Source organism: Salarias fasciatus, chromosome 14, assembly GCF_902148845.1.
Source record: "Salarias fasciatus chromosome 14, fSalaFa1.1, whole genome shotgun sequence".
In the NCBI taxonomy this organism is placed as follows: domain Eukaryota; kingdom Metazoa; phylum Chordata; class Actinopteri; order Blenniiformes; family Blenniidae; genus Salarias; species Salarias fasciatus.
This window is the reverse complement of record NC_043758.1, coordinates 27,518,975-27,591,063: the sequence shown is the minus strand read 5'-3', so window position 1 is coordinate 27,591,063 and position 72,089 is coordinate 27,518,975. Positions and strand designations below refer to the sequence as shown.

General features: G+C 42.0%; 1 protein-coding gene across 1 annotated transcript; it reads left to right on the top strand.

Annotated features, from left to right (window-relative positions):
• The first annotated feature begins 23,191 nt into the window (after positions 1-23,191).
• On the top strand, positions 23,192-47,833 carry chrd (chordin). The gene is made up of 21 exons (XM_030108565.1): positions 23,192-23,541; positions 29,248-29,351; positions 29,427-29,553; positions 32,699-32,845; positions 34,680-34,782; positions 35,026-35,113; positions 35,938-36,079; positions 36,311-36,442; positions 36,997-37,079; positions 39,764-39,911; positions 41,088-41,194; positions 42,000-42,279; positions 42,350-42,591; positions 42,678-42,791; positions 44,082-44,273; positions 44,430-44,523; positions 44,653-44,709; positions 44,873-44,976; positions 45,166-45,429; positions 46,247-46,340; positions 47,170-47,833. The coding sequence occupies exons 1-21, from the start codon at positions 23,403-23,405 to the stop codon at positions 47,232-47,234; spliced, it is 2,826 nt and encodes a 941-aa protein (XP_029964425.1). The 5' UTR covers positions 23,192-23,402; the 3' UTR covers positions 47,235-47,833.
• The last annotated feature ends 24,256 nt before the right edge of the window (positions 47,834-72,089 follow it).

Sequence of the window (72,089 nt, the reverse complement as noted above, 5' to 3'; positions counted from 1 at the left end):
GTACAGCAACACCCGCAGTGTTGACACAGAGCAGCGTGGACAGGTGGTAGCATGAGTTTATCCCACGGCCTGCTTTCGATAGGACAGTAAGAGCTGCCCTTTTCTGACCCCTTTGGACACCACAGGACTCCAAAGGACTTCAAAAGGGGCGGCAGGGAGTGGGAGAACTGAGAGGGAGAAAGAGAAAACAGCATGCATGAATTAAAGACAGCAGGTGACGAATTGGGGAGAAAAGGAATGAGCTGGCACAGGGATTTCCAACAGCTTTCATGGCAAGGCGCTCGAATGGATCATCTGGCTCCAGCTACACCATCTGAAGATTGTTTGAAAGTAGCATCTTCCACACATGAGCACAATAGTGAGCCTTGGACCTTTTTTGTGTGTGGTGAACCATGCATGTTGTGATACCCGAATAAATAACTGAACGTGAGCTTTCACTTTTTTTTTTACTTAAGCCCAGAAAGGTCACTGTTTCCCATATTTAACAAGTAAATCAAACTTTGTACTGTGTTTCATCCACTGATATCTTGATGAAGCTACTTGAATATTTCCATGCACATCACATATTAACTTCTCGATTACATTGGACCATCTCCCTTCAGTGGAAGAACTTCAAAAGCACACATGAAGTTTAATGAGTCTCAAAGCAATGCAACTTTATTCATAAAGCACTTCAAAAACAACCACAGCTGAACCAACGACTGGACAGAAGGGGCAGAATATTAGACAGTTTTAGTGGTCACAAAGAATTTAATTCATTCATTCTTATCACACTAATATACACTTTAATTTGAAGCTAATTAGTTTTTGAATGTAAGGTGTTCTTAACTTCACCTCAACAATCTGGAATTCATGATTCTGTAACCTACAATACAGGTAACCATAATGGAATTCTTCGCTTTTTTCTTTTTGTTTTTTCTTCATTGTGTCTTACAAAAGTGATTGCTGGCAGTGGGTGGTTGTTGGCAATATTACACAATAATGTTAGACAGATTAGTGCAGCTTGGCTTTTGTGAACACAAACTTTCCAACCAAAAATGTTCTTAGTTAAGAGTTTATTTTGAGGTAATGAAACAAAGAAACACATTAGACAAAGAGGTGAGCCGTTCAATTTTAAATTGAGTAAGCATTTTCAATTCAACTGTAAATAATATTGTGCATGGCATTTCTTTTTTCATAAGGCCCTTTTTTCTGCAGTAATACAAGATTCAATGGGAAAATCAGACTGGATTTTTGTAGAGTGAGTCAGTCCAGTGTTAACATTCAGGACGCCTACAAAAACAAGCCTGCAAAATCAACTACGTATTGTCCTTTAAAATGTTGGACTTCAGCGTTAATAGGTCCTAAAATGTGTTCTGACCATGTTGTAATTGGCACTTCATAAATAAAGCTGAATTGACTTCCACTAAAGTAGCACACATGGCTGAAGACAATTGTTTTGATCTAGTTCGACAGACAATTCAAAAGTTTCACAGTGTGGACAGAACTGTTTTGCTATTTAGCCAATGAATGCAAGCTGTTATGAAATGTTATCATATCAAATGATAAAAGCAACTTTACAAGATGCGTTTAGTGGCGTGTCTCATGATGTATTGCAAATATGGTAAGAGATTAAAGAGCAAAGAGTCAACTCACACTAAATCTCTTCAGTTTAAGCAGATCTAATACTGCGGTTAATTGCAGACAAGTTGTCTCTTAAAGTATAAAAGTAGGCATGTCAGACATTTCACCCCAGACCAAAGGAGATTAGATCTTCAATACTTACTGTACTTGCCAGACACATTTCAATTCTGATGATGCACGGGATAGTAGTTGCTGCTTTGGTTGAAGTTATGCTCATACTGTGATTTTTTTCCTTCTTTTTAAAGGAAATTACAAAATATGATTCAAATTATTCTTTTAATTAGAATAGTGTTGTTGAATATCAATAAATTTCAAAAAAGAATTGGGGTTTTTGAGGGCCGACCACATGTCGAGCCCCCCCCCCCCCCCCCCCCCCCCCCAGTCTCTTCTACTCCCACCTGTAATAACACAGAAACATTAGCAGTCTCGGTCAATTCAATGATGAAAGTAACACTTTTCCTGCCATGTGTGTGTCATTTTATTGGTGAGAGGCTACATAAAAGTTGTGTTTTATTGCCTCTGGTTACTCAGCTTTCTGCCATGCCTCTTCCTCGCTGGCTTTTCACTAAACAGACTCCTGGATTTGCATGTTGGACACAGATTCGTTTTGTGTGATTCTGGCAAAGGAACTAATGAAAGTCTAAACTTTTCCTCATTTTCTCCTTGATCCTTGGTGCTCTAAGACCCTATTCGAAGAACCGCTGGTGCCGGGGACTATTTATGCTTGGCAGGCCTGACAATTCCCCTTCATCCTGCCTGCAACCGCGTGATTTATGATTTAGTACTGTAGATCCAATTGAACAGCCCCGCCTTTCCCCACATCCACACTCCTGACCCATCCTCTCCTTTGCTGTTTTTTAGTGACCTCGTTTGCCTGTTTGGAAAATATTTAGTCAGACCACCCAGAGTGTGACTCTTGTTGTAGAAAGAAGAAGAACAAGTCAAAGAAAAGTACTTTGAATTAATTACAGCAAGCGTCAATCAGAGGGAGCCAGCTTAGGGTACTTTTCTGAGGATGAGTCGGGGCCAATTTTCCATTGTGTTGTTCACTTTGTGCATGCATGAAATCAGTGCAGCAGCAGCTCAGACTTGGTAATAACCGATGAGTCAAAGAGAAGCTGGTTAGACTGTCGCCTGTGAGACCACTCGTCACGATGACTGTGTGTTGATGTTTAACGGGGGAGGTATTTACCGCGCGAATAAAAAATGCGCGTGCCGTGACCGCTTCTGGCTGGAACCCCTATTTTTCCCCCTTCTCTCTCTCTCTCTCTCTCTCTCTCTCTCTCTCTCTCTCTCTCTCTCTCTCTCTCTCTCTCTCTCTCTCTCTCTCTCTCTCTCTCTGCAGATCTATCTGTTTTCACAACATAAAGTGTGTGGAAGCAATTTGACTCTTGTAAACAGAAATGGGAGTGGGCCGATGCGGATTTCAAAGGGTTGACAGGAGGAGGGGGTACCGGGGGGGGAGGGGGGGAGGCGTGGGCGAGTCTGCCAGGAAGGATGGTGAACCCGTCCTGCCATGTGTGCACTTCTGGCAGCTTGTGCCCTCTGCTGTGGTTCCTCCTCTTGGACCAGGAAGGACAGACTGGACCATCGCTGAGTGCATTCACACTCCAAGTCCGAGTGTTGGACTGAAGGAGCTTCAAGTTATATAGAATAATTTTAGTGAGAATGAAATGTAAATCATTTATCGAAGTATCAGCTTCAGAAAATTCATAATTTCTCCATCCATCCATCAGTCCATCCATCCATCCATCCATCTATCCATTCATCCTTTACCCATCAATCATCAATTCATCTACCCATCTATCCATCCATCCATCCATCCATTATCTATTCATCATTCATCCATCATCCATTCATCCATTCATTCATCATTTATCAATTAATCAATCATCCATTCATCCATCCATTGGTCTACCTACCCATCCAGCATTTATCAACCAATAAATTATCCATTCAATAATCCATCCATCATTTATTGATCATTGAATCCTCCATCCATCCATCCATCCATCCATCCATAAATACATGTATCATTGATCAATCAATAATCCATTCATCCATCCTTTACCCATCAATCATCAATTCATCTATCCATCTATCCATCTATCCATCATCCATCCATCCATCCATCATTTATTCATCATTCATTAATCATCCATCCATCCTTCCATCCATCCATTCATCTTTTTTCAATTAATCAGTCATCCATTCATCTATCCATTGATCTATCGATCCGTCCATCATTTATCAACCAATCAATTATCCATCCATCCATCCATCATCCATCCATCATTTATTGATCAATGAATCATCCATCCATCATCCATCCATCATTTATTGATCAATGAGTCATCCATCCATCCATCCATAATTTATTCATCATCCATTGATCCTTCCATCCATCATTTATCAACCAATCAATTATCCATCCATCCATCATCCATCCATCATTTATTGATCAATGAATCATCCATCCATCATCCATCCATCACTTATTGATCAATCAATCATCCATCCATCATCCATTCATCATCATCCATCTGTCATCTATCCATCATTTATTGATCAATCAATCAATCATCCATTCATCATCATCCATCCATCATTTATAGTTCAATCAATCATCCATCCATCAATCATGTATCCATCATTTATTGATTGATCATCCATTCATCCATCCATCCATCCTTTATCTATCAGTAATCCATTCATCCTTTCATCCATCCCATCCATCAATCCATCCATGCATTCGTCATTTATCTATTAATCATCCATCCAGTGGTGAGGGTGATCCTGCACTGTGTTTTCTCAGGAAAGTGATAAAACTACAGTACTTCACTGCTTCGCTAACAGAACATAAGATAAATGTCTAAAATCTGAAGCAGAGCTCGTATTTGTTGCACATTAAGACTATTTTTAAGGCTTTCTTAGTTTTCAGTTTCAGCTCCAAAATGATATTCCCTGATGCTCTCATAAACCGTGAAATGTCTGCTTCCGCTGTCTGTCTGTCTTGTGGGTGGATTTTAGTATTTCACAATTATTCGGCTGGTGGTAGATTTGTGCTCAAGGTCTTCCCCTTTAATTTGACATGTAGCAGCACTAAAATTTACTGCATTGCTTTGTGAGGGGATGATGTGCTTTGTGGGAATTTCATCTGCATCCCAAATGGAGACCGTTGTGTTTAAAATAAATGAATCAATGAATCAATGAATCAATGAATCAATGAACAGTTTATTTCTAGTCATAGTTCAACGTATAGAAAATAAATACACCAACAAATACTGATTACTTTAACTAATCAAGGAAATGAATCAACTGAAGCCAGAGGCGAAATTATGCCTCTCCAATATATTCTATGAATAACTTCATTAAGATACAAACCCAAAACAATGAAACCAAGTAAAATCTAAAGAACATAACTCATAACAATAACATTAAAAAGATACTGCTTTTCTCTCACCATCAGTGTGGACTGTAATCCCTAATTAGTCTGTAATTACAGAATATTTTTAGTAATTTAATAATTCAAATAAGTTTTGCATTTTCACTTGAAACCCGTTCCTTGTAAACAAGCTCTTCAAGTTGGAGAATTTCAACACAAGAGTGTTTTACAGTAAGACAATATTTTTTGGGGGTTTTTTTTCTTCAGATTTGTGACCGTTAGGTGTCAGTCTGAATGTGTGTGTATGTGAGTGATAAAGGTCTGTTGTAAAAACTTGAAAACTTATTGAAATATCATTAGATTTCACAATTTACTGTAAAAAAAAATATCAGATTTAATTTGATCCCTCCTCAGAAAGCTTCAATGTCATTTAGTGGTAATTAAGTGTTAATAGATAGTAAAGGAAGCTGGAAGTAGCCACCCCATTAAAGGGGCAATTAATAGAAAATCACTCTGGGTTGAAGATGAAGATGCTGCCTTTCATAAATCTATGCTTGAGCAAAATCAGCCTGGGAAATAATGAACATTTTTCCAAACTTCTTCTAAATAAATAGTCAATTTTTCAATATCAAATATAATATTACAAATATATTAAAGCTTAGCACAAGTTCCTGATTTAGTGTCATTTTCTTTCTCGACGACAACAGTTTTTCTGACGAAACCATTTTGCACTGTTGATTTGTGTATTACCAAACATCTTGAACAGTGCATGTGGAAGTGTGGTGCTCATTAGAGCTTTCTATTTACTCCACAGACAGAGAACGGGTCGCTGTGCAGATTAGCATTTTAGAACACATGATAATTAATGTCATAAATGACATTGGGCGTCCTGGGCAGAGACATGGAAGTGGCCGCTGCGTCCCGCTGAGGACCACACACCCTCACTGACACACTCACAAAACAATCATAAATAATGCAGATGTGGCTTTCGGTCGGTCGTTTCGCTCCCTCTTTGTGGTCGCTTGAAGTTTGGCCATTTTGGGTCTCTTTGCATTTGGGAAACATTGCATTTCCTCGCAATTGTGCTCTCTTTTGTTGTCATTTTGTATCACTTTCAGATTATTTTGGTCTGTTTTTATGAGTGTAGAGCTGTTTTTGAAATATTATGGCTTTTATGCCTTTGTTTTAGGGCTGCTGTGCTTCCAATTAAAATTGTTTTAATGACTAGACTGGGCTGATGGTACATTTTGCTTGTGAAACCTCTTTTTGGGACCTTTTCATGTCACTTTTACTTCTAAAATTGAAACATTTGTTTGTCCCAGTTGGTGGTTTGGGGCTTCGGTCTTTGCTACTTTTTGATCATTTTCTCACAGTTGAATGAACATAATTCATACTTTTTCCCACTTTAAACATCTTTAGAGATCATTTTGTGGATTTTACCCCTTGATTTTGTCATTTCATGTGTATTTGTGGCATTTAAATTTTTTTTTTCTTATTTCATCATGTGATGAAGTTAGAAGATCAGTTCGAGCTATTTCCATTCCACAACACATTTATCTGACATCATTTGGAGGTAACATTTTTTTTTGTTGTTGTAATTTTGCATTTTTGTTACTTTCTAGCCATTGTCATCTCTTTGCATCTCTTTACAGTAATTTTGAGGTCAAAAACTTGTTGATTTTGTCCAGGTAAGTCATTTTATGCCTCTTTCTGAGAGACTGAGTGGGTGCAAGCGGTTTGCTTAACCCCAGACTCCTACCATGTGTAAGCGGCTCCCAGTTCTTCTTCATTGCTCTTGTTTGTTTAATGTAAAATTTCACAACGATGTTATTTCTCTTGTATTCTATGTACTCTCTGTGTATACATGAAATGCATGTCGATACAAGAAATAAAAAATGTACCTGTCTGCCCTGTCTCCTTCTCTTTCTGTCCCCTCACCCCAACTGGAATAGCAAAAAGGGTTCCCTGTTAAAAGGGAGTTTTTCCTTTCTACAGTCGCTTATATGCTTACTCATGTGGATCTGTTGGATTTTCTCTGCAAAAGTGTCTAGAAATGACTACATTGTATTTGGCACTTTATAAATAAAGCTCAATGGAATTGAATTGAATTGAATTGAATTGAATTAAAAGTCATGCTTCAGCCTATTTTTTCGCGTCGTGGCCGTACAGGAGTTACGTTACGGCCAGCGCCCGCATACTGCGGAACGGCTCCACTGCGCTGCGCCACGCAGAGCAGCGCAGTTCGCAGCACTCACGCAGCAGTTACGCACCCGTTGAAGTCAATGAAGTTGCTGGCAGAGCGCGCCCACTGCCTGCATGAGTGCAGCGTCGGGCGTACGCCCGCCGTCGTACTGCGGAGAGCTCTCCGCACAACTTCGGTTGAGGTCTATTTTTGCCGGAGGCGCAGCGGAGCAGGAGTCAATTTCCCATAATGTCAAAACACCAACAGGAAACCAAAAGAGTGCAACATCCGTTTTATCAAAACAAATTACGACAAAAGTTGGCTTTTTATTTTTTATTCCTAGGCATATTATTTATATAACTAGAATTTGGCACTCAAACCCCTTTCACACTGGCCAAAAAACCCGTTTAAATCCACTAATTAATCAGCTCCTCATGGCAGTGTGAAAGGGTTTACTCTGCATTAGACCCGAGTTTTTCAACCCTGCAATCAACGCGGGTTTTTAGCGGGTCGCTACTGTCGGCTTGTTAGTGGGAGGGGCGAAAGGGAGTGTGAAAGGTAGACACAAGTCGACGCGGTAACTTACGTGATGACGTCGACGCAGCGTGGCTAGGTTAGCGCGCTAGTTGTTGTTTCTGGACACAGGCTGAGATTTCCTTCGTCAAGATGACCCAGTATTGGCAAGGTAGCGAGACCAGAGAGCTCCTATGGATTCGTCTACAGGTAACGGGGACTGAGCTCTAGTCCGTTTACTTTCGCTTTGCTCCATCGCGCTGATGATGTCATCAACGTGGGACACTATCGGCGCAGGAAAACGCAGCGACACGGCTCGCCAGCAGGCGGGTCTGCAGGCAGTGTGAAAGGACTTAAAAGGCGATTATTAGCAGGTCGAGAACACGGGTGACGGGTCGACCCGCTAGTTGCAGTGTGAAAGGGGTATCAGAGAGCGCAGACCTCCGCCACAGGTCAAATCAGTCACCAAGCCGCGCCGCACACCGCACGCCCCCTGTTGGCGGGCCTGCCCAACTATGTGAAAGACTGCCCTATCTGTCAATGATAAGTAATCCTTTAAAAAATTCCTGGATCCATACAGTGATCCGAATCACCACCAAAATCTAATGGATTCTAAGTTAGCCCAAGACCCACCTTTCCACAAAGTTTCATTGCAATCCATAACTTTTTCCGTAATGTTGCTAACAGACAAACCAACAAACCAACAAACCGACGTGATTACATGACCTCCTGGCGGGGGTAAATATCTATAGCCTATAGATTACTATTGAAACTGCCACACACATTTTTACATGTAAATAAAAGTGTAAATATACGCTTTTATGGATGAGTGTTTTATTTTGAAACCTGAACACGCTCTGGCATCGCAAAACAAAGGAGTAGTGGAAGTTTTTAAACTCGAGAGCAAGCATGGTTGACGAAGAGAAACTGATCCTGGAGGTATGAGAGCACAAAATACTCTCTGACACCAGTCATCCTTTTCATAAAGACCCCAGCAGGAAGGAGAACACTTGGGCAACAACAGCTGAAGTTATTGGCGTGAGTGGTGAGTAAATTGTAACGATATAAAGTGCCTGTTCAAACATGTTTTCATGGAGATCGTCATGGAAACATAATCCCCCGCATGCACTGAGCTCATGTCAGGTCAAAAGGCGGAGTGCTGTGGTGCAGCCGTACCGCATCAGGTGGGCGCACGAGCACAACTGCGGAACGTCTGCGACCTGCGCAGCGCAGCGCAGCGCAGCAGAGCCGTTTCGCAGTATGTGGGCGCTGGACGTTATGGTTGTTCATGTTCCATTTTGTCATTCCTATTTGTGCAGTTGTTATAAGTTAGGAAAACAAGTTTGTCACCAGGATTCCTCTGGTCTAAACATCACTGCTGTGGGTCCTTGAGTAAAGGTTTTAAGGAAAAGAGTATGAGTTGTGTCAACTTGTGCCAAATCAAACATGCCGATCACATGATCTGCTGTGGTGACCCCCAACAGAATCCTCTCTCTCTCTCTCTCTCTCTCTCTCTCTCTCTCTCTCTCTCTCTCTCTCTCTCTCTCTCTCTCTCTCTCTCTCTCTCACAAACAGACACAGTCTGAGGTAGATTAGATTTGAGAGTTTGTGTGTGTGATCATTCCTTTTGGAAGGTTCATGCCTCTGTGTGATCATTCATAGATACTGTTAGGGGTCGTCATTTGTCTGAGTCAATGAAAACTCAACATTTTGAAAGCAAGGCTCCCAAAGTAGAACCTTTTGAAAGGGATACGACTCCATCTCTGTGGAAACATGGGGAACCGCAGCTTTTCTGAAACGCTGCTACTGCGTATTTCTAGTAAACTTTACTAAACGAAAACCAAAAACAAGGTGGTTTCTGCGTTTAATCAAGTGACTGGTATGCACCACAAGTCTGGAATATCCTTCGCACATCTTTTTCAATGTAACGCTAACTTAATTCACACTGATTTAAGCTACTGTATACTTAAATTGTTTTCTCATTACACACTGCCACTTTTACTGCTCTCTGATTTACTCCTGCTCACCTCCATTCTCCTCCTTTCCAATGCAAACTTCCATTTGTCCCAATTCTCGTCACCTGCTCCCCAGCACATCACTGTATCATCTCCAACCACTGCAGTTGAAGACTTCTGTATCGGGAGTTCATCTGTTAGCCTGTCTGTCACACTTCAAATGAGATGAGGCTCAGAGCGAATCTTCAGTCTACTCCCACCTCCACTTTGAGCTCCAGCTTACATGAGAACAGTCAACTGAAAACTTTATTGTTCCCCATTTCGCTTGTACATGCAGTAACAGTCTGACATGCTTTTTTTTGGTTTCCAGTTAGTTCACAGTGTGTGTCTCATTTGTTTCGTTTCTGTCTCACGTGGCTTGTTTATTGAGTCTCTCTCTCTCTAGACTGGCTGTTATTCGTGTTATCTCGATATTAATGCATTTCCCTCCAACTGTTCTGTGTCTCTTTGTGGTCCTTTTGGTAGATTTGGTATTGTTCGGGTCATTTTGCATCACCTTGTAGGCATTTTGTGTTTCTCATCGTTTGCTTGCATCTGCTTTGAGTTACCTTTGGGACAATCCGTGCCTCTTCCTTCTCACTCTGGTCTTTAAGCATGACAGAGGCTTTTATGTCACCTCCTTTTCTTGCAACAGAAGTGAAAGAGGGAGTATTCCCTGTTGACAAGTGAATCTGCTCACGTTATGCCTCCAAAACGTCATTTTCTTCCGTTTTGATTTGGTGATTTTGAGACTTATTTTAGTCATTTCACACATATTTCGCTTTCAATGTTCCATGCTTCTGGGTCATTTCATCATCCTTCTGTTTATCATTAGTTTTTCCATTTGGTTAGGTTATTTCGTTGCTCTAGCTAAGAGAGCCAAGTTGCATGTTTTTGGGACTGTGGGAGGAAATTGAAGCACATGGAGAAAAACCACCCAAACATGAGGAGAACATGCAAACTCCATACAGAAATGTCCATTTTCCTTGTTTGGGACATTTTGTTTATTTGCTTTTCCATTCACTCTCTTTTGCTTCTTGATCATTTCACACCTTTTTTCTCAGTTTGAATATTTCCTCCTGATTTATTTAGTTATTTTTTTCCCCAGCAGGTTTGGTTGTTGTGTTGGTGCCTGCTTGTTTCATTTAGTGCTCACACTTTGTTTTCTGGCTCACATGGCTCGTATTTATCTTGGGTGTAATAATTAAACATCTTCGCTGACTTCTTGCATCTCTTTGTGGTCCTTTTGTGAGGTTGGAGTCTCGTCATTATGCATCCCCTTGCAGCCTTTTTGTGTCTTTGATGGTGTATTGTGTTTTAACTTTGGTACAGCTTGTCTATTTTATGTCTCATTTTGGTCGCTTACTGTGACAGAACATATTAGTGATCACGAATTGTCACATTTTCATTCCACACAAATGAGAGAAGTTGATGATGTGATGGACATCTTTTGTGGCCCTTGTGTAGTTTCCTGGCTTTTTATATACATACATGTATATATATATATATATATATATATATATATATATATATATATATATATATATATATATATATATATATATATACACATATATATTTTGCCCCAAATTCATTTGATTATCTATTTAGCATCTTCTTTCATTGCTTTTTACAGGATTGGTTGATTTGTAGGTCTCTGCTTGTTTCATTTAGTTCTCACTGTTAATATGTTTGTTTTACAGCTAACATAGATCCTTTTTCTCTTTGTTTTTTTTGTTTTTTTTACTATTCTTTGTCCCATTTTGATCATTGTGCATCTTCCTGTTCACATTTTGCTTATCTTTGTGGTTGTTTTGGTAGATTGTCATTATGCATTGCATTGTAGCCATTTTGTGTCTTTCACGCTCTGTTGTGTGTTAACTTCGGTACACTTTGTGTCTTTTTGCTTCTCATTTTGGTCGCACTGTGACGGAATGTGTTTGCAGTCCTGTTTTGTTTCCACACTAATAAGGGGTTGGGGGGGGATTTATTGGTGTTGGATGAAAGTTGAGGGCTTTTCACTGTAACTCCACAGGTTTTCTTTCTGTGGTGTCAAAATAAACAAATCCCATGTTGGCGCAACATGTGGACATAGCTTCTGCTCGCTAATTGCCGACGGTGGTTAATTTCACACATCCCTGCAAGTTTCCTGCCTCAGGTTCCCACGTGTCGATCAGTTATTCACTTTGGATTGTTAAAGTAAACCCTCCTCATTTACATGTGGCTGTTGAACGACAGTAACCGAATCATTCATTGCTCTAATTATTGCTTTAACGAGGAGCGGCGGCGCCACATCTTTAGAATGACAGCTGCAGCTGCAGTTTTGGAACGGCCGTCTTGATCTGACTGTGAGTTCCCTTCTCGAGATGTCTGCCCATGATAGAACAAACCCCCCCACTTCTCCTCCCACATGCTCATGATGCAGGAATCCAACGGGAAACCCACAGTTAGTCTAACAGTTTGTTTATGTAAACATGCGTCACAAATAATTGGGTCTTTAAGGTGCATTTCCAGCAAATGAATACAGGAAGGGAAGCTCGCATACCGTAAAATTCAAAGTGAATTTGTCCTGTGAGCTTTATTGGAGCCTGTTAACCGCTTTTCTATTCACTCTGAGAAAGTCGGATCCTGTACTGTCCCAACAGGTTGGAATCCAAATGTCTAGTTTTGTTTTCAATTAGTTCTTTTTTTGCTTTAATTTGTTCTTTTTAATGTATTTTCACATTCTCACAAATCTGAGATGTATTGTATTCCCAGGCAACAGAACAACAGCACACAAGAACAAAGTCTACCTGAATTTTGATCACATTTTTAAGCCGAACTGGTAAAGATGACGTTAAATAAGCAACAACTGTCCCTGGATTGGGACAGATGTGGCCCAGAGGTTAAAGAAGCTGCCTTGTCTTTAGAAGTTTGCAGGACTGAATCCCACTGTGGCTCACTTACAATGCTCAACTGTACAGTGGCCTCCCTCTGCTCCTTATGGATCGGTTAAAACGCTGTGCACTCATTCATTGTCTGAGTTGTCAGTGCTTGAACATAGTTATTTAACTTACCTTTACAACACTGACAAATGATGAATTTCTGTTTTTCTGCGGAACAGACAATAAAGAAATCTATGTACTGAAACAAATAAAGCCTCTTCTTCCCATCAGCAGTCCAGACAAGCTCAATACCTCCGTCGGTGACACAGTTCAGAGGAATTTTGGCTCATGCTCCTGTTGGGGAGGGAAATTGGCATATTCATGAAATGTGTCAGTGGACTAAGTACCAGTTTACATGACAACCTTTCAAAGTGAAAATTGAAAACTTTCCTCGTGTTTTGGCTGTTTTTTAACACCACAGCGAAGTTCCGATTCTCTATAAATGGAATTTCTTGAGAACAGCTTCCAGAATGCAAGACGTTGAGCTCTCCGTCTCCATGGAAACAGAAATAACACAACTTTCCTGGAGTAACCATGAATCCATCACCTCATAATCTTAAATGGGACCAATGTAGAACATAAAACAATGAGGGAATTATTTTTCTTTTTTCCACTTAGTGAAATATCAGACAAGAAATAACGACTTTTCTTTCATCGTATTCTCACTTTGAAATGCAACAAATACTTTGCAATGTTATCCTGGAACAGATCACCACACTCACAAGTCATCGGCAAAGTATCAGTGGGCTTTAATAAGAGAGAGAGAGAGAGAGAGAGAGAGAGAGAGAGAGAGAGAGAGAGAGAGAGAGAGAGAGACAGGGAGAGGGAGAAGATCAGTATTAACTGAAAACCTGATTTGTGAAAAAAAAAACTTTTAAATTTGTAGTGCATCGTGAAATTATGGCTTTTATTTGAGAAAGTCTTAATGATGCTTGCCATCTGCTACTTTTAAAGTGCTTGTTTCCAAAAGCTGCTCTGTCTGAATCTGTTTGCAGTGGTGTTGCGGCTCCTCATCCAGTTTTAAGCTATTAGCATGCTAAAAATAAGTGCAGCAGTAAAACAGTATTTAAGACCTTGGTTCAAATGTTTCCACGCCGCAGTATGAACAGCAGTCAAATCACACCACTAATTATCCTACAATTCAATTAAAAGAGAGGGTCTTGGCTTTCTCTTAATGCCCAGGTGAAAAGATATTAAAATCTGTTCCGCTCCATGCTTCTGCTCCCTCAGAGCAAGCTGAACCGTAAATTCAGGATAAAATGGAAACTAGCTACTGGAACATTTATCTACCAACACAGAAAAAGATCTCAATTCAGTGAGAAAGGTAATCTGACTGTTAGCATATGATGAATATCTTAGGTTTGTTAAAAACTGTCTTTTTCCAGTTGGGTTCATTTGCTACCTCCAGACAAACACTTTGATTAACCATTTAGCATTTCTGAGGTGGCTGTGGCTCAGCTGCTTGAGTGGATTGTTTCTCAGTCTGAAGGTTTCAGGTTTAATCCCCCAACTGTGCATGTTGAAGGGTCATTGAGCAAGACACTGAGCATCTAACCCCTTCCAGTGGATGGACTGGACACTATGTGTGGATGAGTGTGATCAATATTGCAAAATCAATGAAACTATGTGAAAAGTACCATACAGTGAAGTCAGTTTGCCATCTCACAATGATGCTAAAAACTACTGGATCTCATCAAACTCTCATGAGTTTGTTTATTAATCTGTGTTTATTAATTCAACACACTGCTATGTGTTATATTCCAAATTATCAATATGAAAATATGAATTGAAAACTAGTTTCTTCCTTGTTTCTTGTAACAATTTGTGAACAAAATTACAGTAGTTCATTTGGGGAGAGGTGATGGTTCTCAACAATTTTAAATGGGATGGGATCCAGTTTTCAGGTTTGATTACGGTCTGTGTGCCTTTGGGTGCTTGCATTTGTGTATTCTGTGTGCTCTGGTACTTATTCACTTCTTACTATGCCCCCGAATACATGACAACATTTCAAGTGAAAACGCATTGTTTGTCATGTCGAAAAAACTTTGTGTTTCCAAAGAAACAACAGTAGACACAAGTGTGGAGACATTCGTATGGACAGACAACCAAGTTGGATTGCTGTTCTGCGTGACTCAACTATAAAACTACCAAGTCGTGGATGAAAGTCATGCCACTCTGGAGGCCGCCATTGTTGTTATTGTCCATCTGCTCATGTATTTGTAATAGTTGTGTTTTCCTCTCATTTGTAATTTACCACTACTGTGCTGTTTCCCCCCATTTCAATGGAAGTTAGGTCGGAGCGTTTTCAAAAATGCTCCAAGTACTGCTATCATATAAACCAACATCCAAAACACCACACATGGTTCTCATTTTCACTTGTCAATAGAGCCTAATTCACATTATGGAAATTGTATGACAAGAGTCTGTTTGATGTCTGAACTCTTATGATTACTTGGAAGAACCAATATTAGGAGATAAATATTGGACCCCAAAGTTTTACCTTCATTTAAAGGTTAAAATGTGATGAAATGTGATGGCAGGGCTTGGATTTTGATTTATTTGGGGGATTTTTAATTCTTTATTAATCCATCCATTCATCCATCCACTGTTTAATCTTGTTTCGGATGGATGGAGCCAATGCCAGCTTATTGTATCTGTATTGAAGCCATCCAATTTGTTGTTAACTTCCATTATGTGTACCAGATCTTACAGGAGAGCAGTAACCTGCTCTAGACTCATAGAGCACTTTTCCACAGGTTCAACAGGCCCCAAAGCGGTTTACAGCATTAATCACATTCACACACACACCGATGATGACAGCTGCCATGCAAAGTGCTCAGCCCATCTATCGGGAGCATTTCAGGGTTCACTGTTTTTCTCTTAAGGCTTGACATGTGGACGGGGAGAGATAGTGGATGAAATCTGCAACCTTGTGATTAAATATGACACCACTCAACTGATTCCAAAACACAAGGTTGCTTCTCTGGCCTCTAGGCCACCATGGCAAGTTGGTTAAAGTTCATAAAATAAGGGCCCCGTGATACTCCCACCTTCAGGGGTCACCTGCACAAATGTAATCAGATTATCCACATCCCCAGTCATCACCGATTCAAAGTGATGATATGAATCTTTAACTTTTCTTTTTTTAACTACAAAAAGAATGCTATATGCTACTCGGTGTGGCAGTTGACCATAAGTTAATTTCTCCTGGTTTTTACCAGTGAAGCTGATTTGGATTATTTTGGGTCTTTCAGTAACTGAAGAGAAGAACCAGATGTTTCAGAGAACAATGTAACCAAGGGGACATGTTGAAACTAATGTTAATATGTTGACAGTGCAAAATGAAAAAGTCATATTACAGACCCTCTTTATAAAGAGAAACAATTGGCTTTATTGTTAAAGAGAGATGTAAATTCCTGCCCTGGCAGATACACCGATATCAATACCAGTATCAGATGTGAGAGTGATGTCTGTGGTTTGCAGATTCTTTAATATTAATGAGAATTATGTAAGGCAGACTGTAAATTATGTTCTGCCAAAATATCAAGAGGATACAAAAGCTCTTTCCTACAACTTAATCACCAGAGCCATTGGGTCCAGGATGTCTGAACCTTTTAGTTGATTTCAGATTATTAAAGGGGCCAAGGAGCCCCTTGGAATTTATTTTTATTTTGTTTTCCTGGGGCCCCACCACACCCTGAAATCACCACTGCATTTAAAGTATTTGTACATTTTGCCAATAGGGACTCTTTATGCTTTTCAAACTGCGCGAACATCTGCAAGCAGCAGCAGCAGCAGCAGCAGTTCACTGGCAGAATATTCACACCTCCGCGTCCGCGCAGCAGCAAACAGGATGCGGTCCTCAGACACGGAGAATGATGATGAGGAGGAGGAGGAGGAGGAGGTGAGAGAGAGTGATACAGTTATACAACACACATTTATGGCCCTCCAGCAGGGGCGTCTGACAGTAAAGGCAGAGAGCAAACAGACGCAGCGGGGCGCTGATGGAGATTCAACCATCCCAGTTTGTATCCATCCGGCTGCGCCCCGGTGACATTACGCATGATTTACAGCTGATATCGGAACGCACGGACTCCTCCTTTTGGATAACGTGCTTTTACAGTCACGTTTCGGCCTTGCAACTAACAAATCCATGAATGTCTGTCCTCCTCCTCCTCCTCATGACAGCTGAGTTTCAGATCAGCTCCCCACGGAGAGACTCCTGGACTGTTGCGCAGGGTAAGAAAGAAGAGAGAGAGAGAAAGAAGAACAAGCTTGCAGGGGGGGATGTTTGGTCTGCTTTTAATTAAATTCTAATCTAAATCGGTATATTCACGCAGCTGCCAGCATCCACATCCACAACTAATCGATTTTTATCGAGCTTCTCGTGTGTGGTGGCGCACTGGAGATGGGACTCCGCGTCACTCACAGACACCAGGAGACGCGCGTCGATTCCAAATTTTAATGAAGACTCTCATCTGCAATCAATACGCGATCATTATCACGACTCACCCCCACAAAAAAATACAAAAAAACCTCACTGCAGTTGAGCCAAGTGCAAATATGTCGAGCCAAGATACACTCAAAAGTAATAAAAATAGAGATTTATCCCCAGTTAAAGTCGTTCCAGATGATCTCAGCATTGTCATAAATATATCAGCTGTGTGAGTGTTTGTTTTCCTAAACGAGCCTCCTGATAAATCGCTCATTATTAGCCTGTCTGAGTTCCAGATAATTCCCTCTTTTTTTTCAGCTAAAATAAACGAGCTCTGTTTGGAAATGCGGTGATTGATTGCATTAAACTGAAAGAGACGCCTAATTAAAACGCTTCGCTTCAGTCTGGGTTTGCCCTCCTGGCTTTTATTTTAAAATTCAATGAATGATTGAATGTTGATTCTTTGCAAATTGAGTGTATTCAATGCAGCGCGTTTCATCGTGTCTAGATAATAGTCGACAATCACACCAGAAACTCGCCTTTTACGCACAGGATTCCCAGCAATACACATGAATCTGCCGATGGAGCTTGTAAGTTGCGTATTCCAATAAACAAATCAGTATCCGGCCTGCGCTTTTATCATCCCTTCAAGAGCAGCCATCAGCAGTCCATCATCGACGGCTATTGTTGGAGTGACTCCCCCATTACGCCCACCTCTGTGAATCCTCGCACCCGAATGGAAGCGCATCCAACTCATGCATTGAAGAAAATACAAGAACACACCTCACACTCTCACCTGTGATTGTAATTCAGACACGAAACCCATCACATGCTGACACCTCTTTACGCGACACTTCAGCGGCTGTGGAGATGGATGCAATCAAACACACTCCAGACAGCCGCGTAACATTTGTGTATTGAGGAACACTTGGTGTGCTTTGGGTCTTTTCTCTGTGGATATCCAATGAAATTTTCACTTGTTGGACACCAGATGTGGTCAAATGAAGAAAAAAAAGAGAGAGAACTTCTTGACTTTTCAATTACTTTATTTAAAATGGAAAAAAAAAAACTGTCATTTTAAACATGACAAAAAAAGACAATTTACAGCTCAGCTGGGTCTTAGTGTTGTGGTGTGTCCATTTCTTAATTGTCTAAATGTTTCCAATTTGCTCTGTGGCTTGGCAGGATTGGAACCTCTTGAGTTGAGGACCCCATGGGCTTTGTGTTTGACACCCTTGGTCTAAATTCACATTTTTCTTCAGGTGCTTTTGTGAATGTCAATGAAAAAGTGGCAGTAATCTCAATATAAAATTCAAATCTCAATCTTTTGGATTAGTTTCTTAGTACAAGTAACTTCTGATAATAAGTTGGGTAACCTTTTGAGTCGCTGGAGGTTTTTGTGTTATTCTGTTAAGAGTTCCTATAATTTCATTGATTTTGCACAGTATTGCTTTTCAATAAAGTTCCACATCTGTAAATCTACTTAAAGGTGCTGTAGGCAGGATTTTGCTAGTCAGTGCTAATTTTTCTATGTTTTCTTTGGATTAAATGTTAGAGTATCCATTGGTAATCCTTTAGGAGTGTAGCATAATTGCACTACCGCGAGGGCGCAGCGTTTCCATCTGTCTCTGTTCTGAGCTGAAAAGGAATCTCTACAGCTCCAGGTATCTTTGACCAATCAGAAGAGCCCCTGAGGCTCTAACCGTGATTGGTCGAGGGGCGTTCGTCACACGTTCTTGTGGGAGGGGCTTAACTTGCGTAAGGGCATGATGTCAGAGAAAACAGGACAGGATTGGCTGTGCTGGGTTTCAAATCGCCATCTTAGATGGGCCAAATCGCCATCTTGCTTCGGTAAACCTAAGCAAGATGGCGGAGATGCGGAATCCTGCCTACAGCACCTTTAATTTGCTGCATTTCGGTGTAGATGTCCACCATAAAGTCAGTATGGTTTCATACTAACAAGTCAAATAACTGGACTGATGGAGGCCAGATTGATCGCATATCAGCAGTGTGTGAAACTGATTTAAGACTTGCTGTAAACACATTTATAGTGTTAAACTTTATAGTGTTTTATTGCTGGAGGCGGTGGTCGTAAATCCCAATTTTTAGAGGCATGAGTTTAGAATTACAGCGTTTTGCACCGCTTTAATATCCCTGGATTTAATGCACAGCTCATCCCATTCGTGCAGTTTTAAGGGTCCAGTAATGTCATAAATCTGCTAAAAAGTGGCCGATCAAAATGAGTGAACTGGGACACATTATTATTTTAAAGCCCAACACTTAAGTATTCTGCATGCTAAGGTTTAAACACAATGCACCTTGAAAATAAGTGCAGTCAGTGAGCAAATTTGAGGTGGAGGAGTGGACTGTTTGTGATATCAACCTCCACCTGCTGCAGCTTCTCAGCGTTCCCCAATATTTCAAGACGTCTCTAGAAATTGATCACCAGGGATCCGGGAGGAGAGATTGATTCAGCGACCTGTACGGTCTGTGACCTGAGCGAAGCCGCTCACACAAGAGAAACATACAGTTTCCACACAGAAAGGTCGGGCCAGGACTTGAACCCATAAACAGGACCCAAAACCTTTGAAGCTCTCCGCACTCTGTACGTCCTCATATTGAACACAAAGGTCTTCAGTGTTGTTTGATCTTTTGAAGTGGAGTACGGACGGTTTGATCTTTGTCATGTTAATGTCCTCGTTATTGTCACAACTAAATCTTGTCAATCTTCGTTGTGGTTTGATGGAAGTCCTGTCATGGTGGAAACGCCGTCCTGTCTATCAACAAGTTAAAACATGTTTCGACAAATGTAGTACATATTTGTTAATTCTTCTTTTTTTAAATACAGTAGGCAAGTGCAATGAGTTCAGATGAGAAGCCATCGCGTCTCTTCTCAGCTGTTACATTATTGACAATAAGCCGGTGGAAGCCAACAGAAATACTCATCAGCTGCAATCCAGTGGTCAGAAGAGAAGGATCATTTCAATGACTTTCTCAGAAAGAACTCAAAGAACACTGACTTGGTAACACTTTTCCGCTGTCTCCAGAAGAACAGGTGTGTTTAAAGAGAACGCTTGGATAGCATGACGGGGCATCTCGCCTCTAATGTGTGCACCACTGAGGTTTTCTGGTGTCTGTCATTCCAAGATACTGATTCACATGTGAGGGCTTGAACTTCACATGTGGAGATTGTTGTGGAATTGTTGTGTTTTCGTTTGAAAAAGTGGCTTAAAATGATGCATTTGGCACGCGAGAAATAAAGCTGAATTGAATCAAGAGTAAAAGTTGAACAGAGTTTGGTCTAGATTCACACTGATGACTCACATAAGAGCTCATTGTCCAGATTAGAATGAAATCCCAATGTCAGAGGGGTGTCTGGACAATTCTTCCACTGGAACAATGGACAATAGAACTGACAAATTAATAGTCGACTCCACCACCAAAGAAGAGGCTTTTCATAAATATTTTTCTGTTTATTGTCCCTTCCTATATCAACATGGAAATGTTACTGAGACATTAGTCAATGCAGTGGAATCCGGTTTTAGTGAACTCCAAATTTGGTGTAGCTATCGTCAGTTCAGTGTGTGTAACAAAAATCAGTGAACTTTGAGAAGAAGATAGACTTGTGCTATCATTACTGCCTTTCTTCAACTAAATACTGTATGTGAAAATAAAATGGAAAACCAAGAATTAAAGCTTTGAAAAATGTTGTCAACAGGTGTGGACGACAAGTAAAATACAGCCACCATGAATTAAAGGAGCTTCAGATTTGGGTTGCAAAGAACACAGGACAATTTCCCACTACATTTGGGTCTAGATCTTTATTACAATGCTTTCCAGAATCCAAATCCTTCACATTAGTTCATTTTGAAGGATCTTCTTTGAGTATTTGTGTGAGAGTTGGTGTGTTTACCTGTATTTGGCCTCACCATAAACATGAAAGGGTTCCACAGCCTGTACTGGTCCTCATCCTGGGGGGTTCTCGTCAACGAAGGTTGGGAACCCGGAGATCGTCTCTACAGGAAGTGAGCAGCAACACTGGCAACCTTGCAGCAGACTAATCATCCCAGCTTATTATTCTGAAGAATCCCCAATCAATCACTCTCATACTCCAAACATGTCAGGCAAATAACAAGTTTGACCTCCCCTGAACCCTCTGATATAAATCACCTCCGAGCCACGCTGGAGTAATGTAAACTTGAACCAGAGAGCGGTTTGTTGTGGCTCCCCCATGGGACCACTGTGAGGAACTGGAGTCCTGCTCAGGCGCTCACTCTCTGTGTCTGATGGGAACGTTTCCCAGATCTAAATACGTCCTAATAAATTTCACTTTTTGTTGATTTTGTGAAGCTCGGCATTGATTTTTCAAGGATTTGGAAGTTAAATAGCTTCTGGCACGCACGAGCGTCGTGGGACCAGGGGCCTCCAAATTGAACAAAGTCATAACAAATGGGATATTAAGTGGACTCGTCCAGGTAGGCTCTGAAATCAGCCAAGGGAAACAGTCCGAGGCCTTGAAACAAAAGACAGAGGACAGAGGTCTGCGGCACTAATTTGCCTTGAGGTATTCCAGCTATTTTCATTTGTTTCTGTTAAGTCACTTAGGTCAGAGCTCCAAACGCAGTTCCACGCCGGCAGACACACACATTCCTCACTGTACACACGATGTGAAGATTCACACTTTCTCCTCAGCCCCACATTTTCCATCAGACGAGTTCAATTCTTTAGGATTCTGTGGCTGCATCAATCAGTATTTGAGCAGAAAGCTTGTGAATTTATATGGAAGCAGTACAAACAAGTCATTCACTATTAAACAGAAACATAATGACACCAAACGGGGTAAATCATAACATTTTAATTGTATTAGAGCTACTGAGTCAACTCAGCTTTCTGTGCTAAATCTCCCAGTATCAGCATGGCAGTTAAAAAATCCAACTCTATTTATTTAAATAAACTTGAAAATAGCATAGTTTATTTAACTCCAAAATTATAAGCACTAATAGGAAGTCCTTCAAAATATTTCACTCAGAGAAAGTTTGTTTCAGTAAAACAACTGAAAACAGCAAAACTTCAGACTTCTGAACACATTAGAAATGTCAGCGTTGTTTGGAATTGTTCTTTTGAGTGCTGTTCTCTCCATAACAGTTCATTAATCTTACTCCAGTTGACTGAACTTAAAAAAAGTGAAATGTTGTGAAAAGTCAAGATATTTAAGGAGGCAGTTATATGCTTCATAGCATTTAAAGCATTTCTATAGTTGTGATGACATGAACACAATCTAGATATTTGATCAACGTAAATGAATCAAATTAAACAATTAAACACTCTACAGCTGTCATCACAAGAAAGTAAGCAAACATCTGAAAGATTTCAGTCACATTTTCAGATTGTTCTTCTAAAAAAAAGTTTAAAATGTGTTGATTTGGATCAAAATGGAAGGGAAAGCCCTAAACAAGTTTAATCAATTTGCATATTCATAACTGACCACAATAGAAGCAATAACCAATCACCTTTATTCATTAAAAAAAGAAGAATTAGCAATAATAAAAAGAAGGCTAAAACAGAGGATTTTATTGAACCGATTTTCATTTAGCACATTTGGGTTTACCGCACCGCAAACCACACCGTGAAAACTAAGTACAAATCTCATAAAGCTTCTTTATGGCCAGACTTTCATAAGTTTCATGGTAAATACAAAATACAGATGATAAAAGGGGAAAAACTGAGTGTGAGCCGTCAGTTTGAAAAATACCATGTACAGAGCGAGACCTAATTAGGAGTCGTTCAGTGTTTTTAACCGAAATATTAATGGATTGGCTTCATGGAAAAAGTTTTTTTTTCTTTCTTTTTTTTTTTTTAATGGCTGTGTAATGAAAGTTTGGGTCCAGCGCGAAGCTGAGGCAGCCTCGTTTCCATATCTGACGGGCTGGCGAAGAGATAGGGGCGTTGATTTTGCCTTTCCATCACCCACCTCTCTCTCTCTCTCTCTCTCTCTCTCTCTCTCTCTCTCTCTCTCTCTCTCTCTCTCTCTCTCTCTCTCTCTCTCTCTCGCGCTGTCAGGGAAGCAGACTATAAAACGGAGGGACGGGGCTGTGGATGAGGAGGCTGCTGCTGCTGCAGAGGAGGAGGCTCTCGGACACAACTGTGTCTCGACTTCAACAAACTTCCAACTTGGGTCATTTTCTTCGCAGATTTCGTCAAAAGGACAGGAGGGGCGGGAAAACGGAGGCGTTTTTCTCTTTTTCTTTTGCTTTGTGCGACTAAAAATCACAACCGAGTTGAGTGACGACTCTCCACCGGAGCTCCGTCGCGAGGGGAACTGTACTCGCGGTGAAAGTTTGGAGGGATGCTGGGACCGCGCGCGCTGCTGCGCACCGTGCTGTGCGCGCTGAGCTGCGCGTCGTGGCTGCTGGCGCAGCGCCTCAAGAGCCCCGCTCTGCCCATCCAGTCCGAGAGGGAGCCGCTGCCCTCCAAGGGGCTCTCAGGTAACCCCGGCCTCACCTCTCTCCGGCCGCGCTCACCACGCGCAGGCCGAACACTCAGAATATGAGGAAGCTTGGAAATTTAGAGCTTTACAGGCGCTGAGGCAGTCAATCACGCAACTGGAACAATTAAATGTTTTACCATTAACAGTTTAAAAGAGATGCTCTAAATTGACTTTATAGATTGAATTTGCATTATTTGGAACTACTGTCTTAATGCACACTTAACATCACTGTTAAGTTTATGTCAGAAGTAAATACTGTTATCTTTTCTGGATGCAGGTCATATTATCATTAATATTTTCAAGATGAATGCAATAAATCATCAGTAATACAAGCAAACAAGACACAAGGATGTCTTCTTCAATGTTTTTTTTTCCACTACTACAAAACAAACAGAGGCAGAAGTTATTAAAAATGGTCTAATAAAGGTTGAAAAAAAACCCCCAGCAGCTACTGTTTAGATCATCACTCCCACGAAATGGTTTCAGAATTACATACAGTTGTTAATGGCATCTAATCCCAAGAAGTTTGGAATAAGTTTTGGTTTTGTTTTACATTACAAGCAGCCGAATAGAGAACACATTATTTTTGGAACTTTGGGAATTGTGGGTACTTGTGTGGTTAAAATAGAAAGAAAACTTACTTCATTCTGCTTCAGTGCAGAGTGATGGAAACTTTCAGGAGAGTCGGTTCTCATGACTCAGTTCACCAAAAGAGTCAACTCTTCAGATTCCCATGTGGTTTCTTTATTTTTTTAATGACTGAATTCATTTGTTGCCAAAAAAGGCCTAATTTCTCCATGTTTTTCCTTTATGTGCACAAAGAGGTATAAGTACATTAAAACAGTTTACATTAAATTGATTTCTTACAAAATTATAATAAAGTGAGCAATTTTACTGACAAAAAACGCACAATTTTAACACTCATCCATATTTTTCTAATCATGTCAAATGGACATTTGGTTGGACATTTTTGGTATTTTGCAGAATTCACCACAAATATTATTCTAATTGCCATCAATGCACTACCTTGATGATGATGCTACTCAATCATCCAGTTAATTGTATGAAAAACAGTTTATGATTTCTGTGTGTGTGTGTGTGTGTGTGTGTGTGTGTGTGTGTGTGTGTGTGTGTGTGTGTGTGTGAGAGAGAGAGAGAGAGAGAGACAGACAGTGTGAATGAGCTGGAGCTGTGATTCTAATTTATCCTTAAGTTATCCTGTGGACCACATGGGGCCCATTGATACATTCATACAGAAGTATAGATTATCCCACAGAATCATAAAAAAAGGCACATTTCCATTCCCAGTCAATCAATCAATCAATCAATCAATCAATCAATTTATTTTTGTATAGCCCAGTATCACAACAACAGTTGCCTCAGAGGGCTTCAAGGCTCATCAGCTGTCTTTTCACCTACCTTTAATCTCATGAAGCTCTTTTTAAGTGGGGTCAGTTTAGATCAAGAATCACATTCAGACTACTTGATTGCCAGATGGCCTGAAACAGTAAAATAAAAAAAATAACAGTTGACATGTTAAGAAAAATGTAGTAGATTAAGAATAAGGAAGTGTAATCACACCTTATATTTGTGCTGGGTTAGTGCCATCTTAACCATCTGTAGTTGGTGAAGATTTTCTATTAATGTAAAGTATTGTATTGTACATGTTAAATAAAATAGCACAGTACTAGAATTGATTAAAACTACAGGACAGGCGAAGTCATTTTCACTGCAGTGATAATATTATTCAGCATCAAAAAGACATAGGAAGTGTTCCCTGTGTTTCCCTACATAAAAGATGAATCACTTACATCTTGCCTTAATATAGTATGTTCATTAATAGTTGTTAATCACCCAAGCAATGTTTTCACTGCAGATCTAATTCATCTTGTCTGCCTCATACATGAAATACTACAGGCATTTAATTTTTGTTGTGTGTCTGTGCAGAATCTCTCGTTTTAATCCATTCTGTTTATTTGTTTCTCAGTTTTCAGTGTACGCATGACTGAGGGTGATATTCACTACAGATGTTCAATATTTCAGAGGAGCAATTTACACTTAATTTACCCACGACTAAATTTACCTTGTTTACCTAAAATATTGCTGAATCCTCTGTGTCAATATCATCTTATCTATCTTATATCTAGTTTCTATCTTCAGCAGTAAATTCAGTATGGATGGTTAAAGTACAGAGAGCAGATATGTCAAAACGACCTGCCATGCTTTGAATTTGAGAATTTAATGAAAATCTCTCATCATTTTGTTTTGATACTAAAATCTAAATATTAGTAAAAACACATTTTTAGATAGATTTTCTAGTTAAATAGCTATATCATGGATATTAGGAATGATTATTTTTCTTGGTGTCTGCAATCAGTGTAATTTGAGAGAAAAAAACTTGAACTGCTTTTTCTAACCTCACCTGTTCAGTGTTGAACTGACAGCTTAGACCCGGGGTGTCCAACATAAGGCCCGTGGGCCAAAAAGCAGGATGAGTTTGTAAACACATGCTTAATGCAACAACTGAAGGAGAAGTTTTTTTGGATATATCACTGTTTATCGTACTAGGTTTCACTGAAATGTGATTTTTGTTTTTTGTTGAGAATGTCATAGTTTTCCATAGTAAATGTTTGATTTTATGGAAGTCTGAACATTTTTATTACCGGTACTGAATTGCATCAATATCATTTTGATATCAATATCAGTGATAGCAGCTTTTTCTTTTCTTTGATCTCGGATCAGACTGGAGATCATCTCTGTCAGTAGTTCTGAGGGGTGAATTCAGGAACATGCGCTTGAGCGAAACATGAAGCCACACCTTCACACTGAGTCAAGTTGTTCCTGGCTACTGGAGAAGGAGGACTGGAGATGGGAGATAATTTGAAGACATTTTGCTGATAACAATGTAAATATCTTTAATTATATATTATAGAAATGTAATGCAACATCATGGCTCTAAAAATCACCTAAATTAACTCCACTCTTTAAAAACTAAACAAATAAAGACAAACAAGTATCGGTAAGCTCAAGCATCAATTTCTATAACCTACCACACATATTGACAAATTATTTGGATCCATCTTGACGATCAATGAGGTCACAGTTTAAATTGGACGATAAATTTAAGACATTTATTAGTTCTAAAAGAAAAGGTTTTTCTTATCCACAATAATGATCTCCTTCCACTTTGACAAGATTTTAAAAGTAAAAAAAAAAAGTTATTGGAAAGTCAAGTGGACTGGATTTAATCTGATGTATTCTAATTGCTACTCTCTTGATCAGGGGTGTCAAACATAAGGCCTGTGGACCATAAAGAGTCTCCCACAGGAGGCTACAATCCGATCCATCAAACCACCAAGCAAATTGAAAAAATGTCAAAAATAACATGGATTAACAAAAAAATGTATTTTTCAAGAGACACAATGCTGAGACCCGAGCTGATGCCGCCACAGCCTCAAAGCCTTGCAGGGTGACTTTGTAAAAAAAATGCATTATGCAACAGAGGGGAAGTTTTTTGGAAATTTCCCAGTGTGTTGCACCAGAAGGTTTCATTACAATTCATGTTGAGATTGCAGTCATTTTCAGTAGTAATTGTTTGGTTTTACGAAAAAATACACTTTCATCATGTGTACTCTGCACCACCACAAAGAAAAGGACTGAAGTTTAAATCTAGCGTGTGTTTGACAGATTTATGATTTGCACCCAATCATATATTCTGTAGAAGTATTGAACATTTTTCCATATCTGTCGTGGTTTTGCTTTCTGATGACTCTGTGAGCTCTGTCTCCACCACCACAGGCTCTCAGATCAATTCCATCCTCACATCAGTGGTTGTGACCCCGGTTCAGCCTCTTCACACTGCACACCTGGGAGAACGGCAAAGCTTTAAAAAACCTGTTAAGGCGTAAAAAAAAAAAAAAAAACTGAGTGAACTTCCCCCTCGGTAATGGCACACAGTTGCCTTAAAATACTCCTGAGCTCCAGGTTGTTTCATGTGTAAACCAGCGGCAAACATGTGAGTCATAACTGCGCTGAATGCCATTTGATTCATGTGCGAAAAGCGGTTTTTACAAGGTAACTGCTGCGGAGTTCAAAACAGTGGGAACTCCACGTCTAACCACCGCCTTCGCTGCTAACGTGTAATTCTGCGCTGGAAACTGTAATCAATCGACTTTCCATTACAAGCATTGGCTCCTCTGAGATGATTTATTTGAGTGGAGACACGAGTGGCGGGCGGCCTCGGAGGGAGGGGGGGAGGAGGGGGAATGGGGGGGAGGGGAGGGGGGGTGCAGCTCGCAGCTTTTCTGGCTCCTGTTAAACCAGCCTGGGCTGTTTTAACGTGGTGTAGTCGCTTTAATGAAAGAATAATGCAAACCAGGTTGGCGAAAGGCAGCTTGAGGTAAGCTGGCACACACACTCTCTCTCTCACACACACACACACACACAAACACACACACATATGCACACACTGCTGCAGCGCTCCCGGCCAAAAATAACTATAATGCCACTGCAGGAACTGAGTGTGACAAACACCCAATTATGATTGTAGTATAGTAATAATAACACTAAAAGCTATTTTTACCTCCTGTTAACATCAACATACAGCCCGGTGCCTATATATTAAAACAGGGATGTGTGTTTTTACAGCGGTGGCTTGACTCCAGTGAGCTGGATATAAAGCGAAACACTAATTTAAGTGAGTGTTTTAATGTGTTTGCAGCCACTTTGGGTAAATATGGAATGGCTTTACATGTCTTAAAATGAAACGGGACTTAATAGGCTTGGACTTTACGTTGGTATTGTTTTGTGAGAGCCGTCCGTTAATCCAGTTCAGGGGTGTTGGAGCTGAACCCAGTCAGTTATAGGCGATCTTTCACAAGTACCGGACCAGTATCGGACCTGATGCTGGTATTGATATCGGCGCATCTCTAGTTTGTGCTGCTCATATCTGTAGAACAGCTGTGAACTATTTTCAGTCAAAAGAAGTACCACATAGCATTGTAGCCGCTCAGTATTTATTATTTATTGCAGGTAAAGTCATAAATGTCATTGGTGAATGCATTAATCAGCAAAAAGAGAACATTTTCTGTGTTTATAAGAAGGTATTTTAGTAGGAGATGACAATAGTTGAGTTCTTTTCAAGTTAAATTCTGCTCCAATTTGCTGAAGTAGACAGCCAAAACAAAACAGTCCTTTTATTTACATAAACCCTGGTCGTTCCTTTTGCTTACCGTCATGTAGCATTTTTAAAAACGTCTGTTGAATTGCTTAAGATAATCGTTCTTTTGTGAGGCTTGGCCTCGGTTTTGCACATTTCTGGAATCTCTTTGTGGAAAATGGTGTTTCTCCCCATGCATCATCTCAGCGCAGCCCCAGCAGTCTCGGTCACCCAAGTTCGTCTGGAGCTGAATTCATTTGTCGTTAAATGTGATGCAGTTTATGTAATTTGTCATCCCACGCCACAGTCACTCGCACTTTTTTTTTTGTCATCTCTTGATTCTTAAATACTGAAAACCGCAGTCAGGCCTCATATCTCCAAAAGCCTCAAGGATTTTCTTGGCTCCTCGTGATTGATTCTAGCATAAATCGAAACGGGCCTCCGTGTATAATTATGCAATTCAGGTCTTGGCGAGGGCAGAGCTGTAATCATCACTGCCCCGGTGTGCGACCCCCGTGCACAATCAGCTGTGTTTGCTTTCCGCAGGATGCTCGTTTGGAGGTCGCTTCTACTCCCTGGACGACACATGGCACCCAGACCTGGGGGAGCCCTTCGGCATCATGCACTGCGTCCAGTGCTTCTGTGAGTCGGTGAGTCCCCGACGGTTCGTCCACGTGCACGTCGCCTCCCGTCTGGGCCGGTCTGAGTTTGTGTTTCTCCGGCAGCAAAAGGGCCGTCGCGGGAAAGTGCTCGGCAAGGTGAACTGCAGGAACATCAAGCAGGACTGTCCCGATCCCGACTGTGAGGATCCCGTCCTGCTGCCGGGGGACTGCTGCAAGACGTGTCCTCAAGGTGAAAGTTCATTCAGCCTCTGGGTTTCTCAGTTTCAGCTTCGTGATTGTCCTGTTTGAAGCTCCGCTTACACATTTTCAACTGAAAACGGAAAACTTCATTGCATTTAAAGGTGTTCGTTTACACAACAACGGTGCTCAGAGCCAGTGAAAACAAAACTTTCTGAGAATGATCTGACTCCGGCAGCTCCGGAAACGAAGGAAAACGCAAGTTTTTTGAAACTTTTGTTGTCTGTGTGTGTGTGTTGTTTCTTTACAAAATCAACCAAAAGCACCACCTCCTGGAATGACACGCCTGCTCAGTCATTTTCTCTCTTTCGGTGCAAATATCATTTTAAAAATGTCATCATATCATTGCAAAAACTTTTCTTGAACAAAACTGCAAAAGCAAAGAATTTTCCCTGGAAACGTCGTTGTGTGAACGAGTACTGAATCATGCCTTCCTTCTGATTCCTCTATTGTCTCATTTCTCTGCAGCACTCCCACGTCTTTCCTTTTCTGTTCCCTCGTGGCTCGACTAGTTATCCTTCAAAACAGCTGCTGGATTCAGTCAATTGATTTTCCATTCATTTGCATGAAATGGACATTTTCTTTGAGTACTTCTGATCTATTTAGCCCCATTCACACATCGCCACTGCTGCTTGAGCAATTTCTCCTTACTGGGGAGCTCCAGCTCATTCACACTGTCTGTCACACACAAACACACACACACACGCAGGGCGGGTCTTCATGCTGCACTGTTATTCAGCAGATTGGCTGTTTTTTTAATGCTGTGTGTCTGGTAATGGAATGGAAAGTAAAAGTAAAGCACTGTGGGGACAACACTATGCCATGTGTGTGTACATGTGTGTATGTGTGCATGCGCTCATTTGTGTTTATGCGTGTCAAGAAATGGAAAGGCCCCTGACTGTGTGTGTGTGTGTGTGTGTGTGTGTGTGTGTGTGTGTGTGTGTGTGTGTGTTGTGGTCAAATTTTAAGAGAAAGGTTGAGTGTGTTTGTCTTAGCTTTGGCACGGCTGCGGCTCGTGTGTTTGTGTAAGTGACGGAAAATGGTGTGTGTGTATGTGTGTGTGTGTGTGTGTGTGTGTGTGTGTGTGTGTGTGTGTGTGTGTGTGTGTGTGTGTGTTTGTGTGTTTACGTGTGTGTAATGACTGGAGCACCTGAAGATACAGCTTTGCCAAGTGGGTAGAAGTGAGACTGACACTACCCAGAAGCCCCCAAGCATTGCCCAGTGGAGCACAGGCGTGAGGCAGAGACCATGAGATTTGAGATGTGTGTGTGTGTGTGTGTGTGTGTGTGTGTGTGTGTGTGTGTGTGTGTGTGCGTGTGTGTGTGTGTGTGTTCTCGTATTTCTATCCTTGTTGGGGCCAAATGTCCCCACAAGGATAGCAAAACGTGGAACGACGTGCCTTGTGGGGACCTTTTTCCGGTCCTAAGTAGGAGAAACAGTGTTTTCTTGACCATGTTGTTGTTACTGAAAAAAGTAAAAGTGCAAAAACATTTCTTTAGGGTTAGGCTTTGTTGTGGTGTGGGTTAGGGTTAGGGTAAGGGTCAGGGTTAGGGGCTAGACATGAATGGGAGTCAATGGACGGTCCCCACAAGGATAGAAATACAAGACTGTGCGTGTGTGTGTGTGTGTGTGTGTGTGTGTGTGTGTGTGTGTGTGTGTGTGTGTTTATGTGTGAATGAGGCACAAAGAAGGAAAGCAGACAGTCCAGCAGAGCTCCTCAGGAAACGGCCTCGTAGAAATAACGTTGGGGTGACTAAGAGGCACTGTGCGGTTTTCATGTATTTGGCTGAGTGAGCACCGCTGCATGTGTCACTGCGTAGCTTCCTGCGTGTGTGTGTGTGTCTGAGGCCTGCTCATGACATCAGGACATGCTGTAGTTTATGTGGAACAGCGGGTCATTGTTAGGATCGCACGCCAGCGTCGCTCTCGATTCTCCCCCGAGCTTTTTCGGCTGCCGGGGGATGGATGACTCGGTGAGCTTACCCCTGGCCGAGAAAAGCAGGGACGGGAAAAAGAGACGGAAAGAAGTAACTGCTTAACGCCTTTCTTTCACTGTTCCCTCCTTTTTCTTATTCCTCTATAAAGTTGAAGTGTAATGGCAAGACTCTGCACAATACAGTGCATTATTTGCAAATCTTACTGCCTTCAGTATTTACCAGAAAACTCTCTGACAAACGTCTGACACTGCGTGCAACTCTTAACAAAAAAAACCAGAGATGGTCCAAGTCTTATTAAGAGTCTTTGCAGACAAAAAAAAAAAAAAAAAGAAAAATGGCAGGTTTCTCACTTCATACCACTGCAAGTTGATGTGGTTGTTCTTTTATTTCATCTGCAGAACAGAATCCATATCCAGCCTCATATCAATACATAATTAAACAATATGTTAGTGGAGAAGACTTGATTCATGAACTGCTTAAATGAAAGTTTTTTCGGGTGTTTTTCCTTTTACTTTCAACTGTTTAAACTTTTCCAAAAAGGTAAACACTCCTAAATTGTCTCATGCATATTGTTGTCTGAGTTTATTTGTTAGTTGATGATCATCCCACAACACCTGCTGGTTTGTGTGTCTGACAGCATTAGTGAACATCTGCATCTGTTTATTGAGCAATTAATGAAATCAGTTTAACAAGCAGAATCAAAATCAGTTCAAATCTGTATATTCTATTTTTTGGTTTGCATGTCGTCTGCAGTCAGCCCCGCTCTGCGATACAGAGATGTTTCTCGGATGATATCATGGCTGTTTTTCTCCTTACGTTCTGTTCATCGTTGCTTTACCAAGTATTTAAAACGTAAAGTCGTACAAATCCGACCTACTCAGATCCATTTGTCACACATCTCGTCAATCCTTCTCGTCTGTACAAACTCTCCTCACCCTCGCTCAGAAGATCGACGCCGCAGCGTCGGCTCCATCTGCGCACCAGACCCGAGAAAACATTGAGTCACCGTGTTTGGAAAGGTTCGCATTTGTGTGATTTACCTCGCTGGATCCTGACACTATTTCAGCGACACACTTTAAAAGTCTTTATTAGAAACGAAAACAGCACGGCTGCCAGTGGGTTTGCTTCCAGATAACAATAACAATCAGCAGGTGCTCCTCAAGTATATCCTATTGTTGAACCGCGTCTTCTCTGCTGCAGATGCCGTTGAGAAAAAGCAGACCGAGGCCGTGCTGGAAACCTTCGACTATTTCCACGAGAAGAGCAAGGAGGGAGACCTCCACAAGTCCTACAATGACAGGTCGTACCTGAGCTCTGAGGACCTCGGCCCCGCAGAGAGCCGCACTGGTAGGTTACGAGCATTAACACACTTCTCCAAGTAGATGAATCCTGAACATTTATGATAATTTATGCAATGAAACCACAAAAAAAAAAAAAAAAATTAGCTATAAACATTAACACCTGCAGGTGCACGGACATTTGTTTGGACAGATGACAAAGTTGGCTCCCAGAATATGAGCTGGGAGTAACGGCGCTCTGGAGGCCACTGTTGCTGTTATTGTCCATTCCGTTTTCACCTGAAAACTCTGTGAAAACGGGACCTGAGAGCTGCAGTTCAGCACACTTCAGTAAATCAAGCCCCAACTAATTTAAAAAAGTTTAAGACCTAATTTTATATACTTGCCCATTTCTTTTGATCATCTAGATTTGGCCGGGTGGTTGAAAACACAATTTCCTGTTTTGTTCCCAGATTTAACACTGCTTTACACAGACTTATCCCTTTATTGACTAGTCATTAATGTCCTCATGTCTTATTGTTTCTTCTGAGGAAGTGGTTTTTGGGGGAGTGAGAGGAGGCAATAAAAAGCAAACGTGTTATCATGCTGGTAAAGTACAGTTTAGATTTTATATTGCTATTTTGACACATGGGGATCAACAGTGCCGTCACGTTTGGGCGTCGTTCAGAGTTGTATATGTGGAATAAAATCGGTTTGTTCTTGATTGTGCTGCTGCTTACCACCAGTCGAGTGGCAGGTCAAACAGGGAGAGTCAAACAATGAGTTCTACATTCTTCCTTTGTTTCAGTGTGAAAACAGTCGATTATATTAAAAAATAGTTAATTGTCTTTCGAGCTTTGTTGCTAATGCAGCTTTGCCAGTAATAAGACTTTGGGTCTGAGGGCTGTTGCATGTCCGCTACTATTAATACAACACTGTGATCTCCAGTAAATTAATCAGAAACAGCTTCTACTTGAAAAAAAGTGAATTATTTATGAATTTTTATTTGTGAATTTCAGGGTGAGGAGTCATCCCACTGGACCCTCCAGTGCAGTGGTTCCCAAACTTTTTCCTGAGGCCCCCTTCTTTGCTGTAAAAACATTTTGCTTGGGAAACGTGTCTGTTTCCCCCTGTCTGCAAGTCAGATTTATGCTTTTAACGTTAGACCATAGAGGGGAGAACGGCACTAAATGTGCCAAATTATTGTCATCGTGGCAACAACGGTAAAATTTGAAAAAGATTGACCGACCTGGTTAGATATTTCAATACACTGTCTTTTTACACTCTGTGTATTATCATATTAGTCCAATCAGAGGGAGCCTTTCAGCACTAGATTGTGTTGAAAATAAAGTGTATACACCAGAAATTATAAAAAAACACAAAAGTCAGTAACTCTTTAATGGGAAAACTGCAGAAAATAGATTTAAAAAAAAAAAAGAGAAACAAATGTAGCAAACTTGGTTCTGGTTAAAACTCTTTTCGCACTGGCAATAGCATCATATTCTTAATATCGCAGTACTCAATAGTCTTGTCACATGTTGCATGATTAACAATAATTGCAGACTGGTCAGACTCAATAATAATAATAACACATTTTATATAAACAACACTTTTCACAACACTCAGGTGCACTTTAGTGTTCGTCAAATAAAAATAAAAGAACTGGATGTGCTAACACAATTTTAGAAGCTTCACAGAATCATGAAAAATGTCCAATTTCTGTCAGTTTTTTCCTTTTTTCTCTAAGATTTGTGATTCATAGTGATTTATTTATACGCATAAAAGTCACAACGGAACTGTAACCTCAGCAGCTCTGTAATGTTAAAATCTTTCGTCTCTCTGCACGGTAAAGCTTCCAGGACTCACAGATGCTGTTTCTTTTCCCGTCTCTTTTCTTCCCTCAGACTTTGTTGCGGTGTTGACCGGAGTGACAGACTCCAGCGGCGTCGCCAGGGCCCGCTTCGCCCTGACCAGGACCAGCCTGGCCTTCTCCATCACGTACAAGAGGTGAGACGCTCATTGCGACACGGCGCAGCCCGCCTCTTCCTTTGTCTGCTCTGTTTACTCCGACGCTCTCCTGTTTATCCCAAACACACTTAGACTTGTTTAGAGATTTTTCCATTGTCGGACTGTAATTTTCTTGTGGCTTTGAGTATAATAGAGGAGAAGAGTGGAGTGAAATGAATCATAACTGCAAAAAAGAAATACAGTGGACGATCTCCTCGAACGTTGTGTTTACGTCTTCTCCAGAATGAGCCGACCCAACAAGATCGTCTTCCTGGACTCGGAGGGAAACGCAGTTTTCGAGCAGAAAATCCCAAAGGGGCAATCTGACATGGTGAGAGGTTACAAGAGGAGGAAAATCACCTCCTCATGCTTCCGTCAGTCCTGCATGTGAATGCGAGCCTGCGTGCCTGCGTGTTTCCTGAGAGAGGAATTAAAAGCAGCGAGATGATGAATGCTCCCACCCTCTGACTCCGCGCTCGCACTCCCGACTCCCTTTCCCCATAAGTCACCCTGCAATAATAAACCATAAACACACGCGGGGCGACGCTTCCTCTGCGAGCGTCCAAGAGATCAGCTGCTCGCGGGTCGGAGGCGCACAGCGCGGAGTTTGATACGACGCCTGGTTTTATCCAGATAAATCAGCAAGCTGATATGTTGTGTGTGAGTCCGGATGCTTCCCCGAGGTCCAGCTCTGTTGCTGCACACCATTTCCTGCCAACACACACACACACACACACCCACGTATTCCACAGAACTTATGCTCCACGACACTGGAGCCCCTTAAATGCAGATTCCAGAAATTACCCTATTATTTATTCATTTAATTTTCTGATTAGTATTCATTTCTATCTTGATTTATTCGTTTGTTGGATAAATATTGATAAATGGCATCTGTTGTTTAGGAAAACTTCAGGAAAGAAGGAATTTTTGTGTTACATCACCTAGCATTGGAGATTAATAGCATTGCTAATGATACCAGAGGTTAACCCAAACTCTTGAGTTATTAGTCTCATGGAGACGTTTTCGTCTTCGCCCCGGAGTCGTGTCGTGTGATGCGTTCGGCAGATGTCTGCCTTGCAGCCTGTTCTACCTGCTCGCGCCTTGTTTTTTTTAAGGAAGAGGGTTTCCGTACTGACGTGCTTCTCGTACGTGCAGGTCTGCGGGGTGTGGAAGAACGTGGCCAAGCCGCTCCTCCGGCAGCTGCAGGCCGAGCAGATGCAGGTCGGCATGAGCGCCTCGGCGGGCCGGCGAGACGAAACCAGGGGGAAGATCATCAAGCACCGGGCGCTGTTTGCTGGTGTGTGCAGATCCCCCCGGCTCTTCCTTCCCCTTCTGGACATGTGGTTTTTTTCTTCGCAGTACACAGTAAACTCAATATTTACAAAGCAGGCAGAACTGTATACGCTCTTGTGTAATCCCGAAAGGCTTTGTCTAGATTAATGCGTCTAAAGCGTGCAGCCCTTTGTTTACATGGCAGAAGTCCCGCAAGCGAACGCGGACTAATGACACCGATGTGTCGTTCGTGCAGAGACGTTCAGCTCCATCCTCACGTCGGAGGAGGCAAACTCGGGCATGGGGGGGATCGCCATGCTGACCATGAGCGACGCGGAGAACAACCTTCACTTCATCCTCCTTCTGCAAGGCCTCATCAAAAGCAAAGGTGAGAAAACAAGAGAAAGGCAGTCAGGGAAGTCTGTTTTCCTGAATGGTTTGCATTGAGCTCACAGCGGCCATTGATTTCTTAGGATCACTCATAATATTGTGTGAAACAATTAAAACGGTGGTGGGAATGCTTTACTTGTGCTCAAGTCTTGAGTTTTCTTTTAATTATTCTGACATTATCTGCCAGAGACCTATGTAAACTTGCTGACCAGCAGCGTAATATTGGACCTTTAAATAGTGTATTTTCCAGTTTAAGTGAGTCACAGCTGCGCTGCATTGGTGCCGGGTTTATCCTCTGATGAGAGGTGTCAGGATGCTCAAGGTTCATTAGGAAGCTGGAGAGAGAAATTAAACTCTGGTGGGCCACCGCAGAATCTGTAATTAAGAGGAGGGCTGCAAGAAAACCGGTGGTTCAGAGTAATGAAGAAAAAAACCCTCAGGAGAATGTGAAGGGTCGACGTTAAACAAACTCTCTCCCTCTCTCTCTCTCTCTCTCTCTCTCTCTCTCTCTCTCTCTCTCTCTCTCTCTCTCTCCCTCTCTCTCTCTCTTAGATCCTCTTGTGGTGCCCATCCGAGTCCAGCTCATGTACCGCCACCACGTCCTGAGAGAGATCCGAGCCAACATCACCTCTCACGTGAGTCACTCCGTCCACAAACTCTCAAAGAAAGTCAGCCAGCGATTTTCTGGCACTCTAAAGACATTCAAGGTCGTCTTGAACTTTAACTGTCGACTGGAGGAGGAACCCTGTTGTTTTCAGCTTGTAACGACACGCTCACACGTGTGCGTCCCGCCGCCGCCTTTTTCTTTCTCTGGGAGACGGATGTGGCTCCGTCGCCACATCCCCGCCATGTTGCCGCCGCCGCCGCTGTGATCACGGCCGGCCGGACAGATGCATGACGAGAAAAGTGGACGAGTGAAACGGAAGAAAGTGTGCGAGCGGAGCGGCCGTCCTGCGGGAGGCAGATGTGGGCGAGGGATGAGACGCAGAGGAGAGAGGGTGCGAGAGGAGGAGGGGGGGGAGAGCGAGAGGATGCACACACTCCTCACACATGTCAGTGGTTAGTGGTCTGTGGGCTCAGATGGATGGGGGGTGGAAGGAGGGGAGTGGTGATGAAAGGCGGGTCTGTTTTTGATTCTGCCAGGAGGGGGGAGAGAGAGAGAAAGAGAGAGAGAAAGCGCACGAAAACAAGGAAATGACGCCGTTTGAGTTCTGTGACACAACCGGTCACCTGGCAGGACACCCTGAGTTCTCTACGGAAGAAAAGAATTCAGACAGCTTGATTCTAACAGGACGACAGACAATGAAATTTGTTCTTTGAAATATTTGACAGTTTGTTTTTACTCAGTAACAATAGTGTCAGTGTCATTTAGAAGTCATGAACATTTGCAGTAATGTCAAATTGGTGAAACTACATCTTCGTTTAAAACTTATTGTTACAAAAACATCCGTAACTAGTAGTATTGTGGTCTAAACCACCTCTCCACAGCTGCATCATAGTCACCAAAGTCAGATGATATAATGTCCAAAACTGTGATCACAAAATAGCTTGTGTTAAAATGCTTTTTTATCTTTTTGCTTTGGATTAATTTTTTTAACTCAAAATAACAGTGCTCTTTGTCTCACTGGACCGAATTTAAACCAACTGAATTTCAAAAGTTCCCATTTAGAAATCCATAATTTGCTAATTTGTAGTCGTTTCTTCTTCATTTTTGTGTGTCTTCTCTGCTGAAATAATGAAGTAAAATTATGTGTCCCACTCAACATAAAATTGGGCCACTAACTACAATGTGTTTGACACCCCGATCTCCCAGTTCAGAAACAGACACAGACAGAAAAAGAGCCCCCAAAAAAATGGTCACCTTCTGAAATCAACAAACCTATACTTTACATTTCCTCAACCGAAGGTGACACAGTGTTGTTCCCGACATACCAATGTAATTTTGTGCTTCCGCTGTGTATTACATGGGCGATGTGACAGAACAGAGAAACACACGGCTCTCTTCTGAAGTTTGCTCAGTCTTCTCACACGTTCACATTTTTTGTCACCTTATGCTTTGATAAAGTGGAAATTTAAAGCATTAAACCTTTTACAATCTTTGTTTTTGCGAGTCGGGAGTCTAAGATCTCCTTTGGGTCTCCAGACTCGTTTCCTTTTTCTTTTTTAGATAAAACTGTGCAACATCTGCCAGACGTTGCAAGCAGCTACTCTCTCCAAGGACACACAATGCGATCGCTTTAGCCAGGATTGTGTCAAAGCTGCAGGACTATTTATGTCCTGAAAAAAGTGGCAGATTTGGGAGGATGAAAGGAAAAAATGTGATGCCTGTGCATTCCTGCTCTGAAGAGGAGTCTCACCTTTGTTTCTTTATGAAGCTGCACAACAGACGTTGCTCCATTCACTGAAGACCTCGTATATCCCTCCGCACCTTACCTCCCTCTTTTTTATCCTGCTAAACTCTGAAATTCGGTCCAAGCCCCCCCTCCTCTCTCCATTCCTGCTCTGCTCTGGCTCCTCGCTGTGTGGATTTATGGTACATGTATATTTATATTGAACCACGGCCCCGGGGTCATAAAAGTAACATTTCTTCAACACTCTCGTACATCTGTCCTATTAATCCCACGTTTCTCAGCATCTTCCCCGAGTCCAGCCGGCCGGCTTGAAACGAAAACTTCTCGCAGTCTGAAACGCGTTAAGGCAATGCAAGTCATATTTCTTGCCCCGAGCTCAAGCGCGCGGCCGTGAGAGGAGGCGGGGAGCATTTCGAGCCGCACGTGTTTTCAGGCACCGGCGCCCTCTGTGATTTCTGACTCGGCAAAGTCCTCGCGACTGCTGTATTTATTCTATTTGGAGGACATTTCAGCGTCCTGCTGGGATTTGTTTTGCTCTCTGTCGGTCTTTGTTTGGCGCAGAGCGCTGAAAAACGTCCATTTTAGCTGGAAACAAATCGCCAGTCTGTCCTCAGTTTGAACGGCCTGGGGTTTGGTTGCTCCAGTAACATGTCAACTGTTATACCAACATCTAGTCAGCAAGATCTAAACGTGACAATTTCATTCCTGCCGTTGAAGGGGCGTTTGTGTAAAACCCCTCCGGAGGGGGGAAGCAGACCCATGGCGTTCTTTGGTTACCGCTCTTTATTCACCTTCATTCCATTAAACGTTCACTGAGACAGAATCACAGAATAAAAAGGAGGTAATATCTGACGTCATCCATCAGCAACGTTACTGGAATGGAGCCTCTTTAGAGCCGGAATGAAGGTATAAAGGAAGAAAAGCCAGCTTGTTCCCACTTGATGACGAATCTGTTCCAATCTGTGCAGAATCCCGACTTCGCCGAGGTGCTGACCAACCTGAACAGCCGCGAGCTGTTCTGGCTGTCTCGCGGTCAGCTGGAGATCGCCGTGGCAACCGAGGAGCAGCCTCCCAAGAAGATCTCGGGCTTCATCGCCGGCAGAAAGTCCTGCGACAGTAAGTGGCGGCGGCACGCGGCGAGGCCGGTTCACCCCTCGCGCCATCTGTGACTGTTTTTGTCGTCGTGTTCTATAAATACTCGTTCTCTGCTCTTTCAAGTCTTATCGCTGGTGGGAAAGCACGTTTATAGGCTCTGTTTGACTCACTGGCCCACCAAGACTGTGAGTGTGTGTGTGTGTGTGTGTGCTGCAGGAAACACACACGAAAGTAGTTTTGGGAATGTCAGACAACGTAATAGTCTGGAGCAGGAGTGTCAAACACATTTTAGTTTGGGGAGGAGGGGGGGTCACATGCAGCCAAATTTCATCAGGAGAGGACCAGACCAGTGCCATAATGACCTTTAAATTTAAGACTAATGCTCGTTTGCTATCTTTCATGGTTTTTCATACTGTGTATGCTAGAAATTAGCTTTTTTTTTTTTTTTTTTTTTTTTTTTGCTTTTTTTTTTTTTGGTAACTTGCAGGCCAGATTGGAGCCTTTTGCAGGTAAAACACCATGCTTGACACCACCGGTCTGAAGCCTCTCTGCTTTAGTATCCAGAGTAAATTGTCACACATGAAGATATGGAAAAAAGAAAAACCCCGAAATAGTAGTGTCTTGTTGTGTAAAATGTTTACACGCCCTCTTCATTTCCCTGCCAAGGTCACAGTCTGCTGGACTCGGCGTGCCGGTGTTCCAGCACTGTGATTAACAGCTTGACGTTATGTATGAAGAATTCAAGCCCAACACACACTCCTCTCCTCCTTCCCTCCCCTCCCCTCGTCTCCGCTCCCCCTCATGTCTCGAGCCCATCATCTCTCCGTGTGCAGCCCTGGCCTCATTCCTCCTCTGTGTCATTTTCTGCAATTTCGGCCTGCTTTCCTCCCCTGCTCCTCTCAGCTCAGGCTCTCTAAACCAAGGCTTACCTCATCCCTCGGGATTAACTCCTTTCTTTTTTTTCCGGAGGCCTCAAGCGCCTCCTGATTAGCAGTTCGATCGAATCCCCTTCACAACTCTTTCCCCAGTGTGTGGCTGACATTACACCCTCCATCCTCTTCCAGCCGAGCAGAAAATCTGAACACGACATGAAATCACTGCCTAATCTCACACGCTGTCACGGTTTTCGAAAGCGACCCTTTCGGATAAGTCGTGTGAGCGTGACGGTGATGCGAGTCTTTTCTCTGTGTGGCCCAGCTATCCAGAGTGTGATGTCCAGCGGCGAGGCGTTGACCCCGGGGAAGACGGGAGGCGTGGGATCCGCCGTCTTTTACCTCCACGACAACGGCACTCTGGACTTCCAGGTACGACGCTGTACTTGTTGCTTCACCGTGAAGAAACACTTTTTGTGTTTAGTTTTTTTTAACCTGTTCACATCGTACTGCTAACACTGAGGATAGAATGAAATGCTGCCACCTAGCAGCCACACAGGGAAGCACTTGGTCTGGTTTCAACAGTTTGAGTTGCACATGGTGTTTTTGTGGGTCGTATTTGAGCAAGTTGTGGCCCACAGGCCTGATATTTGGCACCCATGCATTATATCTACTATTTAACTGAACAACAACAAACAGTTAATTCAAGAAAATCTTCGGGAAACCAGGGAAAAGCCTACGGTAAACTTGGCACAAATTTGACACAATTCTTCATTTCCGGTCGTCATTGAAAAATTGTTTTGGAGAATTTAGGTCCTAAAATAGATTCTTCATGTCCAAAAAAATCAGAATGGAAGGGTCTGTAAGTTAGCTTTATATTAAGGGGTGGGTCTTATACCTAAGTAACAAAAATACTCACAGTTACGATCATAGAACCCTCTGAACAACGACTGGAATGTTTCATAGTTTATCAGTGGACCTGCTGACTTCAGCTGCAGAAGTTTGTATGTACAGGATTTTTTTCCAGTCTTTCTTCTAAAAAATGTCTGTACAGTCGTTTCTTTACCTTAATTGTATCACTTTTTGTTTTTAAATGAGGTAGTTTGGATTAATTATTCTTATTTTCCACTTTTTAGTTGCATCTCCATGAACCTACGTATTGATTGGGCGTGTTCCTGCCTCTATACTGTTGAGAGTGATGTTAAAACAAGGAGAACACCAAACCCTCTCTCTCCAGGTCCAGGTGGCCGGTCTCAGCAGTGACGTCGTGGGCGTGACCATCGAGCTGAAGCCGCGGCGTCGAAACAAGCGCTCCGTCCTGTACGACCTGACTCCGGAGTACAGCAGGACCAGCGGGCAGGCGGCGGGCAGCTGGAGCCGCCTGGAGGCCCGACACATCCACATGCTGCTGCAGAACGAGCTCTTCGTCAACGTGGCCACCATGCACAGCCTGGAGGGCGAGCTGCGCGGCCAGATCAGGGCTCTGCACTACAGTGGCCTGGAAGCGCCCAGACACGGTAAGATGGTAAAGATTTGCACTGAATTCATCCAAACGCACCCTTTTTGACATTTGTCTTCTGCCCTCAGAGCTGCCCACCCCCCTCGCCGGCCAGTTTGTGTCCCCTCCGGTACGAACCGGTTCCTCCGGCCATGCCTGGGTGTCACTGGACAAACAGTGCCACCTCCATTACGAGATTGTCGTCTCAGGCCTGAGCAAAACCGACGACGTGACGGTGAACGCGCACCTCCACGGGCTGGCTGAGATCGTGGAGCTGGACGACAGCAGCACGCCGCACAAGAGGCTGCTGACCGGCTTCTACGGCTCGCAGGTACTTCGGCGTCCATACACAGGAAATACAAGAGACTGTGCATCTGCACAAACCCGTAACTTCTCCTCACCTCGCCTCTCCTCCAGGCGCAGGGCGTGTTGAAGGACATTAGCAGTGAGTTACTGACACACCTGGATCAGGGAACGGCCTACATCCAGGTCAGCACCAAGCTGAACCCTCGAGGAGAGATCCGAGGACGGGTAAGCAATAAAATCCACCACACCATCCAGTTTGTGCCTTAGAAAGTACATTATTGTTGAAAGGATGTGTTGCTTTTAGGTAATGTGTTATATAACACGCACAATATGGTCAGGAGCGCTCACAGGAGAGCTGTCCTCTTTTATTTTGCAGCTAAATACTTTCAGTCACATATAAACTTGACAATGAAAATGTGCTGCCATTGAATGACACTTGTCAATTATTCTAGTTGGTTTTCATGAAAAATGTTTCCAAGCTGTCTTTACTCGTCCTGAGTAATGTCCCACAAATACCAGCAAAATCCATCTTCAAGAGCTTTTTTCTTGGTAAAGATATTTTTGGATCCAATTCATTGGATCCAGCTGTTTGATCCTTCCTGTAATTGTGTGTAATTATGTGACTCACAGTCATATTAATCCTTCCAAATCATATTGATCCCTCTAAATCACTGAATCACTGTCCTTGAATGCCTCTCAAACAGATCACTAGCTGCTGCGAAACAATTTGTTCATACTTAGTATCCGCATTTTGTCATGCATCTATGCAGCTGCTTGAATGCACTCTCACAATGTCAAGGGAGCTCAACAAAAATCACCATAATATTTGCAGTTTTAAATTATTATACTTTTTGAAACTGAAAATTAAAAAAATCTATACTTTTATAAGAAACAAAAAATTCTATTCGATTAGAATACAATACAATACAATACAATAATAGACTACATGAGAGGCTTTTTTGTTTTTCTCAAAAGTTGCAAAGCATGGGATTAGATTCAATAACTTGCATCGAATTAGTTTTAGAAAATCATTTAATCCTCAATGTTGTTTATATGTTGCACAGGAAAAAAAAAGTCATTTTCTTTTCAGAGGAGCTCTAATTTGTACCGAGATCTCTGACTGCCTGAAGACCAGAGCACAGCAGCAGTGCAGTTGTTGTGTCTTCGATCCCAGTCATTGCTTTTCACACAGACGCACACTTTCACTGGCAGGTGCCGCCTTTGGCTTGAAGTCGGTTTTATTGGGCTTTGGAGACTCACAAACACACAGCGAGCCTCGCAGGTGTAGTTGTTCACAAGCTTTTTAAGCTGCCAGGCACTAACGAGGAAAACAAACAGAGAATGGAGGGATCCAGCTGTTTTAATAGGAAACAGGTCCAACACATAAACAGCCATCTGCCCGGGAGCACCGCAACGCTCCATTTAGGAACACTTAACCAGTTCACTTGACACCAGCCTGCAGTCAGGTGGGCCCAACAGTCTGCTCACATCTTCCTCATCTCTCCCGCCCTGTAGGTCCACGTCCCCAACAGCTGTGGCTTCGGGACCCGAGACGAGGCCGAGGAGGCCGATTTGGACGATCTTTTGGCGAAGGACCCCGAGGAACTGAAGAAAGACCCCAACACGTGCTTCTTCGAGAACCAGCACAAGGCCCACGGCGCCCGCTGGACGCCCAACTACGACAGGTGTTTCTCCTGCAGCTGCCAGGTGAGGACGGCAAGGAGGAAAGACAGAAACATGCACAGAGAGAACAACCAGTTGGTAAAATTGCCCAGAGTAAAGCGACGGCTGCATCTCGTCAGCCGGAGAAAACCTAAAGAAAACCTCACTCCGTCTGGTTTCTGTGTGTTTTCCGCTCTGTAGAAGCGAACAGTCATCTGCGACCCGGTCATCTGTCCCGCGTTGACCTGCTCCCGGACCGTTCAGCCGGAGGATCAGTGCTGCCCCGTCTGCGATGGTGAGATCCTTTTTAACATCTGTTAATGTGGCTAACATCGAGATGTGCCAGTGAACACTTTATCCCCTTTGACTCCAAGCCTCTCGGCGATCGTGAAGCTAAAACTGCATTTCCCTTTTTTCTACAAAGAGAGGAAGGAGCCCAAGGACATGAAAGCTCCAGAGAAGGTGGAGGAGAATCCTGAAGGTAGAGTCCAACTCTCCTGTCTCTTTCTTTCCTTTTGAAGGTCTTTGTCATCTCCTGCCACTTTTCCTTTTTATTGAATTTCCGCACAGACGTGGAATTCAGACGAATCCTTCATGGATAATGCGGCTACCTGTCCTCAGTGACCTCCTCTCCCCTCTCGCAGGTTGTTACTTTGAAGGAGACCAGAAGATGCACGCCCCGGGAACCACATGGCATCCCTTTGTTCCTCCTTTCGGCTACATTAAATGTGCCATCTGCACTTGTAAGGTAAATACACGGCAGTAAACCTCCTCACATCTGGTGGGATTCACTTTCCAAATGCTCTGACTGGATCATTTATCGCACGTTGGACTCCGGAGAATCACGACGCCTCGATGCAGGGAATTTTTGTAACCCTTTATGTGGAAAAATCTGGAGCTGGAGACTTGCTGCTGACCTGCTTCCCTTCACCCGCAGGGATCGACAGGAGAGGTTCACTGCGAGAAGGTGACGTGTCCGCTGCTGACCTGCAGTCACCCGGTGAGACGGAATCCTTCCGACTGCTGCAAGGAGTGTCCGGAGGAGGACCGCGGCGCCCCGGGCCTGGAGCACGGCGACATGATGCAGGCCGACAGCCCCAGGCACTGCAAGTTCGGCAAGAACTTCTACCAGAACAGCGAGACCTGGCACCCCTGGGTGCCCATGGTGGGCGAGATGAAGTGCATCAACTGCTGGTGTGACGTAAGTACAGCAACAAGCACCGAGACACAATGCAACAAGGCTTTGTATTGTTTCTGACACCGCATGGATTTGAGTCAAGTTGTAGGAATCCATTGACAATAGAGACCAACTACAAAAACAACAAAAAAAAAAGATCCTGAAATGTGATATTTTTATTACAAGAGTGAAGAAATGAATCATAGTTCAGAGAGAGTTCAAGCTGAATTCTTCAAGGGTAACACAATGCTAGTTGCTTCGATAAGACTGACCCAGAGCCAGAGCTCCAGCGAACAGGCGGCGCTCGTAAGTGGAGTCAAACTGCTCCAGCAAGTCCATCAACAGGCAGCCCGTCGAGAGCAGGCCCGCTCAAAAGCAGCTTTGCACTTCCTGGCAGTTCCTGGCATCAGCATCTTGGTGCTTTTCAGCTCTTTGTTTTGGATTGATCATGTTTTGCAGGAGAGTCAAGCTCATTTTAGAGGAGTTACAGCCGAAACCAGGGTCAAACTCATTTTGTTTTAAGGGCCACATGCAGCCCAGTTTCATCTTTAGAGGGCCAGACCAGTAAAATAGTGCCATCATAACCATTAATTTTAATCTTTAAAGGTTTTGGTTATTATGTCGCAGAGAATGAAATAAAAATGTGTTTCTTTTTTTCATAAAGGTGATATTTTTCTACAAAATTACCATCGAGTGATAGTAAAGTCACACAATCATCAGATATAAACCTCTGAAACTTAAAACTAAAAAGCGTTTGTCGACTTTTTTGCTGCCCTCTTTGACATTTTGCCAACCTGTGATCTCACAGTGTCAGTTTTTCTCTCCTTCTGAATGTCTGCAGCACGGTGTGACCAAGTGTCAGAGGAAGCAGTGTCCCACGCTGACCTGCTCCAACATGACACGCACTGACGGCTCCTGCTGTCCCGAATGTATCGGTGAGCTACCAAACACACACAGACACACAGACACACACACACACACACACACACACACACACACACACACACACACACACACACACACACACACACACACACACACACACGTACATCTGCACACATCTGGCGCCAAAGCTTCTCACTCAGCAATCAGCAAAAATCAGCCATGTGATTGACAAATGGTTTTTTGATGTACTGAAGAAAAGTGTAAAACTGAACAAAATGACAATATATTTCACAATTTATAGTTAAAAAAAACAACAACAACAAAAGAAATCCTGAAAAAAAAACTTTCAAATTCCAGCACTACTACCCTGGAATTTTATTTTATTTATTTATTTTTTTTTTGTTATTTTTGTTGTTGTTGTTGTTGTTGTTATTTATTCGAAAGTTTTGTTTTTGGTCATTCTTGACTGGTAACAGTTAAAAGATTAAAAGAAGCAACAACAATTATTTATGTTTAGTTGCCCTACAACAAGTCAAACATGTTAAAAAAAAAAAAAAAAAAAAAAGTTTCCATCTCCATTTCAGTCTAAATACCATCTTGAATTCTAAAAAAAAATAAGCAAGGCTCTTCAGCTCCTGGTAATTTTGGTTTCGCAATGAAAAACAAACTCCGAATTTCAAAAGACTCACTATTGCCCCCTAAAGTGAAGAGACGACCTTTCTTCTTTCCACATTCTGCTCTGTTCAGTGCAGACTTTCTCAGCTTGCGATGATTCACACACTCCGTCACACACACTTTTTCCGTCCTGACATGAAACACGGAGCTTATTGGCGTCTATCAACCCTTCGACTGGTTACTGATGACGTCTCTCCACTGCAGACGTGATTGACGGCGCCGAGCTGACGGCGAAGGCTCCTGACAAAAAGCGGACCTGGAGGCACTGAACCCCAGACCTTCCTCCTCCTGCCCCTCCCTCCTCTTCCTCCTTCCTGAGGGCCCCGAACCCAGAGCTGCACACTGGGGTCTTCCTCCTCCTCCTCCTCCTCCTCCTCCTCCGCCTCCCTCCTTCTTCACCCACCCTGTTATCAGCTTCAGGATTGTACCGAGGACAGAAGAGCAGAGACCGGGAGGCCGGCCCGGGCCCGGCGGAGCCGTCGCGCGACTTTGAGCCGCTCCTCGACGGGACTCTTTATCCGGGCGCGGCGTGCGGGCGAGGTCACGCGGGTCAGCGTGCCTTTCGACAGGGCTTCTCATGGAAGCGCGGCCAGAGCTACTGCGGGACGCATCGCTGTGCGAATGTGTGCGAGTTGCAGGTGTGAGTGTGTGAATATTTGTGTGTGTTTTTGATTTGTTTTTGTTTTTTTATATATATATATGAGCAGTGAGGAGTTCACTTCCTGTCCGGTCTGCAGAGGTGTGAGCATCTCCTCCGTATGAGTTCTTCCTGGTTTTTCTATTGACTTGATGGGCCGTTTCTGAACATGAGGCTGGTTTGAATTTTGTATTTATTAAACGGTATGCGAAGTGAATAAAAGAGGACACTTGCTGGGAAAGCAGGGGATTCCTGTCTTTCTTTAATGAAGCTGTGATCGGAGACGTGACCGGACACTCTGACCTGACTCCTTCTTCTCTTTAACGCTCTCTTTTATTGTGTTTTCCATTGTTCGCTTGTATTTCTTCTCCTATTTATGGTCTTTTCTCATGGCAGTCTTTCTCCCATGTAATCCTGTTTCGTTTCATGCTTTCCTTTCCTTTCATGGTTCCCATTCTTGGCTTTTTTCATTTGATCTTTACCTTCAGTTTCTCACCGTTCCTTTGCAATTAGTTTTGATAATCTTATTTTTCAGTCACTTTATTTTTCACTTCCCTTCATCTTTCCTATTTTTTATGTTTTCAACTTTTAGAATTTTTTGTTGTTCTCCTTTCCTCTTCTTCTTTTGTGTCTTTTTGTCTTGAATGTGATTTATTTTCCTTTTCATCTTGTTCTTTTCTTTAATTGCTCTTTTTATTATTTACTTTCTTTTTTCTTTGCCTTTGTACTAACTTCTCTGATTCCATTGTTTTTCTTTTCATTTTATTTCCTTCTTTCTTTTCTTGCTTTTCTCTCCATTCACTCCTTTTTTTCTCTCATTTATTCTTCTCTTTTCTACCCTGCTCTTCTATCCTCTCATCTCTGTCTGTTCTTATTTCCTTTCTTCATTTTCTCATTTTTCATTACCTTTGCTTATTCAACATCATCTCCTTTTTACCTTTATTTAATTTATTTTTATATTTATTTTATATTTATTTTTTCTTTTCTGTCATTTCTTATTATCCTTTTATTCATATCCATTATTTTTTTCTGCCCTTTTTTGGATTTTTCTTCCTTCTTTCTTTAATTTTCTGTCCTGTCTTTTCTCCTCTCCTTCATTTTTCGAGCTTTTTCTTTTTTAAAAAGCTTAGTCTATCCTTTCCTTTTCTTACTTTCCCCCGCTTCCTCTAAATTCCGTCATTACCCATTCTTTTTCCCCTTTCCCTTTCCTCTTAATTCATGTCATTCTTTCTTTGCTGTTCTTTTTTAATCATTCCATAATTTTATGTCTTTTTCCTTCCTTGAAATTGATGTACTTTCTTCCCTGCCCTTTCCTTTCTCCTTCTTGTTTCTACTTTTTTTTCTGTCCACTCCTTTTCTTACTTTCTATTCTTTCCTTTAAATTCCTTTCTTTTCTGTTCTGTCATTCCTTTAAGCTTTCCTTCCTTTCCTTCATTGCTCCTCTTGACTTTTCTTTCTTTCTCAGACAGGCACCACATGTGCTCCGAAATGCTCGGTGCCTTACATACCTCCCCCTGCGTCCACACACACACACACACACACACACACACACACACAAACACACACTGCAGACAGACTGAAACATAAACACATAGTCACAGATGTACACATGAACAAACTCCTGAATCTGGAACACACACACACACACACATTGCCAAGGGCAAGCAGGATTCCTTCCCATGCAGGCACACACACACACACACACACACACACACACACACACACACACACACACACACACACACACACACACACACACACACACACACACACACACACTGCTCTCTGCTGGCCGGCACACATTATTACAGCAGATGTGTTCGCTCCAGCTGGCAGCCATCACCTCTGACAACACCTGCTGACCTCGTCTGTGTGTTTGTGTTTGTGTGTGTGTGTGTGTGTGTGTGTGTGTGTGTGTGTGTGTGTGTGTGTACACATTGTAAAAACATGTTGAAAAGTCATCATCAGGCCCTCGGGGGAAGCTGCAAGGGGGTGGCTGTTGTCAGGGCCGGATGGCGGAGGTCAAAGATTAAGCATGGCGAGCTGTGAGGAAGCCTGAGCCCTGCACCTGCACATGTGCCAGCGATCAGCCACCATCATGCATTATTCAACTCTATCTCCAATATTCCTGCAGAAGTCCAACCCCAAGCGCTCAACCGTGCTGTTTTTTTTGGGGAAAAAAATTGTTCTTTTGAACATCCTAAAAGTACCAAAAGTATCGTAACGCTCGTCAGTCAGCGATGACTGAGGAGTTATTCATCCTTTTTATTGGCGTAACTCCTCTGGAATCAAAGCCACATGTGATGGTCCGGACCTGTTTTATTTACCACACATGTCCTGCTGGCTGTTTTCATTGTCAGAGTACACCAAGTACAACTTTATGATTGCGGCTGTTTAATCCAGCGCACCAAAGGGGAAGCTGGAGTCACAAACACACATCAGCACCGTATTTCTTCTCCCACTCACTCAGTGAAATGCACAAAGGAGGGTTTGTCATTTCACAATATTATGTTTCCAACAACAAGCCGATTCTTTTATGGGATGTGTTCATTTAACAGATCTAGTTTGTTCAAAAGCTTTGTAAATCTGATGGCCTTCTTGCCAAAAGTGCAAAGTTAAATTTAGAAGTTTTGGGTCTGATCTTCTGCAGCTTTGCACGAATGAGAACGGGGGCGTCAAGAACAGGAACAGTGAAGCAGCAGTGTAAGTTTTCACATCAGGTTTGTCGGTATGGTTTTCAGGCCCCTTTTAGTGACTCCGACTTGGAACCACGTATCTTTCTGATATTTGCGGGAGCTGCCACGGGCCTGTTCCACATCTCTAAGCACTCACAGGCGGGTCGGTCCCCGTGCACGCTGCAGACGGAACAGGAGGCGTTCACTCCTCAGACTCCAGCAAATAAATTGTGTGTACAAAAAAAGAAAAAAACACCACTGGTTCCATCTGTACTTTGTATTAATTGTAGTTCTAACGTAGTTAAGGTTGTATTTTTTTTTTTGTCTTTTTTACTTCCTTTCTTAATTCTGCCTCAATGTTTTCCCTCTTTCTTTTGCAACTGCATCTGAGAAAATCTACAATTTAGATGATGATCATAAATGAATCTTAGCCAATTGCTACTTTCTCCATTAAAGAACTGCTGAGCAGTGCCAGTAAGTAAGTAAGTAAAGTTTATTTGTATAGCACCTTTCACAGACAAAAAAGCCACAAAGTGCTTCACAGCATATATAAATAGCAAAACAATAAATACACAATAAATAAATAAACAACACTAAAAATGAGATCAAAACAGGCCCGAAACACTAAGCAAATGCTTGAGAGAATAAGAAGGATTTGAGTTGTGTCTTAAAAATGTCAACAGACACAACTGAACGGAGAGAGAGTGGGAGATCGTTCCAGAGCCTGGGAGCAACAGCCTGGAATGATCGGCCTCCTCTGGTCTTTCAGTATCTTTCACAAATCATGAGTGAAAGTCATTTGACCGATTCGAAACTCAATCCACACCTCGAACAGCTGGCATCACCCTCAGTGGAAAAATCAGCTTCCATTCCAAACCTCCTGTATTATTATTTTGAAAGACTGATCTATTAAATGTTTGTGCGTGAGGAAAAAAAATGTCTCAAACTTGATTTTGTGCATATGTAGCAGTGGATCCACTGAACCACTTAAAACCTGTTATTTTGCTGTTTTTTTTTTAAAGAGGTGGGAGCATTTTCCAGGTGGCTCCCAGAATGTTGTGTTTGTAAACGTGATTATAAGCTGATATCTTTGTTTACTGTAACCCCATTTTATTCCTTGCAGTTTGATATCTTCCTTCACCAACATGTCAAACTCCATGGTATCAAATTTAATTTTGAATCTTGTGGGACCTCAGTGCTCCATCCAAGCACTGCATGGGAAATATGAACCAACAAAACAAGAATAAAAAAGACCATTTGCTCCATTTTCAAGTAAAAACTCGTAAAGACATGTGCAAATCCTCATTATTATTATTGTGTGCACTAATGTAATTTTCGGTGTTTCATGCAAGATCTCGGTGTATCAGGCCCATATCAGGTTCATGGTGGTCAGTCAGGAGCTTAAAGAAGCACCCAAAGGTTTTTACACCGTTAACACTAATTCACACCTGTGGGTCACCCAGTCCACCCATTTTAGGGTTCAACGTCTTTCTGTCAGCCTGCATCCGCTGTGTCTTTAACATTTATTATGGTCTTGCATTTCATTTCTGTTCAATTGAAGTTTTTGTCTTTTAATAAAAAAAAAAAGTTCACTGCTGCTTCCAACTTTTTTTTATATAACATTTCAAAGCAGGGAACTGTCTTGAAGTGGGAATGTTTCCTGCATCTGTAAACATGAGAACAAGTAATTGACCCTCTTGTTCAGAATAAGATTTATATGTTTAATAAACTCTGGTGAACATCTGTATTTGGAATACTTGAGGAACAAAAGAAACAAGATTCACTTGTGTTTTGTTATGATTTCAACTTTTATAGCAGGAGGCAAAAGCCATTAAACTAAAAAAGAAAAAAAACATGGATATTGTTGGAGTACATCAGTCATCACTGCTGGATTATATAGTCATGTATAAAAACTGCCAGTGGGTTGATGTTCAGGTTTTTGATGCACTGTCCAGTTGGAAGATCGACGTCTGGGGAACGTATTTCTATGTCCAACTCGACGCAGTTTGGTTAAACCATAAATCCTGCTGCTGTCAGCTCAGAGGTCCCATTTTCACACGGACACCGTCACATCGCCAGCTCCTCGGTGGCTCGCTGATGATCCCACATCGGTGTACCTAAGTCGGGATTGGACAGGAGACAAATCATAATGTCAGAGAGTTTATGAGGACATCAACATGAAAAGCAGTTTTTATGTCTTGAAATGCATGGAAAATGAGTGGAAAATGTCCTTTATCCCAACAAACCATTGGCTCAGAGAGCAGAACTGGTTGCTGGCTCCTGTGACCTTGTTGGGGTCAAAGGGTTTTATGAAGGCTACAGATGTTTTTGCACTGAAACTGGTAGAATAAAGAAAAGGAGGCTGCGCTTGATGTTACTGTGTGTTTACAGTGAAAATCTTGTGCCAGTTTAGTCAGTCTATGGGGTTTTAATAGCTAATAAAAAAGCAAATCGATCACATCAAACCTGAAATGAATATAGTTCAGCTTAATATTTAATAAAAACAAAAGGATCTGGTGGCACTCTTTTGAGTACTTTTTGGGCAGATTTTCAGCTAAGTCTTCTGGTTGATGGTAAAATGATAAATGATGTCACGGGTGCAGGTGGAAGGACCCACGCGCAGGCAACCAGGTGGAGTTCAAAAGTCCTTTATTTCCAGGAACACAGGATAACAGGTACGCAGGAACACAGGGCAAACTGAGCTGAGGTGCAGGCAGGGACACAGAAGCACGCCAACAGAAACCAGACTGACTCAGACGGGGACAAAACGGGGTCAGAACTGCACCCAGCAGAAACTGGAACGGGGTCGGACCCAGGGTGCGAACTACGGGGGGGCCAGGGGGGTCTCAGCCCCCCTTGATGAGACATTAGCCCCTCCTGAAAACATGATTTGTGAAATTTTGAGGGCGCCCACAAATATTGGTAAAATGCTGTTTTTCCTGTGTATTTCCTTTATTTTCTTATTATTTTATTATTTTTGCATGATCATAATCATGGATCATATGCAGAATTAGGCCATTTTTAATGTATCACTACTTCACTTTAATAAAGATCCCGGGCCCGGGGGGTGCGTGCGTGCGTTGTTGTTGTGTGTGCGTGAATCTAGTCGCGGGCCTGCCTGGACAGTTCAGGCGGCCGCCAGTTGATGATCGCTGTAGTACTATATTATTAGCGTTAGCATGTTAGCACTTTTGACTGGCACTGTTTTACGGCAAAGTTTACACATCGCTTCCTCCACGTCACTGGGCTCTTCCTTAGTTGGGCTTAAAAGTGAAATGCATTCCGTGGCTGCTGCTGCTACTGGTGCTCCACCATGATGTCAGATTCTGAGTTTTATGCAACTTTGTGGATAAATCAAATAATTCACGGTAATTTCAAATATGAAAAATATTCGCGAATATGAAAAAACAAATCGCGATTGACGAATGTTGTAATAATCGTGACAGCCCTACAGATGACTTATATAAAAATCAGTCTGGTCAAGCCAACCCGGTGGGGCAAACCAGCGATAGAGACCAAAATATGTTGTGAAACTAGGCTTTTAAAGGTGCTGTAGGCAGGATTTTGCTAGTCAATGCTAATTTTTCTGTGTTTTCTTTGGATTAAAAGCTAGAGTATCCATTGATAATCCTTTAGGAGTGTAGCATAATTGCACTACTGCGAGGGCGCAGCATTTCCATATGTCTCTGTTCTGAGCTGAAAAAGAATCTCTACAGCTCCAGGTATCTTTGACCAATCAGAAGAGCCCCTGAGGCTCTAACCGTGATTGGTCGAGGGGCGTTCGTTGCACGTCCTTGTGGGAGGGGCTTGACTTGCGTAAGGGCGTGATGTCAGAGAAAACAGGACAGGATTGGCTGTGCTGGGTTTCAAATGGCCATCTTAGATGGGTCAAATCGCCATCTTGCTTAGGTAACCCTAAGCAAGATGGCGGAGATGCGGAATCCTGCCTACAGCACCTTTAATATGTTTATTTTACCTCTGAAATTCGACAGTTTTGAATGGGTTCTAATGAGACACAGGCTTTTTTTGAAACCAACCATAGATTGTATATAAATGGATAGACCTTTCGTGACGTCACCCATAGAGTTCCCAACCGCCGTTCTGAAGACTTTAGCGAGTCCAGCAGGACGTCTCCACATTGAATATTTGAAACTGGATGTAAATGTGATTGGTCCCGCCAGTCACATGACTGCATCACATGGACAGAGGAGGCGCTGTGATAGGGCGATTTATGCAAAACCTTAACTCATAATATAAAATCAACAGATGATTTATGTGAAAATCAGACTCTGGTGAAGCCAGCACGGTTATAGAAACTTGTGATAGAGACCAAAATATGTCCTGAAACCGGGCGCTTTATAAGTTTATTTGCACTCTGAAAATCGGCATTTTTGAATGGGTTCCAATGGGATCTGGGCTCTTTTTGAAACCAGCATCATCGCCCCCTGCTGGAATCTCTCTGGAATTACAGCTTTTTTGCACTTCCGCATTATCTTCATGTTTTATGAGAGGAGGTTGGCGCCTGAAACCAACATAATCATCCCCTGCTGGAATTTCCGTGGAATTACAGCTGTTCTGCGCTTTCACATTGGCGTCATTTTTCAAGAGTGAAGGTTGGCACCTGTATCGATCACAGACACCATAGCAGAGAATATTTCCTGTGTGCAAGTAGATGGACAGAAAGAACAATGGCGACCTGCAGAGTGTCATGAGTCCCAGTTCATGTTCTCCTGTGAGTTTTACAGTTGAGAATCATCTGTAATATCAGTCCAATTTGATCAACTCATCTGTCCATAAATATGTCAGTGTACTTAGCATTGTTAAAGTTTATACAAAATGTTTATAGCTTTTGTTCTCAAAAAACAACCAACAGCTCCCCCTCGTGGCTTGGCATGCTGTTTTCAACATTCCTGTCATATTGAAAATGTTGAACTGATAAGATACCACAGTGTCTTTCACTTATACCACTCAAAACACATGAGTAGCATTTATTCAGGATTCCATTTTAATAAAATATGTGATTGAATGAATAGAATGGATCGATAAATCAGATGGATGAAGATAGAGGGTGTGAAAGCCAAAGAGAGGCTTATTTAGAGGAAAATGCTGGTTTAGAAAACACATAAAATGAGCTGAGGAGTCAAAGAATGTTGTTGTGTTGTGCTGCTGTGACTCAGGTTTATTTATCTTTGTTTATCTTTCTCGAAAAATGAGTATAAACGCGAGTGTGTGAGGAACGGAGAGAGGAACAAATAGTATTTGGCCCCTGGATGTGTTGTTGGCTCGTTTCTCATCTCTGTGAACTAATGCAGAGGCGAAAACAACACACACGAACACAAGCACAATTGACTTCAGGGGATTGAAATCCGTCAGTGTCGAATATAGCCCGGCCGCACACACACATTACTCACAAAGTAAATCAACAAATATGTTGCATAATCACACATTAATCAAGATAAATTTTGTTTTTGTGTTTTCTTTAATGTAGACATAATTGAAAAAATTTAACACTGTTAAAAGATTTATTAAAACAGAATCAGAATAAAAGCTGTTGCTCTGTTGATAAACATTGGTAATAATCTACAGGCCACAAAAATACAACAGAAACTTCTTTCATGTCACTATCTGTTGGATGTATTGATCGTAATTTGGTTATTGCCAGAGGTTTAAAACATTTCTGAGACTATGGTGAAACTTGGCATCCCTTCTGATCATTACTGCGTTCAATTCAAAGTCTCCATCTCAGCTGAGCTGACGGCAGCGGAACCAGTCAGACTCCACATGGATGAAAAGACAGTAATCAACAAGACAGAAAACTTTATTTATTCATGCACAGACTCAGTCCATTGCACAACTCAAATAAATAATCGAGCGAATCAATCAATATCAACCCATATCCATCAGTCAAGGAAACTCACAGCCTAGCTTCTTGAAATCAGCACTGTCAGTCAAACTTAATTCATACAAACACATTCAAGTACAGAAACATCTGACCGTAATAGAAGATATTTTTAATAACTGTCAAAAATGAATTTGTGTCAATATCTTACCAGTGCTGCCCTCTGCTGAGAGAAGCTGGGAAGCTCTTCAATATGTGGAATTACACACACACACACACACACACACACACACACACACACACACACACACACACACACGCACACACACACACACACACACACACACACACACACACACACACACACACACACACACACACACAGAGTCCCAACAGCCTTTGTGCCAATAAAAATTCTCTGCTGGTGCTTCTCACTCAGATTACCTCTGTTGGGGCAAAATGCCTTGCTCAAGGGCAATCTGGCAGCCGCAGCTCAGTGAATAAAAGTTTCAAAAGCGCTTTCTGTTTTTCCACTCCTGACTGTTTCAGCCTGCAGGCTGCACACACGCAGGTCCAGCTGTATGCAGGAGTGATGCTGGAAAAGCATCCCTCATGCTATCATATCAAAAGGCCTTTGACTGTAATTTTCTTGGAATTTTGCCCTTAAAAAATAGTTGCCTGGAGCAATGAAAGCAGGGAAACAGCCTCTGGGTGATGGATGAAAGAAAGACACTTGATGCTTTCTACAGGGCCAAATAGCTCGTAAAACACTTGATATTATGGAGGGCAAAAGTTGAGTTTTTCACTTTCTCCCTTTGTAGAAGTTGTTCTTGAATGTGAGTGAAGAGGTCACTTCCACACAGCCGTCATCTCCTCTGAGTGTTCGCTGACATTTTTGGATCTTTGCGTGAGAATGTCTCCTGCGCTGCATTGATCCGAGTTTTTTCTCATGAAACGACAAAGACAGAAACCTCATTCCAGTCAGACCACGCTGAGTTTATAACCTCCTGGTATCGTTTTAATGCCATGTGCTGATATCTATGTGATGAAACACACAAAAATGAAACACTTGGTTAGTGATCACGAGACAAATTATTGTGTCTTTGGGGAAAAGATGCATCAAAAGCATGAGAAACAGATACTGAGAGTGGGATCAGAATTAAATGAAGATGGAAACCAAGCTGGTCTCACTGAGCTGCTTCCAGGCTGTAAAACTCAAGAGAACAAAACGTTATTTCCGCACTAGAAGGTAAAGATCTAACTTTACACTTTACTGACCCCAAGTGGTAGAAAGCAGTAAGTGTACCCTGAATCAGTCCCGAACAGCCTCACTCTATCTCAGAGTGCCTGGATCAGTTACATAAAAGGATAAAACACGCTTTCAATATCCTTTTTTTGTTCCTTGTCAAATTTCAAATACTTACCTTTTTAGTGCGAATTTGTCATAATTGTAGGGAATTAGTAGAATTTTACTGGGGAAAAAACACATAGAGAAATCCATTTTCAGAAATGGATCTCGGTGAAAATACTGTGAGAATATCTCAAAATCAACCGTTTTTTTTTCAGAATTAATTTTGATTTTTGCATATTCAGTCACTTTAGTACCAAATGAGCAACAGCAGTTACTATAGTTGAAAAATTCTGGTTAATTTGTCATTTATTCGATTTACAAAATAAGCCTGCAGGGCATTTCGTATGCTTTTTGACTGAGCTGTCTGATTTAAGATTTAATTTAAGAAGTTTTATTATCATGGCAAGTGTGAAAGTGGAAACAGCAGACTGCATATTGACGCCCCTTGTAAATCCTGTTCGATGTCTCCAGAAACAAGCTGACTCTTTGTGGAGAATCAAAACTCACAAAAACATTAAATGCTTAAATGTATGAACTTTTTTAGTTTTCACTCAAGACTAACTTCTCTCTGGTGTTTGTTGTTCCAAAAGCATTCGACTGCTTTCTGATTGACTCTCTGATACTGATGCACCTGTTTTGAGTAAAAGGAAGAAGCTGAAGGTTCCGTTTCAGCGACACTTGAGCCAGGCAGCAGACATCAGGGTCTCGGTAGTGAGATTTCTTTCCCCCGGTGGCTGTGGGGTGAGATTTATGCTCTTCACGTCGTCCGATATTGCCTCGGTTTCATCATCCGGCCCGTCAGAGGGACCCGAAACAGGTTTTCCTTCATCTCAACTATCAGATGAAAGTGCGTCTCACGATGGCCTGTTTTTTACCCGATGTTAAAGGTTGTTCATTTTAATATTGGTTTTCTCAGAAAAAGTGTAAACCATCAACTAAATTCACTCATTTCTATTAAAAAAAATCTAATCTTTTTCACCTTCTCCACATCATTTCCCTAATTCTTATCATTATGAACCCGTAATGCATTAAATCTTTTTTTTTTTTTTTTTACAGAAAAACCAAACGCAAAAAAAAAAAAAAAAACCCACCCTACTACCTCAGGTTTAGTCGAGAGTGTCTGTGGAAACTGAATGAACCTGTCAACTCTTTCATTCTTTATTCAGTGCATTGATGGAGATAATTAAATGTGAGACTCTGAAGCAGTCAAAGGTTTAATATCACTCAGCACTTAAGGCTTGTTCTGAAAGAGCAGCTTTTTCAGGGTTTATACAAAGTGCTTTATCAATGTAGAAAAACATCCCAAAAGTAGATTTAATGAACTTCTTCCTGCCTCATATATAACAAAATCACATAAAATATCACAGTTTATTCAGTCTGACTTCTGACATGGAACCGTGTAAAATCCTAAACTGGGCTTAAGGAATACAATACAATACAATACAATACAATACAATACAATAAACATATTGCATTAATCGCAAGATAATATTATTTTGTCATGTCATCATGCTTATTATGGTCATCGTTATTGTCTTTGTTTAATAGATAAAGGTAATATTTCCCGTCTGTCCCTTTGTTTTGAAATAGTTAAAGGTTTTAACTATAAGCTTTGTTTTTATGTTATTTTTCATCTCAGGCCAAAGCTCTGACATGTTTTGAATTTTGTTTCTCTGCTCATGTTCAGTCTGACTTCTCTCAGCGCTGAATTTCAGTGTAGTAGCTCGCTGTTTAACGAAAAAGCTTTCAAATACCAAATAGGTAAGAGTTAGAGTTCAGACTAATGAAAACACCATCGATCAGCTAAACACTGTACGTTATATTGAAATACGTAAATCTGCACCATCACAAACATAAAATATGTTATGTTACTCATAATTCAATTCATTTCAATTCAGCTTTACTTATGAAGTGCCAATTACAACATGGTCATTTCTAGACACTTTTACAGAGAAGACCCAACAGATCCACATGAGCAAGCATAAGCAACTGTGGAAAGGAAAAACTCCCTTTTAACAGGAAGAAACCTTTGCAGAACCAGGCTCAGAGGTGGCGGCTTTCTGCTATTCCGGTTGGGGTGAGGGGACAGAAAGAGAAGGAGATAGGACAGACAGGTTCTTCTATCTACATACAATTCTTATATGTATGTAAATGATTGGAATTGCCATCTTACTCAGCATCATTGAAAGGAATAAAACTTACTTTCTAAACCTTGTAAATGTGGCCAACATGTTGCAGGAGAAGTTCTTTCTGCCCCCGTTCTCCCAGACATCACACACACACTCAAAGGTTAAAAACACACACCCATTCACAGCCTGTGGCTATCTGAAGTTTCAGCACCACGGACAGCTCCGGCTCCTGCGTGTACGCAGGTGGAACGGAAGGTGTGTGTGTGTGTGTGTGTGTGTGTGTGTGTGTGTGTGTGTGTGTGTCTAGGTAAATAGATAAATTCATGAAACCATTATTAACTTGTTGAAAACGGGAGCCGTGTTCTGAGTGCAGCGTGAGTTGTGAGGATTAGAGGTTAGAGAAATGAGCACAGAATCAGGGATTTGTTGATTTGAATCTGACTCTGGTTCCACCCGTGACCCCTGAGTAAGCCACAGTTTAGCATGTGCATGAATAAGATTTAAAAAGAAAGAAAATAGGATGGAGAAAAGACAAAACTAGTCCATATGACACAAAAGGAGGAGGAAATGTTAAAGACTTTGCTGTTATACATTATATTATTAATTATTAAGATAATTTTTTTTATATCTTGGATACTTTTACTGCTCTCAAACATCAAGGGTTTCTGGCCTGAACAGTGTGAAAGAGTTCTAAATGTGGCTCTCTACTGCCCGTCGTGTTAAAAGAGGAAACAGACGGAAACACAAAACAGGCTCATTAAACCTGATTCAGTAGAATTCATCAAGAGCAGGCTGTTCTCGAACTGATGACGATTGTGTAACCTAATAAATGCAGTTAAAGGCTAATTACAATGTTTTCTATGCTGATTTTGCTTTTGGTATTCTGGCACATATAAGAAATGTTTATCAAGTAGCTCTGCTGCCTCTGAACGTCCCCCAAGACAAAAAAAAAAATATTATTGCGCCGGTGTAATGCCTTTATATCAAACCGCAATCCCCAAAGTTTTGACTGTCTGTCATCGTGGAGCCTTTGTGTCATTCCAGCTGCACTTAATGTGCCGTGCAGAAAGAGGAAACTGGCTCATATCTCTCTCTGGCAGAGGAAGAGCTGAAACATATTTGGCCTAACATGCATATCATCAGTGAACTGTATGGATGGAGTAAACTTTCTGAAAGAGGCGGCGGGCTGATTTTTTTTGGTGCAGTCACATTAAATGATGACAAGCTGTGAGAGGATAGAATGAGACTGCACGGTGCAGTCACTCAGACACCGGATGGAAAGGCTTTAAACTTTAATACACTTTTGCTTCAGGAGCAATTTCCACAGCGGAGTGCTGGGGCATCGATAATATTGCTGCTCATCACTGATGTGGATGAAATGTAAATAAGCCTGTGCAGCAGCCAATAGTGTATAAATAGCCAATAGTTTCGTAATTTTAGCCACTTTGACCATAATATAGACATAAACACAATAACAGAGTGAAAACACACCAGAATTATTTTGGGCCGAAAAACTGAGAAGCTGTTCGGGAGATTTACATTCAACCCTTGTTGTTTATGAACTATATAGTCCAAGGAGATCCACCTTCAATTTCACAAAGTCAAAAAATTTGGCATATTTTGACAGGCTCTGCAGTTTCGTGTCATCAAAGCATCGTGTCCACCCAACCAAGGAAAGCCAGCTCATCAAAATGATCAAACCTGGCCTTCATCTGACAGCTAACGTTGTCCAGAATGTTACCAAACACTAGTTTTCTGTCATTTTTAATCACCTCTCTGGCTCCAATCTCCGTCAGGCCAAGTTCGTTACATTTATTCTCAAATTTGACATAGAAACTGTCAAACTCATGTGTTGTGCGCTCGAGAGATGCAACAGTGTCATGAATGCATGTAAGACAATATTAAATGTCCATCACTTTGTTTTGCAGCACTGTAAAAAGTGCGTCAGTTTCATTGAAAATGTCCTCATATGCCATAAGGATAAAGCAAGTTGATACTTTTAACAACCACCGTTTATATCCTGCTGCCATCATCAGGGTGTCATTATCCCACCTGTCTGGATTTTCTAAAATTATCTGAAATGAAGCGCACAGGTCAATGCTTACTGTCTGCACCAGCCTCGAGTTGGAGCTCCATCCTGTAGGCGCTGCTTGTAGGAAACGGCGCTTGACGACATCATTCAGCAAGTGAGTGTTCTTTGTGGATTTTCTGAAAAATTGATCCTAGTCAATATTTTTGAAAAACACGTGACACACGGGCATGTACTTAGCTGAATGTAATAGCAGCAAATTCAGCTTGTGTGCAAAACAGTATGTAAACATGGCTTCGCAGCCTGGGTCAGCCAAGAGGTCTTGTGCCAGACGTTAACTGACCATACAAGACGTCTTTAGGGATTGAAAAAAGCTGGAGAAAGCTACCTCATGTCTGTAATTACCAGACAAATACAAAAAACAAATAAATAAATTACAGGCAAAATGTTATAATACTGGCTTGAGAATTTTATGAAACTATTGTCATAAATATTAGATGGTCTAAAATGACTTTATTATATGTAAAATGGCCCAGATTATTGCATTACCAGCATGTGTTACATTGTTGGCCATCATTATTGTTGCTTGCCACAGAATGGGAAATAAGATGCAAGCTGGGTATAAAGAAGAGGAAAAGCTTGTATTCACTCCTCTCGCCTCCTGACCTCTCAGGGCCAGTCTCAGGTATTCCAGCTCTAATTGGCGCCTATAGCTCCCAGACTCCAGTAAACCCCTCTGCGCTGGAATATCCTGCTACACAGAGCTTGTAAACATCCCCGATGGTTCAGCTGGAGGGCGGCGACAGCTGGCTCACAGATCCTCCCCGCCTAATGGAGTCAGATTCTGTCGGAGCAACACGCCGCCGAGAGCCGCAAATGACTTTATTGACTCGGAGGTCTGAGGAATGTAGTGTAGGAGAGCCCGGAATCGCAAATATTGCCTCAGCTTCACTCCTTTATTGGATAAAAATGCAGCAGCCCAGTTAATTAAATCACAGAACGAGAGCCTCGCTGGTTTGAATGAGATGAAAAACTGTTTACAAGGGTAATGCTGATAAATTTTCCAACAATATTGTTTGTTTGTTTTTGTTTGTTTGCAGGTCAGGCCCACAGAAGCAAACTTTCAATTTCAAGTCAGCTCTACTGGCAGCTCGGAATATTAGTTTGCTGAGATTAGAAAATACTAATGTGGTAGGGAAAATAGGCGTGAAAACTAATTTCTCTGTAAACAATTTGGCTATTATTAAGCATTTTAACGAACAGTTCTCCCAATTAGACCTACAAACAGTTTCATAGTGTTTCCAGACCTGCATGAAGACGCTTGATTATAACCGAATGTCGAACACTAATTAGCTGCTAATGTCTTTGGTCCAAATTAAACTAACAAGTTCATGTTTTTCTATTTTTGTAAAGCTTTTCCCAATTTAAATTAAAGCAATACTTAAGAATCACTGTTATTGCAGGCATGTTTTCTTGTTTTTTTTAGGAGGGTATTAGTTAAAAATCAGTGTGTGGAGGAAAGATTTCCAATGAAGCTGCTACTTCTGACACATTACTGGGAGAAATCTGGCGGTCAGGAGGAAGAGCCAGAAAAGTACATTTCTAACAAGAATTCCTTAAGAACAGACATATTGAATGTGTAAAACTATAAATAATGTCATTAAAACACACATTTGTTGGAATGAATTTGCTGCTGGCGTAATATGCATCAGTCAGGTTTTCACTGCAGCGCTTTGGGTCCCAGTGAAAATCGGTGGTAAAACTGTAAGAAAATGGTAGCGAACACCACGGCTAACACCACCACTAAACACTCTGTGCTGACAGAGGAGGACTTTGGTTCAGGTTTTACTTTTATTGTTTGCACTAGAAAAGAAATACTTAAATTTATTTGTGAAAAGAAGTTCATGCTGAGGATCATGCTGAGGCCATTTCAAAATGCACCTGTTAATAACGATAAATCACCTTTAACTTCGTAACTGTGGAGGCTTCCTGATGCTGTGTTCATCAGGGTTTCATAAAAAGACTAAAGTTTATCCTGTCTTTTAATAATCAGAGGTATTCTCAGTTGTCATTCTGCCTTTCTCCATCAGAGATAAACAGAAGCTTTGAATCAGTCCCATCATTTTTTCCAAAAAGTCTGCTGAGATGTTATTTCTGTCCAGACAGCCCTTCAGCAGAGTCTCACATTTACAAATATAAAAACACTGTGGTGTGCTGATTTAGGACTATAGATCTGTCTCAGCTCAGGCGTCATTAAATAAAGACTGTGACTTTATCTCTGATCTCTTATAACATCTCTAAATGCTTTATTGATCGGGCAGCAGGTAATTTGCGATGTTTAGTGTGGCCATATCTCTCCAGCACAGCCACAGCTTGTTGCCTGGGTAATTCACCATAAAACCTGTTGTGCTGCTTCCATGATTCACAAACTTTACCCCCATTAAGTCTTTGTAGATTGTTTTTTAAAAAGGCTAAACCTTCCCGAACAGCGAATCCAAACACTAGTGTAACATGCAAGTTTTATGAAAATAATTCATAAAAATTGAATTAACTGTGAATCTCAGCCCACAGCAATGCTGTTTGGTCATGTTTTTCTCCTCAAAGGATTAATTGCAATCCCCTGCTCAGGATTCTTGAATATGATTTTCACGGTTTCAGACCATCAGGGTGGAAACTTCGGCTTTAATGTTCTGAAACCAAATGTGAAGGATACTATTTGCCGCCTGCGGCGCCATATAAATGATCATTTTCAGGTAGTAAATTTTGTCTTATCTCATTGGAGGAAGACATCATATAAGCACAGGACTGAATGGAGGTTTCCTGTGTTCTCAGTGAGCGGAGCGGCTGACGAGTCTGCTCAAATCACTGACTATCACGGATTATAATTTTTAATAAATAATTACCCAGAGTCAAAGTTTCAACTGAGCTTCAAACTGAAAACCTTTACTGCGTTTTGGGTGTCCATTTACACGACAACGACGCTCAGAGCCTCTTAAAAGGGTTAGGGTTAGGGTTATGGGGTGATTTTAATTTACAATTAATCTGTTGGGATTTTGACATGTACAGCCTCCACAAAAAGCTGAATTCAATGTTTTACCATGAGGCTGGGAAGTTAGAGGAGGCCCCATCTTTCAGAATTTGAGGTGTAGATTAATAAAAAATAATAAAAAAAACCCTGACTGAACAAATCCCTCCACAGTGAAACGCCACAACTTATGTCAAAGGCACTGATGTAATTTTGTGATTCTGTGGATCCAATAAAAAAGGTAACTCTCAGAAGACAGATACAATATTTCTGACAATAAGGTTCAGCTGTATATCAATTTTGAAAAAGTGCTCCAGTCAGGAGGCTGAAGTCCAGAGAGTTGGAGAGAAAATCTAAGTTTTAATGCACAGATATAGAAGAATAACTGGAATTGAAATGATTCTGAATATTCTGGACCTCAGAGAACAAGAAACTGTGCGTGAGTGTTTGTGCATGTGCATGCCTGTATGTGTCCATCAGTCAAAAAAGAAATTTTTTACACTCTTTGTTGTCTTTAGTTCTTTCTCAGAATCAGTCAATACCAAGAGCAAAAATTAAAAGTTTCCAAAAAGACACAAACCTATGTGTAAACTAAAGCAACTTTTTTGGCAAAATCATCTTTGTTACACAGTGTTATGTATTCTGGGGCTGGTCTGATCAAATTACATTTTTGAGAGACAAAACTTCGATCATCTTCAGACTGGAACACACTGAAAGGGTTAAGAATAAATACACTTTTACGCAAAGATGTCATGGCATGAGGACTTTCAGGGATGACACGAGCTAAACTGCTTTCCATGTGTAAAATACACAGACTGGATCCTCAGATATGATAAACTGTGAAACTTTTCCTCACTACTCCAGTTAAAATACCTAAAGCGGCGCAGCGTGTTGTCCTGTCTTGGTGTGAGAGATGAGCAGCAGAGAGGAGGTGATCTTCTCATCTGAATCCACCTCCCACAGGTAGCCCCCCCCCCCCCTCCCCATCCAGCTCCCAGCGTGCTGTGAGTGTGTGTGTGTGTGTGTGTCTATGTGTGTGTGCCTCCCCCAGCGGTGCGCGTCCCTCCGCCTTCCCGCCTCATCTCCTCATTCCTACAGCATCCAAGTCATCGAGCCCGGATCGGCTTCTGCACATCTGGAGATTCTAACAGTCTGTATACGTGTGTGTGTGTGTGTGTGTGTGTGTGGCGGCGTGCGTGTGTTTGACTGGATCAGGCGGGTATTTTGCCGCGGCATCACCCGCATTGCAACACAGGAGCTGCACGCCACGCGGAGGACCAGGCTGTTGAATGTGTGAGGAGCATCTCTCGCCTCTTTTGCGCTGTGTTTTACTCTTTGCGTGTTTTTGGCTACGCGGGTGGGTGAAGTGACAGACATTCACATCTGCATCTCCACGAGCGAATCACCCACTGCTCATATCTACACCTGGAGCATATACAAGTGCTTTTTTTTTTTTTTTTTTTTTTTTTTTTTTGCGTGGAATTTAAACGCATCTTGGAAGTTGATGCAGCTGCAGCCAGTCGGGCTTGTCTCTCCAGTCTGGCACCGGTGTCTGCAGCCTCAAACAGCGGCTTCGGGACCGGGCTCGCTGGCAGCGGGCAGAAGTCTTTGCAGCAGCAGCAGCAGCAGCAGCAGCGAAGTTGTTGTTTTGCAGAAAACTGTTGCCCAGATTCAAAGTTTCTCGGTGAACTTGTCGGATCTCCTCCGGAGCACCGCCCCTCAGGCGCCCGGAGGCTGAGGAGATGGAGAGCCGCAGGTGACTGACCGCTCCGCGACGCTCCACGACGCCTACCGGTGCTTCACTGGACGCACTGGGGACACCCAGGGGCCGCGCGGGAGGATGGTGAGTAGTGGTGCGGGCCGCGCGCGCTTAACGCGCACCTGTGTGCTTGTGGAGGAGCGTGCGCAAAGGCGGGAATTTACATGTCATGGCCAAGTAAAGGGGGGGGGGGGGGGGATTCTAGAAGTTCTCGAGAGCGAGCTGTGCATGGCTCAGCCATACATCACTGTCTAAGCTGTTGGAGAATTACGCATTGATTTTTGCGCATATTTGGTGCTTTCAAGAGGGAGGTGATTTGACCGGCAGCAGCATCGCCTGTCCCCCTCGCCCGCCCCCTGTCTCCCCCACACACGCACGCGCGCGCGCACGCAGAGTTTTCGGGGTCGCTGTCGGCGCGGCGGCCACGCTTGTTCTCCCTCCTGTCACAAGACGAGCCTCACATCCGCGCCGCGCTCCAGCTGCCGGGCTCTCGCATCACAAGACGCGCCGTGCGCGCGGCTGCCTTCACACGTTAGCGACGCGCTTTAAAAGAAAAGGGATCATGTGCTGCTTCCTTTCCGGAATCAGCGCGGACGGGGATTAATCAGCGTGGCGCTGCATCTCCAGTCATGCCCCCACCCGCTCTGGCACCGCTCCAGCGTGACCCCGGGCGGCCAGCAGGCTTTGATTTTAGCCTCAGAACCTGGAGGCACATGAGGAAGTGGTGGCTCCCATCAGACATGCTCATCTCTCCACCGGTTCACCTGAAACATGTGATCACTGTGTGGGTGGTCAAAGAAAAACCACTGGACTGCCACACACATGTAACCATTAGTAATCAGTTATCTCTATGAACCATTTCTTATTTTCATTAATCTTGCAAAATACTTGGAAATCAAACGTTTAAATTCGAGAGTAGAGGGTGTAAATACACAAGCAATGTGCAGAGACAAACTGTCATTTGACTTCATTTAACCAAAAGCAATTACTCATGTTTTACCATTTCTTGCACAAAAATCTCTTTCAAATCGCACAACAGATTTCTTTCACTATTACGGATTCACTACTATGGAATGACTGGTTGTACAGTTTCCTGCATAATTTTTAATTTAGTTTTCAGCCCCCCCCATAAATCATGTGCCCCCGCAAAACACGGCTAAAATCATAACAACAGTCTGTAGAGATTCTGCAATTTCCAAACACATTTTGAAGGAAACAAGGTGCCTGGTCTCCTTATGTCACACAGGAATATGTCGTGCCTTGATTTATCCCCCCCCCCCCCCCCCCCCCCAAAAAAAAGCAAATTAAAAAACGAACTCCAAAAAATCAATCAATGTTTTCTTTCACATTTTTAAAGTTCACTTGGTGATTTGGTGGGCCAGATTGGAACCTCTTGCAGGCCAGTTTTGGCCCATGGACCTTGTGTTTGACATCCCTGATTCAGCTCCTTGTGTTTCCTCTGTCACCCTCACGTTTCATGCCTGGTGCAGCCTCAAGCTCTGCTAAAGAAAGGCAGAACAAACCGTATCCCACCTTTTTACCAGGTGGGTGTTTTTGCTCGCTCATGCTGCCGGTTGCTCGGCTTCTGATCGGTGATTTTTGACGGGCTCACTGTGAAAATCTGGCCTCAGAACTCCGACCATCCCAGCTCCGGATTGTGGATGTACTTTAAATCTTTTCAAGCTGTCTGATAATTAAGTGAGGGGCAGTCGGGTCTGGAAAAATGAACACAAACTGTATTTCTAGCGCAGTCAGCAGCTAATTTCTTCTCTTAAAAAAAACAAACAAAAAACAGACATCTTGGCTTCTCTGTGTCAAGGTGCAAATTTACCCCTCAGCAGGGATATTCCTAGCTCAAGTGTAGTGCAGGGTTTGCATGTTCTCTCTCTCTCTGTATTCTCTCGGATTCGGTTACTGGGTGACTCTAAACTAAACGATTGGTAGGTCTGTGTTTGTTTGGCCTGTCTTCTGTCCGGGACGTTCAGCTGGAATCGACTCAGATCCACAAACCTGACCTGAATGATCTGAAGCTTGACCTTACGGTGTGTCAGTTCTCAGATGAGGTGTTCATATTACTAGTGGAGCTGCCACTCTCATAACAAAACATGAATTCAACTCAAGTTCATTTATTTTTGCACCGATTACAACACAGTCATTTCAAGGCACTATTACAGAGAAAAACCCAACAATTACAAACAAGCAAAAATAAGCGACTGTGAAAAGGAAAAACTCATTTTTAGCAAGAGAAAATCTGCAGAACCAACCTCAGAGGGGCAGAATTATACGGTAACAGTTGGAGGGAAGGGTAGAAGGAGAGAAAAGAATAGGGCAGATAGATTTTGGGGACATATTCAAACCCTGGCTTCAGGTAGGATGTAGGGACTTTTATTCAGTTCAGCAGACATAAATCCGCTCGCTGCAGATGGACGGGGGCAGGAGGCTCAGACCAAAGGGGGCTGAAATGCTTTGGAAATCATCATTGTGGTGTAAACCTTGGCCATGGTGCAGTGATGAACTGCAAAATTTGAGCACGTTTTCCATCCAGGTTGTTCTTCCTGGGCACGCCTGGGAATTCAAACCTCTTTCCACAATGCTAAGACGTGCCTGTTAAGTTAGATTGTTTTGCTTTTTGCCAGTTTTGGTTCTTTATTGGAATCTTTCTGCCCCTCTGCAGCTCTAGTTTGGATGAGTCAGTCTAGCAGATGGTGGAAGAATACATCAGATGCCCTGCAAGCACAAACTCTAAAAACGAGTTGATTAAATTGTAAACTCTTCATTTAAAGTTAACAGAATCACATATTTTGACTTTCTTTCTTCCCTTTTAAATTTATTAAAGCATTCATTTAGTTAAATATGAACTATTTTCTTTTATTTTTTAGGAAAAATTTGATAAAAAAAAATCTCAATTTCCTCTTACAGGTGTAATAAGCAATGTTCCGTCACATGATGTACTTCCTGATTGTTTTAAAGGTGTAATACAACATTTTGATTTCCGGGTGGATCACCTAAATAATTGGTTGGTCTGTTTGTCAATCATTCTGACGAGCTGCTTTCGTAAGGCGGTTCTACGTGCTTGCGCCCAATCAGCTTCTCCCTTTTGCGCATGCGCATTCAGAGTGTTTATGTAGCCGGTGAGCTTCTGAGCTAGTACTTACCGATGGCGAGTCTGACATAATGAAACTGTAACTGTTTCGGAAAAAAAAGCTTTATTTATGAGCGAGGCGGATCGCAGAAACTGTAAACAGAGCCGTGCACGCTGGAGAAGAGGAGATCGCGCTTGTACCCTTCCGCGTTTCCTGGGAGAAGCAGGAGAGCCGGGCGGATGGTCTGGCGCATGCGCGTTGTTCAAAAAGTGAGTAACAGATGTGGGGCTTCGTCTTTTCGAGAAAATCATGTATTAGACCTTTAAGGGAATGTTTCTTCAATGACAGGTGAAAAATGGGAATCATTTTAATTGCTTTTAAAGTAAAATTCTTACTTACTGCAGCTTTAATTTTGTTGATATTTAATTTTTCAACCTGTTTATTTTTCTCATGAAATCTTGTTTCAAAATGTAGAGGTGCAGGAGTCTCATGTGTATCCAGATGAGTGTGAATATTTCAAAAAGTTCTCCTTTTAGAGTAGAAAATGATCAGGACCATGTTTGCCATATTAATGAAAAAAGTATGCAACATTGGAGAGAGATGAAATGATTCTGCTTCCTGATGTCAGTTTAAAAAATATTGGCCTTGATTCACTAAAACACGGGATACAAATCCCTATTTTGCATTTTCATGCAAACATATCACACCTTCAGTTTGTGGATAGCAGAGGAAGGAGTTAGTGTGTGTGTGTGTGTGTATATTAGTGTTTGTATCCCCCTGAGTACCTACAAACACAACATTTAATTTTGACATCATGGAGTTGGACATATTGGCGAATAAATTCAACATATTGGAGTCTTACAGCGAAGAAAGGAAAAACTAAATCTGAATTTAGGTGTTAAATCCCAATATGGAAGATTAAGACAACATTCTGTCAAACATATTAAAGAAGGATGTAATCACATTGAAGCATTTGGTTTTACTGGTGCTATAATATCAGTGAGTTGTCAAATATAAATGTTTTACTCATGTAAACCTTTAGGAAATCAGACTTCGAATATCTGGTGCCTGACAATAACAGAGTGTCCAAATGTTTTTTTGGTGGCACGGTGCAATGCGACCTTCCACTAATATAATGAAATAATCTGAAAAGAGACCTTTGCAAGGCTAGATTTTTCAGCATAAAGGTCGTGTCCAGAGTTTTGAAAGAATGAGAGTTTTTTTTAATCCAACCTCTCGAGTTTCCACCGGACGGGTGAAAATGAGTGCATTTCGGATAACATGGGGGTCTATGAGACGAAGGCGGAGCTCAAAACTAAAATTTTATATTGCTTTATGCTAATATTATATTACAGTATCAAACCAGACTAATACATTTAAGCTCTGTTAAAAAATGATACATACATTGGAAACGAACGGAAACTCCGGACACGAACTCTAAGGCCCCATTTGCATGCTTTCACTGATAGGGTTCATTAGGAATTTATAGGGAATGATAGAGATGTTGTTCTGGTACGATGGTGTCCATTTCTCATTTGCGCGTTGCACACAGGTGAAGCCTCAGAAGACAACAACGTGAAAAATAACGTAAAAAAAACAGAAATGAGTGTTTGGGCTGACAACTGAATTTTTAAAGTGAACGAAGTGAATGAAGTGAACTGACTGAAACTGAAGCAGATTTAAAGTGCAAACGCAAAATGTTGAAAGTCACCATCAAGGGACGGTTTTTACTTTTAGACTTTGCAGAATCTGTATTTTTTTTAATGAGTACTTTAATGAAGTTATGTTTCTAATGAAGGGTCAGCTGAAGAGAAGGATTTGAACACTTTTGATTAGATTTTTTACCCTTTTAATTCTTTTCTTCCTCTACTCTGTCTTTGTATCGCTCTCTAAATGTACTGTCAGTGTTTCCTCTTCTTTTCCTCACATAATGTTTTGTTTTTTCATCTTCATCATCATTTTTTTTTAAATTGTCATCTTTTTCTTCATGTCTCCTTCATCATCCACTTCTCCTTCATCTTCTTTATTCTCTCTGTCTGCTTTCTCTACCTTGTCGTCATCATTTCCTCCATTATCTTGACGCTCTCGCACTTTATTTTTTCGACCTCGTTTACGCAGCATCATTTTCAAGTGAAAACAGAAAACTTTTCCTTCCCAGAGGAAAATTTTACTGCTCAAAGCTTGCTCTTCTACAGCTCAGGAGGCAAATTTGAGATTCTCATGTCAGCCTCATTTTAGTCTCTGTTTTGTCTAAACTTTTTCTCATATGTTTCTCCTAAAATTCACTAGGAGAAATAGGTGAGACAGAAGAATAAGAGGGAGTCATACTTGAGACTTATGGGAGATACCCTGCTAATCTCAATTCTGTGTTTTCAATGGCTCTTTTATTTCTCCTCTGGAAAAGAAAATGAGCAATACTGGAGCTACTAAGGAGCAATATGTCTCGCGCGCACACACACACACACACACACACACACACACACACACACACACACACACACACACACACACACACACACACACACACACACACACACACACACACACACACACACACACACACACACACACACACACACACACACACACACACACAC

What these genes read in the sequence shown, in the direction of transcription:
- chrd (XM_030108565.1), top strand. Translation starts at nt 23,403, where the DNA reads ATGCTGGGACCGCGCGCGCTGCTGCGCACCGTGCTGTGCGCGCTGAGC. An exon ending in CCCCGCAGAGAGCCGCACTG is followed by an intron (nt 32,846 to 34,679) that starts GTAGGTTACGAG and finishes TTCTTCCCTCAG; the next exon opens with ACTTTGTTGCGGTGTTGACC. An exon ending in CCTGGAAGCGCCCAGACACG is followed by an intron (nt 42,280 to 42,349) that starts GTAAGATGGTAA and finishes TTCTGCCCTCAG; the next exon opens with AGCTGCCCACCCCCCTCGCC.